The 70,221-nt window shown below is 47.4% G+C and overlaps 4 protein-coding genes across 7 annotated transcripts in view; 2 read left to right on the top strand and 2 right to left on the bottom strand.

Annotated features, from left to right (window-relative positions):
• On the bottom strand, positions 8,185–10,634 carry KBTBD13 (kelch repeat and BTB domain containing 13). Its single transcript, XM_018053657.1, has one exon. It carries the CDS (start codon positions 10,600–10,602, stop codon positions 9,226–9,228), a length of 1,377 nt encoding a protein of 458 aa, XP_017909146.1. The 5' UTR covers positions 10,603–10,634; the 3' UTR covers positions 8,185–9,225.
• RASL12 (RAS like family 12) lies at positions 17,818–34,197 on the top strand. Of its 3 annotated transcripts, XR_001918602.1 has the most exons (6): positions 17,819–18,067; positions 19,985–20,041; positions 26,219–26,292; positions 27,028–27,218; positions 32,085–33,343; positions 33,922–34,197. XR_001918602.1 is itself a non-coding variant. In XM_018053659.1 (5 exons), the coding sequence occupies exons 1-5, from the start codon at positions 17,965–17,967 to the stop codon at positions 32,345–32,347; spliced, it is 684 nt and encodes a 227-aa protein (XP_017909148.1). In that variant the 5' UTR covers positions 17,818–17,964; the 3' UTR covers positions 32,348–34,197. The 3 variants fall into 3 exon arrangements, 2 of the variants coding, with proteins under 2 accessions (XP_017909148.1, XP_017909147.1); XM_018053659.1 differs by having other exon boundaries at positions 17,818–18,067; positions 32,089–34,197; XM_018053658.1 differs by having other exon boundaries at positions 32,085–34,197.
• SLC51B (solute carrier family 51 beta subunit) lies at positions 34,148–44,339 on the bottom strand. The gene is made up of 4 exons (XM_005685100.3): positions 43,937–44,339; positions 38,075–38,285; positions 36,917–37,007; positions 34,148–34,474 (listed from the first exon to the last, which is right to left on the bottom strand). The coding sequence occupies exons 2-4, from the start codon at positions 38,169–38,171 to the stop codon at positions 34,270–34,272; spliced, it is 393 nt and encodes a 130-aa protein (XP_005685157.2). The 5' UTR covers positions 38,172–38,285; positions 43,937–44,339; the 3' UTR covers positions 34,148–34,269.
• MTFMT (mitochondrial methionyl-tRNA formyltransferase) overlaps positions 67,051–70,221 on the top strand; it is a 24,214-nt gene continuing 21,043 nt past the window's right edge. Inside the window, exons 1-2 of one of the 2 annotated variants that reach the window (XM_005685304.3) lie at positions 67,051–67,324; positions 69,289–69,498. In XM_005685304.3, coding sequence (XP_005685361.3) covers positions 67,104–67,324; positions 69,289–69,498 — 431 coding nt within the window. In that variant the 5' untranslated portion in view covers positions 67,051–67,103. The remainder of the gene's footprint in view (positions 67,325–69,288; positions 69,499–70,221) is intronic. The other variant, XM_018053660.1, reaches the window with a different exon arrangement.

Consider the following 70,221-nt stretch of genomic DNA (forward strand, 5'->3'; position numbering starts at 1 on the left):
ATTTCATGGCTGCAGTCACCATCTGCAGTGATTTTGGAGCCCCGCAAAATAAAGTCTCTCACTATTTCCATTGTTTCCCATCTTTTTGCCATGAAGTGAGGGGACCAGATGCCATGATCTTCGGTTTTTGAATGTTGAGTTTTAAGACAGCTTTTTCACTCTCCTCTTTCACTTTTATCAAGAGGTTCTTTAGTTCTTCTTTACTTTCTGCCATAAGGGTGGTGTCATCTGCATATCTGAGGTTATTAATATTTCTCCCAGCAATCTTGATTCCAGTTGTGCTTTACCCAGCCCTGCATTTTGCATGATGTACTCTGCATATAAGTTAAATAAGCAGGGTGACAATATACAGCCTTGATGTACTCCTTTCCCGATTTGGAACCAGTCTGTTGTTCCATGTACAGTTCTAACTGTTGCTTCTTGACCTGCATACAGATTTCTCAGGAGGCAGGTCAGGTGGTCTGGTATTCCCATCTCTTGAAGAATTTTCCACAGTTTGTTGTGACCCACACAGTCAAAGGCTTTGGTATAGTCAATAAAGCAGAAGTTTTAAATAAATAAAGCAAAATAAAGCTAAAGGCAAAGGAGAAAAGGAAAGATATACCCATTTGAATGCAGAGTTCCGGAGAATAGCAAGGAGAGATAAGAAAGCCTTCCTTAGTGATCAATGCAAAGAAATAGAGGAAAACAATAGAATGGGAAAGACTAGCGATCTCTTCAAGAAAATTAGAGATACCAAGGGAACATTTCATGCAAAGATGGGCACAATAAATGACATAAATGGTCTGGACCTAACAGAAGCAGAAGATATTAAGAAGAGGTGGCAAGAATACGCAGAAGATCTATACAAAAAAGATCTTCATGACCCAGATAATCATGATGGTGTGATCACTCACCTAGAGCCAGATATCCTGAAATGCGAAGTCAAGTGGGCCTTAGGAAGCATCACTATGAACAAGCTAGTGGAGGTGATGGAATTCCATTTGAGCTCTTTCAAACCCTAAAAGATGATGCTGTGAAAGTGCTGCACTCAATATGCCAGCAAATTTGGAAAGCTCAGCAGTGGCCACAGGACTGGAAAAGGTCAGTTTTCATCCCAATTCCAAAGAAAGGTAATGCCAAAGAATGTTCAAACTACCATACAATTGCACTCATCTCACACGCTAGCAAAGTAATGCTCAAAATTCTCCAAGCCAGGCTTCAACAGTACATGAGCCATGAACTTCCAGATGTTCAAGCTGGATTTAGAAAAGGCAGAGGAACCAGAGATCAAATTGCCAACATCTGTTGGATCACTTAAAAAAAAAAAAAACAGTATAGCGACCTTAATTTTAAAAGATTTTGTTGCTGAAAAATGCTAACCATCTTCTAAGCCTTCAGTGAGTCATAATCTTTTTTTCTGCGGTGGTAGAGGCCTTGCCTCTTGTTGATGGCTGCTAATTGATCAGGGTGGTGGTGGCTGAATGTTAGGGAGGCTGGGCAAATTTCTTAAAATAATGCAACAATGAAGTTTCCACATTGATTGACTTCCTTTTATGAATGACTTGTCTGTTGTATGCAGAGCTCTTTGACAGCATTTCACCCACAATAGAACATCTTTCAAAACTGGAGTCAGTCCTCTCAAACCCTGCCATTGCTTTACCAACTAAGTTTATGTAACAGTCTAAATATTTTCTTGTCATTTCAACAATTTATAAAGTTCACCATCTTTAATGGGTGCAGCTCAAGGCGCCCCCAAACAATTACAACAGTAACATCTGATCACCATAACAAATAAAGTAACAATGAAAATGTTTGAAATACTGCAAAATTACCAAACAAAGTGAGCAAGTGCTTGTTGGAAAAATTGGGCCAGGGCTTCCCTGGTGGTCCAGTGGTTGAGAATCTGCCTTGCAGTATAAGGGACACTGCTTCAATCCCTGGTCCAGGCCCGGTCCCACATGCCACTAAGCCCATGTACCATAGCTACTGAGCCTGCAAGCTGCAACTACTGATTCTGAGTGCTGCAGCTACTGAAGCCTGTGCACCAGAGCCTGTGCTCTGCAAAAAGAAGCCACTGCAACAAGAAGCCAATGCACCGCAACTAGAGAAAGCCTGGGCGCAGCAACAGAGACCCACCACAGCCAAAATATAAGTCAACAAACTAAATTTTAAAATATAAAAATGGCAGCAACACTTGCTCAGTGCAGGGCTGCCACAGACCTTCAATTTGTAAAAAAATGCAACATTGGCAAAGCACGATAAAGCAAAGCACAATAGCACGAGGTAAGCCTGTATCCTTTGCTGTTGCAAACCAAGGCACTTGATGACCGATGCCCAGAGAGATGAGTGCCAGAGGGGACAGGGCATGCATCTTGGCAGGAAAGAGATGGCAAGTCAAATCAGGTCACTAGAGGAGACTTGAGTGAAGAGGCTGTTTACCAAGGACAGAGGTTACTGCTATGGGGCTGGTGCAGGGCTAGCGCCAGTGGGGCTCTTGCCTTTCCCAGGCCTGCAGGGGGAGGGGAGAGGTGGCCACCACAACCAAGAAACTGACAGTGCTGCAAGGGACGGGCCACCCAACAGGAGCTGTGACTGTGGTCAGTGGAGGAAAGAAGTAGGTGCAAAGCAGCTGGGCAGGGAGGCAGCCTGCAATGAAGTCCCCAGACTCCTGCTCTCCTCTGCCCCTCACCTGCTGCTGCTGTCCCCATTGAAGTCAGAGTCAAGGGGACCAGTAATGCAACACAATGGGCACCCTCCCAGGGCAAGGGACAGGAGAGGGGAGAGTGGCTCTGAAGGGCAGGTGGGCCAGCTGAGGGGCTTGCTCTTGGAATTTGAGAAGCATGGCATCCATTTTCCATATTCATCACCCCAAACACATGCTGTGGCTCCCTCTTCCTACAGAATGAGACCCACAATCTCAGCCTGGCATTCAAAGCTCTTCGCACCCAGACTCCAACCTCCCTCCCTCCTGGGAGAGATACAGGTGCTTCACAGGATCTACTTGCACAACAGCTCTGGGTACAATGAACCTCATTATCCTCGACATTTTATGAATAGATGGAGCTTGCATATGGATGACACAGCTGACTGATGCTGAAGCCGATGCTTACCCACGCTGCCATGCAGCCTCCTCGCCGAGGGATACACGGCTGGACCATAGGACTGTGTTCATCCCGCCCCTGGCCTGCCTCACAGAGAGGGTCTCAGTGGAGAAGGGGAGGGAGGAGAAAGGAACACGGATGGTGAGCATAACCTGTGCTGGCTTCCAGGTCCTCATTCTACTCTCATAACCACCCTCCAGGGAAGGAATTATCCTCCCTGTTTAGAGTTGAGACATCTTAATATCAGAAAGGTTAAGGAACTTTACCGTGGTCAGAAAGCAGAGCTGGGCCTTGACCTTGAAACCAGCTGCCTGCTCCGGGCACAGCTGGCCCTCTGCAGAGCCTCAGCCTCTTGTCTCCACCCCAGGGCAATGCTCACTCCCTCTTTGAGCCCCTGAAATTTCCTCTGCTAATCAGGACTATGGAGCTAGGACTATCCACAGAAGGCCCCAGTTAGAATGAAAATATTTCACTTGAGAGAAAAAGCATAGTGGGCCAGTGTCATAAGGCCACCCTTAGAGTTGTCAAAATCATGTGTGTGTGTGCATGTAATGTGAAGGGCCCAGGTGCTCAGATACCACCATTACAGATCAAGCCCTTTGTCTCTATCTGCTGAATAAAGCAGAGTGCTAAAACAATGTGACACAAGAGGGTTATATTTCCTGGAAAAGTGAGCATGGAGGTCCGGAATCAGGGAGGGCAGACCGGATGGGTCATTTTGGAGACCTCCCTCATGGGTGTCCTGGCAGGCAACACAAGAGATGCAGCACGGTGTGACGGGAAGAAGATTCTAGAGATGGGGGTCAGAGTGGTCCACTGCATTGCTGCGTGTGTCCACACAAGCTATGTGCCCTGCCTTTGCCAACTTCCCTTTCCTCACTGTTCTAAGACCCTGCAACCTGAGAGAAAGACCTCTTCACCTTTTGCTAATTGCTAAGATGCCAGAGAGAGAATCACCATTCCAGCTCGGGCAGACCCACGCCCACAATGAGCCTGCTCAGACATAGCCTGTCTGCCTACAGCTGTTCTCCCACCAGCACAGTTAACTTGCCACTGTTCCTGGGAAGTGACAGCAACTTGAAGCAAAGCAATTAGGATGAAAAAGAGGTCCAGCTGCTTGGGGCCAAAGGAAAATAAACAGACCAGCCCTGTGTGTATTCCACCGCCAAGAGGAGCAATTCTTCACAGGATGATTAGCACTTTCATTCCCTTCACCTCCCCTCCACGAGCCTCTGGGCTGCTGCCGTTTTCAGATCCCACTCTTCCCACGGTGTGCTGTGCACCCCACAGCGCATCACCTCATCATGAAGGTCTCCCCTCGTCACCTGCCCACGCTACCCCCTGCCAGAAATGATACCCCTCTCCTCTGAAATCTGACAGCCTCTCTCTGTGGGTTTTCCATGTGATAGATTCATTTATTCTTTTGATATCCATTGAGCACCATTCATTCATTCAATATCAGTATTTATTAAGCCCCTACTATGTTCTATTCACTGTCCTGGTGATACAGCAGTGAACAAACAGACACGAATCTCTGTCCTCATGGAGCTCAGCTTCAGTAGGTGAAGGATGAAATCGGCCCTGGATGGAGTGTGGGAAAGGCTGGTGAGTCCTCTTGCCTCTGTCAGGCAGGCTATGTAAGCAAACCAGAAAATTCCCAGGGAGAGGAACACTTGCGGTGCAGGGCATCCAGCATCAGGGTCAGGGAGAAAGTTTACAGAAGACAGGAGGGAGCTCCAGCGAATGGGGCTACAGGGCTCTCATGGAAGTTCAGGGAAATGCACCTTACTGAATCAAGCTGTGTGTGTGTGTGTGTGTGTGTGTGTGTGTGCGTGCGTGTGTGCGTGCGTTTGTGTGTGTGTAGATCTCTCTGGAAGGACAAAACTTCTTAGAGTGTCCCTCTGGGCGGGCACAGAGAGATTTCAAACTCAGCCTTCTGGGCCCCCAATATCTCTGTAACTTGCCTTCCTGCACCTAGCCTGCTCCCCCAGGCACCTACATGCAGTTTGGATGCCAGGGCATGAGAGGTGGAGAATCCCAAATCCTGGTCACAGGTCCATGCTCTTCCACTTTACTGACTGTGTGACTCTGCGTGAAAGCCGAAGTTCTGTCAGGATCCCCTACCCCATCTCCTCCCAGACTTCCGCTTTCTGCAAACCACACATGATAACCATCTTTGCCAAGGGCGCAGGCTGTATGAAGAAATGATGGAGCCTGACCTGTGAGGCCAGAAGAGCAGGTGGGCTGGATTATTAAAACCGCCCCACGCTGAGGGAGTATCTGTCAATGTGTCGATGCCCGCCCCCAGGTCTTCATCAGTCATTAACACCCTTTCGTTAATTAATTAACACCCTTTTGAAGGGGGCCATTCACCTCCCAGGTAGATCCTAAGGCAAGAGAACCCAGGACAGTTAATTTTCCTATCTCAGGGGTTAGAGAGAAAGGGCTGAATCCAGGGGGGCAGATGAACCCCTAGAGAAGAGGTGCAGTAAGACGGGTAACAGGGAGGGGAGTGTAATTGATAGTGGCAGAACCACTCTGTCCATCCCAGTATGTCAGTGGAACAGGGAGGGGAGGCAGCAACAGAAAACAGCACATGGCCCTGGGGTCAAAGCCAGGATCTGCTACTTCCTACTCAGGCCTCTTCTGGTCACTGTGACCTTTAGGTGTTTGGGTTTGTTTGTTTGTTGTTTTTTTAACTTTATCTTTAAGAAGGGAGTGCGGATGTTGCCCAGCTGCCTACCACTTAAAATTCTTGCAAAGCTTAAATAAGTCTACTGTGGGAAAACTCTCTGTGAATACTGTGTTATTATTACACACAAAAGGCATCTCAGTAAGGGCTGCTCGGGACCAACGGACAACTGAACCCTGGAGCCAGCAGGCCGGTCTGGGCTGGTTCATGTGGTTGGCTGCAGAAGCTGACGAAGGTCTGCGGGCTGAGAGAGCCGAGGAGCTGGTGGGCCTGGAGACTGGAAGTGTGTTCAGCATCAGTCAGGAGGAGTGAGCAAGGAGGAGAGTGTTCTGCGCTTTAAGAAAAATTATCCGTAACTTGGAAATAGGCAAAAGGAGGACTGTGTGTCCTTTCAGTGTCGTTCTGGGGCAGGGTTGAAGCACTCAGAGTTATTTAATTCTTCCTGGGTTGGGAAGATCCTCTGGAGGAGGGCATGGCAATCCACTCCAGTATTCTTGCCCGGAGAATCCAAGGACAGAGGAGCCTGGTAGGCGACGTATGGTCCACAGGGTTGCAAAGATTCGGACATGACTGAAGTGACTTGGCAAGAGACTGTACCTTTGTTCTACAATTTACTGTTTTAAAAAACTATTTATTTGGCTGCATCAGGTCTTAGTTGTGTCACATGGGATTTTTCGTTGCAGTGCAGGTTTAGGTGCTCTGCAGCATGTGGGACCCTAGTTCCCTGACCAGGGGTCAAACCTGTGTCCCCAGTATTGCAAGGCAGATTCTTAACCACTGGGCCACTGGAAAAGTCCCAACAATTTACTACTGATTAGGGTCCTGACTTTGTAGAGTTATATGCTAACTTGTAGCTCCACATACAAGTATGTATGTGCATATACGTGAATATGAAAAGGAATTTAGCCCAGTAGAGAACCACAAAATTTATGGCATTATTCCCTATAAGATATTAACCAGCTTCACCTCTACTTTAGCAAACTTATTTTGGTGTGTCTTTTCCAACAAAATATACAGACCTTTTGCCTCTCAAATGGACCACTGAACAAGCCTTACTATTTTTTGGTTCCCTTCTTAATGAGTTAGATTTGACATGTGAATAAAATGACACTTCGATAGAACAAAAAAGTGATGGGCTCTGTGGCGTGGGCCAGCCACTTGGTCACTGAACCTCACATATCTCATCAACTGGGAGAAGGTACACAACTCTCAGGCTGAGGCAGGGCTAGAATGGGAAGACAGATGAGAAAGTACTCTGCACATCATTCACAGGATGGAAAAGTCAGGATTTATTATTGTGACTCATCAGATTAGGTTAATCCAGGCCTGAAAGGTCCCAGGCTTCTAGGTCCACGTTCTCCAGGGTTTGGGACATAGTTCAGGGGAAAGGCAGCAAGGGGCAATCCAGACACTAGGCTCCATGCCCAGGAGGTATCTGGCTGATGCTGTTACTCGCCATTTGTGACGAGGCCAGGATTTCCCACAGGCCTTGCATCTTGGAGGATGGAGACCATTTAGGACCACTCAAAGAAGTCTGCCCAGGGGCATGGAGCAGCTGGGCGACTGAGCTGGGCATCTGACCAGAGACCAGCGTAGGGGTATGCTAAAGGAGAGATAAGAGTCCTAACACCAGAGGTCAGCACCAGATCCCTAACTAGCAGTCGCTATAGCCTGGGGTCTTTTAGGACCTCGTGTTTTTCTTTCTTTTTTTAAAAAAATTTTATTGAACTATTTACAATATTGTGTTAATTTCTGGTGTACAGCAAAGTGACTCATATATATATGTCTATATATATATATATTTCCATTATGGTTTATCACAGGATATTGCTTTTAATCCTCTGTGCTATATGTAAGTAGGACCTTGTTGCTTATCCATTTTGTATATAATAGATTGTATCTACTAAACCCAGACTTTCAATCCTTCCCTCCCAAACCCTCCTCTTCCTTGGCAACCCCAAGCCCTTCTTTATGTCTGTGAGCCTGCTTCTGTTTTATAGATATGTGCATTTGTAGGAACTCATCCTTTGATTCTGCAGGTAGGAAAGTGCCCTGGCTCAGCTGACAGCACAGTAAGATCTGTGTTCTTGCTATCTGCATACGTGCACAGCTGCACGAATGTGCGCATACAGACACAGACAATGATGTCAGCCAGGGGTGCAATGAGCAATGCAGGCAGTCAAGGCTGGGAACAGCCATCCCTGCACAGAGGAGGTAGGTACAGAGGCAACAGAGAGAGAGAGAGGCATTCCAGGTTCAGGGAATGGCAGCAGTGGAGGCCGTTTGTTTATTTACTAAGTCCTATCTGACTCTTCTGCAACCCTATGGACTGTAGCTCACCAGGCTCCTCTGTCCATGGGATTTCCCAAGCAAGAATACTGGAGTGGGTTACCATTTCCTTCTCCAGGGGATCTTCCTGGCCCAGGGATCAAACCCGTGTCTCCTGCATTGGCAGGCGGATTCTTTACCAGCAGAGCCACCATCAGACCTGCTCTAAATTGGGCTCATACTTTAAGTAACCTAAAGTCATGAAAATTAACAGTCCACCGCCCCTGGGGTGATGACAAAAAAGGCAGTGGGCAAGAGACCTCCGACTGGGCTCTCCCCTGTGGGCCCACATCCCATTAAATGGTGCCGGGATCCCGTTCTCCCTCACAGGTCTCACTCCAGGTGCTGTTCAGTCTGTCTCTCCACAGGCCAGGCCAGCCTCGATGCCTCCCCAGAGGCCTCCATCTACAGCTGCTCTGCCTCAAAGGCAGGGCTCACAGACTCTTCCCATCTGCCCAGCTTTCCCTGCCTCTCCTCTTCTGAATCTCCCCCTTTAGCAGCTAATTATCCTGTCCGTCTTAATACAGTTTGTTTACTACCCTCCTGCCTGGAATAACATATTTTCCCTCTCCCTATTTTCCCTTTGTCCTGATTGCTTCAGTACTTTGTTTATTATATTGCAGGGTTTGTTTCTTGTTTGTTTTTCTAAGTTGCCTTCAGCCCTCTGTGGATCAAGACAAGTGCATGTAAACACTCTGTTGTTCTGGGCTAGACTCTAAGCTTTTGAACCCCTGTCTGGTAACTACAGTCACATTAGGCGCAATGTGCCTAATTCTTACTTGACTGGCAGTTTCATTAACATCACTTAACCCACTCCCAGCCGGTCCTCAATTACTGGCCCTTTCACACACAAGCCTGGATTATTGAAATCCTATCCCCCATCCCTTCCACGGACGTTGTGACCCACCAGCTCTCAAGAGAGCCCAAGTAATTTGAGGGTTGAGATCCCGAGTCGACGCTTCCTGAGATTCTTGGATACCTTCACACAACCAGAAGTCACAAGACCCTGGACATCTCAACCAGGGCCTGAAGTTTCCGGCAGCTCCTAAGGTCACTCTCATAGACTCAGCCATAGCTCACAGAAGGCTCTGGGCATTTAGTCCGAAGAGTCCAGCCTAAGGATCACAGTTCTGGCGTTGTCGAGGCCACAGGCCCCCGGGCACCGGGAGGCAGCCTCAGAAGAAAGGTCTGCAAGGAACCGGGCCGTGGGAAACCGGCCTTCTCCCTAAGCAACCGCCAGGAGCCGCCCTCAATGGCATAGAGCAGGGTGAACACGCGGTTGACTGTATAGACGGTGTCGCCGCGCACCACGGCAGTGAAGAGCGCGCCTTTGCTGTTGACAAACTGACCGGGCAGCGCTGTCCACTGGCCCGTGGCTAGGTTGAGGCAGTCGATGGCGCAGTGCAGGAAGTCATCCTTAGGTCCGTTACGCACCACGTAGAGGCTGTCGCGGTGGGCCACCATGCAGTGGCCGTAGCTCTGCGGGCGCCGCAGCTCGGCCACGGGCAGCCACTCATCAGCCCGCACAGCGTACTCCACTACGGCCGTCGTGTCTGCCGGCTGCCACAGACACACGAAGAGGCGGCCGCGGGCATGTGCGCAGGGTACGCCGGCAGCTGGCTGCGGCAAGTCGGCCATGAAGCTCCAGCAGCCCGAGGCCGGGTCGTAGCGCTCCACTGAGCTCATAGCTGTCCTCTGGAACTCCCCCCCGATGGCGTAGAGGTGGCCCTCGAAGCCGGCCAGCGCCGTGTCGTAGCGCGGCTGGTGGGGGCTGGGGAACTCGCGCCACGTTCCGCCGTCGGGGTCGTAGCAGAAGCCCAGGTCCACCACCTCCTTGTTGGGGCCCCGCACACCCCCCACAATGTAGAGCTTGTTGCCCAGCGTGGCCACGCCGGCCAGGAGCGTGCTGGCCTCCAGGGGCAGCGCGGCCAGCGTCCGCCAGGTGTCCTCCTCCTCATCCAGGTAGCACATGGTGCGCGAAGGGTCCTCCAGGAAGCCGGGCGCCGGCGCATGTGTGCTCACGGCCACGTAGCTGCTGGGCCGCAGGGCCGCCACGTAGGCGCGGGCCTCGGGCAGCGCCAGCTCGGCCGCCAGCTCGCGGGCGCCGTCGCGGATGAAGAGCGCGGCGCTGTGGAAGACGTCGTGCAGGCCGAAGGCTGCGGCCGCGTCGCACAGCAGCGTGCAGTTCTCCGACGTGAGGCTGTGCTCTAGGAAGCGCGCCAGCGCCGGCACCTGCAGGAAGGCGGCGCACTCCACGGCCTGCAGCAGCTCGTCGGCAGCCGCCAGCGCTGGACGCTCTCCGCGCAGCACCCGCAGCGTGGTGCGGAAGCCGTCCGGGCTCAGCGCGCCCAGGTGCACCTCGGCAGCGCGCGCCTCCCGCATGCCCGAGCGGAAGAGGCCGCGGAAGAAGCCGCAGTGCTCCACTAGCAGGGCCCGGTCTACCTGGAAGAGTTGGCTGCCCACCCACACCTGCACCGGGGTCTCTGGGCCCTGCGGCATGGCGGGCTCGAGGGGCAGAGGCTGCCTCTGGGGGCCTGGACGCAGCGGCCACGCACACTGGGGCTCCCCCCGCAGCGACAGAAACTTCCCCCGGGAGATATAAATATCTCCCTGGCTAAAGATAGTAGGGCTCATGTGATGTGGTGGCCAGCAGGCTGGATGGCCGAGGGCCCGGAGGGCATCTGGACACCTGCCGGGGCACTCACTTCCATGTAATAAATAATAATAATAATAGTGACCATATAGTGGGCACCTACGGGCCTTAGAGCACCGTGAAGACAGTTTACAAAGATATCCCATTTAACCTGCACTAAATCAGCTGTAACCCCTTGTGCAGATACCCTAACTCTGACCCTCTGCTTCCTCAAAATGGGGCCAATAATTAACACCTATTGCACGGTATTTGGACAATATCTAAAGTGTTCAGAATGGTCGGAGAATTTATATGGCTTTTCAAGGTCATTCAGCGGGGAAAGTGCAAGGACGAGGTTGATACCTGGCCCACCCCTTGGTTGGTGAGGCAGGGGTACTTGGGTGCCAGACGGACAGACAGAGGTAGAGTCTGTCCAGGGCCAGGCTGGGGTCCAGGGCAGATTCTCCTTTGCCTTGGGCCTCTGCCTCTGAATCCGGCTAGTCCAGTTTCTTTTTGAGCCTTGATTTCCTACTCTGTAAAATGGATGGGTAACAGGTGAACGTTCAGTAAGTCCCTTGAGTGTGGGAGTAGTCTCTGATTGGGGATGGGAATGGGAAGCTGATGTCTCTTCCCCACTGGGTGCTCCCTGCTCGTCCATTGCTGTATAGCTCAGATCTTGGGGGAAAGAAAAGTGGCACTGCTAAGGGGACTCTATGTCTGTGGATGGGAAGGAGACAGGCTGCTTCTGTTTAAGTGAAGCCTTAAACTGCACTGCAGGCCTTTCCATGAGCACTTTAACTTCCATAATCCTTACAACAATCTGACGAGTAGATACTGTTATTTTCCCTCAGTTGATAGATGTCATCCATTTTTTGCTTACAGCATGCATGAGTCAAATATTATTAAACTCATAGATGAGGAGACAGAGTCACCAAGAGGTTTGCTCACCTGGCCGAGGTGACGTGGCCAGAGAGCAGCACAGCTAGGACTGGAGTGCACCCAGTGTGATCCCAGAACCCACATCCCTAACCGTTGTGTTCTCTGTCCTCTCTGTGCTACAAATGCTGGGCAATCACTTTGTGCCAGGAGGTCACAGTCGGAAGGAATTTCGGTCTCCTATGATTCAACCCCTTCATTTACAGTGTGAAAGTGAAAGTGTTAGTTGCTTTCAACAAGCCTTTGCAACAGCCTGGACTATAGCCCACCAGGCTCCTCTGTTCATGGAATTCTCCAGGCAAGAATACTGGAGTGGGTTGCCATTCCCTTCTGAAAGGGATCTCCCTGTCCCAAGTATCCAACTTGGGTCTCCTGCATTGCAGGCAGATTCTTTACTACCTGAGCCACCAGGAAAACTTCAGAAAGGGAATTGCCCAGGGTTGCGTAGCTGGTAGCAGAGAGCCCCAGGCCTCCTGCTATCCATCTTGCCTGGAACTTTCCTGGGTTACCAGCTCAGACTCTGGATTCTAAAATGTCAGCCCGAGGGAGCTTAGTGGTTAACTTCTCTGCTACTTTGTGCTACAAGTAGGTTAACTGAGGCCCAGCCCCGTGTAGGATGTATCTTCTCCTCAGGAGATTTTCAACTGCAGGTCTTCAGGAGGATGGAGTGGCTCAGTGGCTCACAGTGATAAAGCTGTACTTGGGAGGGGAGCTGGGGAACTTCCCTCCCCCCAAGACACACGCATGCATAGACCCTTACGTATCAATCTAAAGATCCAACACGAGTGTGCCTTTCTTGCCAGGGAACTCTCAGCCCAGTTCACCCCATCAAAGCAGGGCTGGGGTGTGGGGACCACTTGTGTGAGCCTGGGAAGCCTGAAGCCTGGAGGCAGCAGCCAGAAATAGCCAAGACTCTCTGCCCCAGAGACCTGACAGGAAGAGGAGGAGGAGATAGAAGGGGTGGGCCAGAGTCCCCATGGATACTATACCAGGCCCTTTGTCAGCTTTTCTCCTTCCCTGGGGCTAGATGTTGGCTATAGGCATGACAGTCCCCCTCTTGAAGGAAAGTGGGCTCTGCAGTGCCCAGGCCTGACTCTGACCTTGCTGGTGGCCTCCAGGACAGGAAGAATGTCTCTGTTCCCATTTCATGGATGAGGAAAGGGAGGCCTAGAGATGGAATGGGCCTTTCCTTGGTTATGATTGAAGATGTGGGATGGATTGAAGCCCGTCCACTTGACTCCAGGCTCTGGCCCCACTGCCCCTCCTCATCTGCAGTAGGCTTGTCTTTGGGAAGGGTAACTGCTACCTCCTGCCAGGCTCAAACAAAGGGCCACAGTTCCCTCCCCAAATGTCTGATTCCAGGCACCTAGTAACTGGCAGACAGGCAGAACCCCGCTTGTACCTCTCCTGAGAGCGTAAGCCCCTCCAGGCTGAAGTTTGCGTGCAAGCCCAGTTTTCCCACAAGTCCAGCGAGTTGGGCACTAGCACACACACCCAACCCCCACCCTTACAGCCAGGAAGGGAAGTGAGGAGGAGGCCACCCAAGGTGGGGGTCTTGATTCTTAGACTAGATCCAGGATCTGCACTCTGGCTCTGTGCCCGAGGCCCCAGTGGGGTGTTTTCTGCAGCTGGTAAGAGTTTCCTCCACCCGGACAAATGTCCCTCTGGGACTTGGAGAGGACAAGGAGCTGTCATGGCTGTGGACAGCCCACGGAATTCCCAGGCCCTGTGCGACCCCACACCAACCTCCCTCTCTACTTTGTGAGGTTGGGGGTGGGAGCAAGCAGTGGGGCTCTGTGTCAGACTCTGAGCTTTTCCAGAGCACACCCTGCCTTGTTTATCTCTCCCTGCAGTGACTGGGCCCTAACCTGAGGAGGAGTCCCCAGTCTGGTGGAGAAGACACAACCCCTGACCTAGGAGATCCTGCAGGCTGGTGGAGGACTGGGCTCAGCTCTTCCTGTGCTGGGCAATTCCTTTTGATCCTCCACTATAAATGAAGGGGTTGAACCGTATGAGACTAAAGTCTTTTCCAATTGTGACCTCATGGCCTTCCTGCCTGATGAGTGACTCCTGGCCTTTGCCACCATAGTGATGTTTCTGCACACAGGGTAGTGATGTGCTTGCTTGTACTTGAAGAAGAGCACTGTACTAGGAGTCAGGATTCCTGCTGGGTTTTGATACTGGTATTATCTCTGACTTGAAAAAGCTACCCAAGTTGTCCAGGCCTTGGTTCTTTGTCTGTAAAGTGGAGCTTGTATCTGACTTCTAAGGTTTTGTTCAGTTTTCACATCTGACTTTATAATTGAAAAATCACAGAAGAGGTTATCATATTGTGCCTCCAGGGAATGCAGTGACATCTCAAAGGGAGCCAAAAACGTTAGCTTTATATATGGAATGGCTTCTAGGGGTGGGCTGGGTAGCAAGGGCAAGACTTAGTCCTACCTGTTCAGACCTGTCTAGATGGGACTCATGCACTCTGGAGACATCTACTGAGCATCTGTCGAGCCCATTGCTGGGCGAGGAGCCAAATCCTCTGCATTTTGAGTGCCTGAGGACCCCTTATAAGAGCCTCAAAGGTGGGGAAGTGGTGATAAGGAGGGGTGGGATACTGATTCTAGTAGAATCACCTCTCTCTTAACCTAAAGTGCCCAAACTTCTGGTCATTAGATAGTTTTGACTTCTTGGTAGTTGGGTAAGAAGTGTAAGCTATTTGTGTCTGGGTGAGTTCAGGAAACTATCATTTGCTGTTTGGGGCTATGGGCCAAGCTCTGCGTGGAACATTCTCATGTTATCTAATCTAATACTTAATATTATCCCTATTTTAAAGATGAGGTGTCTCTGTAATTCTTCCACTATGAAATGGGTGTGATAACCATCTCTTAGGATGATAATAAGGAACAGATGGATAAAAACAGACAGTGTATTGTGAATAATTATAGGAGATTATTAACATATTGGCTTAGTCTAATAGATATTTAATTATATTGCAGCTCTGGGAATTCTGAATGAGTTTTGGGGTCTTTGAAACATAGACCAAGAAGGCCATCTGAAAATCAATGATAATTTCTCATTGATAGGCATTCCAAACACATGTATTTCAAATCCTTTAACTCAAAGAGTCCTTTTCGTTCAACATTGTTCATAGGTTTTTACAAAATCCCCAAGATAGATTAATAATTTGGTGATGGTATTTTCATATACAAATAGTGAATATTCCTATTCAATGAATTCTACCCTCCAGGGAATGACATAGATGGAAAATGTTGAAATTTTTATATTTCAACCTGATGGGTCTGATCCAGTACTTCATATTTCCTGTGTCAAATTTCCATAATTACTTGACTGTATTTTTGGTTGTTTTGTTTTGGCCACGAGATATCACACTCTAATTCCTCAATCAGGGATCGAACGTGTGCCTCCGGCAGTGGAAGTGCAGAGTCTTAACCACTGGACCACCAGGGAAGTCCCTTGACTGTATTTTTGGATAGATTTTGGAACTGCTGGTAGTGTTGAGAAAATAGTGATGTGTGAGAAAAAACATGCAGAGAGTAATATTCTTAAAAAAAAAAATAATAAACTGAGGCCCAGTTTATTCCATGGTTTGACAGTAAATGATGATTCCAAGGGCCTTTCTGGTCCAAGTGGGCACTTCTGGGCGCTGGACAAGCAGCCCACAGATGAAGAGGCTGAGGATGGAGAATGGGCGTGGTTGCAGTTGTGAGGTGGGCAATTGTTTTCTTCCTAAACCTCACAGGAGGGGCAGACTTTGAGCACTTAGCGGTCATAGCTGAGGGTCTGAACAACCAGCTGGCAACCAGTTCAAATAATCTCTGAACTAGAAGGGGATTAAGGATCATCTCATCCCATCTTGCAAACCATTGTGGTATCTTCTTACAACAGCAGTCCCCAATATTTTTGGCATCAGGGACTGGTTTTGTGGAAGACAATTTTTTCCCACAGACGGGGTGGGATGGTTTCAGGATGATTCAAGTGTACTACATTTATTGTGCAGTTTATTTCTATTATGATGACATCAGCTCCACCTCAGATCATCAGGCATTAGATCCCAGAGGTTGGGGACCCCTGCCTTATAACACCTTGAAATCTCACCCCCATTTGCCTTTAGTGTCAAGAGGTTCATTTCCTCCAAAGACAGTAGTCCCTTCTAATTATGGACAGCTCAGGTGGTTAGAGTTCACAAAATCACTGAGCTGGAAACTGCTATCTTGAAGCTCCCATCTACTAGTTGGTCTGAGTCTTAAAGACAAGAAAAGTAACTCCCCCCAAATCACATAAGTAGAGAAGTAGCAGAGCCCAAGATTATTCCCTGTTGTGCCTCTGGGGGTCCACAGCTTGCCCTCTCTCCAGCAGTCCTCCCGTGAGACCGAGTCTCCCCATAGCCCCACCCAGAACAAGTCTGTTCTCCCCGGGGCCAGCCCACGGATGTGGCCAGAACTTGGCTCCCACTTTTTTTCCTTCTAAGACTCAAAGGCCATTAGCTGTGTGAGCGATTCTGGCCTGTGGGTGTAATCTAAACAAATTCCTCCTAACACCTTAGAGTCTTAATAACACAGCTGCTTTACCATGATCTCCCAGAAACAATTAGGCTGAGTCACTATTTATGTCCTGTCCTGGAAAATAATTTTCTCTCTTGGTTGAAAAGAAGTTATTACCATCAGGCTCTGACTCCAGTCCCTCCATCTGCTGACCTGGACTTTCCTGGTTTCTTCTGTGCGTAGGTGGGTAGATTAGCTGTGGGAGAATAGGGGGGTAGGGGTTGGAGGGGGATAGGTTGCAATGAGAAGTCTCTTGAGATGCCCACATCTTTCCCCACTCTGGTCTGGGGTGTATTTCAAAAGAAAGATCCCACAGGGTTCTATAAAGTACTTAGACCTGGAACTCAGGGTTGATTTTGGTCACTCTCCATTGGGCCTGAACCACTCATGGAATTTTGGATTCATTTCCCCCTTCCTTTAGCGTTATAGATGAGAGAGAGAGAGAGAGAGAGAGAGAGAGAGAGAGAGAGAGAGAGAGAGAGAGAGAGAGTGTGTGTGTGTGTGTGTGTGAGTGTGAGTCATTTAGGTTGTGTCTGACTCTTTGCAACCCTATGGACTGTAGCCCACCAGGCTCCTCTGTCCTTGAGATTCTCCAGGCGAGACTACTGGAGTGGGTTGCCATGCACTCCTCCAGGGAATCTTCCCAACCCAGGAATCTAACCTGCGTCTCCTGAGACTCCGGCATTGCAGGCAGATTCTTTACCACTAAGCTACCAGAGAAGCCCATAGATGGGGTCACCAAAGCCCAAAGAAGTGAGATGACTTGCCTAAGGTCACCCATTTAAGATCTGGCACTAGATCCTAAATGTCCAGATTCCTCATGTTGGTCCTTTGCCCTTTCTCCAGCAGGTCCAGATTTTTCCCTGGGTTTCAAGGGCAATGACAGTTGATCCCTACCAGGTTCATCCATCCAGTTTTAGAACAAATAAATGCCCCCCTTTGCACGCTGGGCCACTCATAAGCTCCCATCAGGGAGAAAACCGTAATCCCGGTTGGGTTAGGTTTCTTGAAGCTGGGCCCAGGTTGGCCATGAAATCTTAGTAAGGAGATCTTCCCTCGCCCCTTTCCCAGAAACCAGGGTCCTTTATGGGTTCTGCAGGTCCCACATCGAAGGGGAGGGTAATGTGGTTGGGGAAGTTGAGCGCCAAGGCTGAGGGGGCTTGCGATCCAGAGAAAGCACATGGCTTGGATTTGAACCCGGCAGGCTTCCCGGAGGAGGAGGCGGGGCCGATGGGTAAGACAAAGGGAGGGGTGGATCTTCTTGCTGATGGGAAGTGACTGACTGGAGGTTCAGACCAGGCTGGAAACATCCTTCCCCCCCAGTCCCTCTACCCCGTTCCTCCCTCTCTCCGGTCCTTGCCCTTTCCCGTCGGGTCCTGGGGGGCGCTGCGGGCGGTGACGGCTCCCAGCCTTCGAGGCCCAGCGCAGCCGTGGGGCGCGCGGCAGGCGGGGAGCAGGGTGAGCGCGCCCCGCAGGGGTCTCCTCGGCCCTTACAAGGAGTCGGCGGCGCTCGGGGCGGCCCCGCCCGCCGGCACCCCCGCCCCCGCCCCTCCTCCCCGCCGGGGCTGGCGGGGCCGCGGGAACGCCGCCCGCTGGGCGCCGGGCCCGGGAAGCGGACGCCGACGCCGCCGGGCCCGCGAGTGCCAGCGGCCCGCCACTCGCTCCCGAGGCCCCGACGGGCGGGCACGCTGCTCGGGGCCCTGAGGCGGGACCCGCGTCTCTCTCCGCAGCGTCGCCATGGCCTCGGTGTTCGGGAAGCCCCGCGCGGGCGGCGGGCCGCAGAGCGCGCCCCTCGAGGTCAACTTGGCCATCCTGGGGCGCCGCGGGGCGGGCAAGTCCGGTGAGTGGGGTGCGGGCGGAAGGGAAGGGGTTCGGCGGGGACGGGGGACACGGGGAGCGGTGGACAGAAGCGGGAGCTCGGGGTGTGCAGGCAGGCTCTCCCACTGTCTTCAGGGGCTTTCTGCGCCCAGGTGAGCTGGCTGAGACACCGCGATTTTCTTCTGTGCCTCAGTTTCTCTGTTGCTTGGCTCTCCCTCTTGCTTTGTTTTCACCACCTCCGTGTCTCAGCTGTCTTGGGTTCCCGGCCTGCCTGTCCCTCTGTGTCTCCCCACTGACTGTGACCTCCTTGTCTGTGATCCCAGCTGTCTCCTTTCGTGTCTCTGGTCCCTTGCTGGTCTCCTCCGCGCCTTGTACCACCACCCTCCGTCCCCTCTTCCGGGCCAGCAGACAGCCCTGGTGACTGGCCCCAGAGGGATCTGTGAGGCACTGATTCCCAGCCCCGTGCCCCATTAGCTTCCTCGCAGCCTTGCTGCTTCTTGATGTCGGCCAGGGGTGAAGGGGCCCCAAACCCCTGAAGGGAGGTGATGAAAGGCACTGACTTTGGGGGTTTCCCAGGGGGAGAGTGCCACTCCCCACTCCCCACCTCAGTTCCCTGCAATTCTGGAACAAAGTGTGAATTTTTTTCAAATGTATTTGTTTCAAGCCAGACCCTTCTCCTGACTTTCTGGAAACACATTGGACTGTAATCTCAGGTGCCTTGGACTGAGCCTTGATGAACAAAGCTCTTGGATTTCTACTCAGGCCATTTCTAGCAACACTGAACAGCCTTCATCACTTCTGGTAGCTATCACCCAGCTGGAGCTCAGGTGGTGGGGGTGTCACTGTAGGCAAAGTTCCAGAAAAAGGGTTCACAGCCCTCTTTGCCACTCTCAGTCCCAGGCAGCTGAAGGTGGGAGGGCGGAGGGGGCTCCTCCACTGGCTGTCTTCCAGTTACAGCCATTAGTAAATGGCCATCATGGACTCCGCTATGAGTTTCCTTCTTTGAGAGTCACCAGGGGCCTCCTTTCCACTTTTGAAGCCAGCCCCCTGACTCAGAGTGGGGATTCTGAATCACTCTGTCCTACGGAAAAGACTTCCCCTCGTCCCTTAGAAAATCAAACTGTTATCCGCAGCTCTGTCACTGGTACATTAGCCAGTGACTACATGAATGAAGGAATTTAAATGTTAAAATATGTGTTCCCTGGATAATTAGTTTGCAAACTGACCCTGTTAGGAATCCTGGGATAGAATTTTAAGGATTTTCTTTAAAATATTGTGCTTCTTTTGAAGAGTCCAATATAGTAGTGAGCTGGTCCTTGGCTTTACGTGGCTAAAGTTCTGAACAAAATCAGTCTTGTGAATGCATTCCACCTGGAGACAACTTCCCTGGGTTTTATGTTCTGTGAGACTTGCCTGATGAGTGTGGAGGCCTTAGAGGCGAGACTTGAGGACTAAGGACTAGAGTGTGTTTGCTTGGGACTCAGAGGGTTCGTATCCCTCCCAGAGATTACCCATTCTCTTTGGCTTATAGCCAAGACTGGGATAAATGCCCCCATACTTCAGAATCTCTGTGCCTCATCTCTGAAGGGGATCTCTCTCTTCAGTTTCAGTTTCACTAGGCAGACCCTATGGTAACGGGTTGATGGGTCCAGACGCCTTAATTAGGGTCTTCATAAACATAAACACCCCTTAGACTTGCCTCTCATTTCTTTTCTTGCTGCCTCCCCCACCCCCAAAAGATGCAACTGGGAAGGACATGTTCCCCATATGTCTGGTTTCATCTGAGCCTCTCAAACCAGCTCCCCAGCCACATTCCCCCAGAGAGCAAAGGGGTTACAGCACCTAGAAAAGTCTTCTCTAAAATGAGAGGAGCAGCCTCTGGTGTCCAGCAGCCAGACACAATGGGGATACTAAGCCAACTTCTTTCTGCTTCTTGCAGCCCTGACCGTGAAGTTTCTGACCAGGAGGTTTATCAGCGAATATGACCCCAACTTGGGTAAGGACCCATCCACTCCTCCCTGTTCCTCTGGCTGTGTCCCGTTGGACTCTCCCCTGCACACCCACATACACTGTGGTAGGTCCAGGCCTGACCGGAACCACGCATCTGGGGGCCAAGGGGAGGAGCCATCAGCATAACCCAGGCCATGGGCAAAATATTTTACGTTCCAGAAATGTGCCCTTCCACAGCACACCCCAGATAGCTTGGGGCTTAGCCCAATTAAGAGAACTGAGAGACGTTGATTTGCCCTAAAATATTAGGTAGGATGAGACTTGAAAAAAAAAAAATCAAACATTGCAGAACATCCACATCCATTAAGTGTGATTCTTTCAGACCATCATTCAGTGTACTTTTCCAGAAAAGCTGGACAAGACATCTGGAAAATTCCCTAGTGATACTGGGTTCTAAACCAGTTTTTTAACTACACAAGAAAACTAGTCTTGTTTGGTGGCTCTCTCATCGTATATTGGGAAAAGGGATGCCCTGGTGTCCCTTTTGAATCCTGAGTTTGAATCCTGGCTCTGTCACTTACTGGCTGTGCACCTTTGAAGCAGTCACCTAACCTCTCTGAACTTTTCTTTCCTTATCTGTAAAACGGGCATAAAAATAGCTATCTCAGAGAATTACTGTGAGGATTAAAGAAATAATATACGTAAAAGATCCAGCCTAGGGCTTGACCCACAGGAGACACTAAATGCATGTTTTCTTCTCCTTCCTTCTTTCTTCTCAGATGGCTTCCCATCTTTGGTGGCTGAGATTTCCCCCAAGTTAATCAAATCAGTGTTTCTGAAAATTAATTTTAGCAGCAGAATGCTTTCCTCAAATAACTGCTTAATGGAACCCCAATATCTAAATAAATACAGAATTTTATTAGTATAAACGTAATTTAAGCTCACATTTATAGCATTTCTTTATGGTCAACTTTCCACTGAGAAAAATGGGGTGTCTGGATGCTCTCTGCTTTTTGGAAATGGGGACTGCAGTCTTAGATTATTTTCCCCATTCATGAGAATTGAATAAGCTTTTGTGGAACTCCCGAAGGCCCTCTGAGGAAACCCAAGGCTCTGGGAGAACCCTCGGGGTCCCACCCATTGAAACCTCCACAGTGAAGCACCTTTCACAGCAGGCCTCTGATGGAGTGCCCCTGTGACACCAGAAGGAAAGAGCTCTTTAGCCCCTAGGTGTCCATCAGCCCCTCAGTCCAGGCTGGGATATTGACTCCCAGTGTCAGACCAGGAAGGGGACGTCATGGCTATTTGGGCCAATGGCTTTTAGAATTTATTCCTTAATCAGCAGAATCTCTTCTTCCAAGGAGATCTTACACCAAACCCCAGGGTGTCAAACAGAGAAAGCAAAACGGGTTCCTGGCTAAGTCAGGAGTGCAGGGCAGGCAACTTGCTGACAGTCCCTAAGGCGATTTATTCCTCGGAGTTTGGGGTGACCACCTGCGCTTTGACACACCCCTCCGCTGCAGTGGAGGAAGTAGACCCAAGGAACTTTCTGGGCCAAGGTCATCAGTAAGTCTGAGGGGAGCCCACTGATTAGCGGAGGTCAGTGACCTCCGGAGTGTGACACAGGACGCAATTGTGGGTGGCAGGGGATGGTGTTGGGAGAGGCCAGACTTGAAGTTGGTCACTGAGGGGAGAGGGAGGGAGAAAAGTCACACAGCAGGGATGTCTGGGAAGGAAAAATAGAGATGCCCAAGGACAGTGCCTCAGAAGACCGATTCTGCCTGCCTCAATATAAGTATGGGACATACTTATAACTATTAGCTGTTTATCTGAAATTCAAATTTAACCGGTCATCTTGTATTTATTTGACAACCCACCTCCAGTCTCTCTCCTTCCTGTCCCCCAATTCATACACTTCAGGCAGGGTCCCACCAGGGGCGCCTAGTACAGTGGTAGTTTGAGCCTCCTGATTGAGCAGTTTTGGAGTTCTGAGTGGGTGGAGGAATATGAAGTCAGACGGCTGAGGGCGGGGCAGCTGTGCAGTGGTTAGTCACCTCAGCCTTTGGTCTCTCACCCCGCCCTCAGAGCTTCTGAGCCTGTCCACTGTCTAAACATTCCAGCCACTATCCCATGGCTGGTTCCAGCAACAGCGGAGACTCTCTGACCAGATCCTCTTCTGTGCAGAAAAGTCTGAGCATCTAACGGAGAGTTAGCCATGTGGAGATATAAAACCTTCTAGGAGCTTGAGCCCAAAGAGGCCTCTTCGGGGTGGAGACCTGTGTGGTTCATTCCTGTTTCCAGCTTGGAGTGCAGTGTAGGCACAGCATAGATGATATTAAACGTGGGATTTGAAATTGGGTTTTAGGATTACCCTATAAAGACCTCCTATTAGTGTGTATGTTAGTCGCTCAGTCGTGTCTGACTCTTTGTGACCCCCAAGAACTGTAGCCTGCCAGGCTCCTCTGTCTGTAGGATTCTTCAGGCAAGAATACTGGAGTGGGTTGTCATTCCCATCTCCAGGGGATCTTCCTGACCCAGGGATCAAACTAGGTCTCCCGCTTTGCAGGCAGATTCTTTATCATTTGAGCCACCAGAGAAGTCCAGACCTCCTATTATTATCCCCATTGTATAGGTAAAGAAACTGAGGCAGAGAGGGCTCAGTGTTTTGCCTAAGATCATGGAGAACTTCAGGTGTAAAGGAAGATAAGACACCACTCCAGCTGTCCTCCGTTAAGGGTATCCTTATGCTATTGAGGACTTCGCAGGTGGCTCAGTAGGTAAAGATATATGGGTTTGATACCTGGGTTGGGAAGATCCCTGGAGGAGGACATGGCAACCCACTCTAGTATCCTTGCCTAGAGAATCCCATGGGTAAAGGAACCTGGCGGGCTACAGTCCATGGGGTCAAAAAGAGTCAGACATGACTGAGCATGCATGAGTGGTATGCTATTGAGGGCCTGAAGTCAGAAGCCTGTGGGATCTCTAAGCCTCAGTTTCCCCATCTGGAAGATAGGACTAATAGACTGTGTTCTCTGTGTGAGTTGTGCCTTGTTATGGGACTAATAATAAGTTGTGCCTTGTAATAATAATTAATAGTACTAATAAGTTGTGCCTTGTAATAGGACTAATAGACTGTATTCTGTGTGTGAGTTGTGCCTTATTATGGGTTGGGAGCTACTGGAACCAAGAGATTCAGTGCCTGTGTGCCTGTGCTGAGCACTCCAGGAAGGGAGCAGGGTCTCCAGAACACCCTCTTCTCACAGAGGGACTGGGGGAATCTTAGCTGGTTTGCCTAGGGCAGAATGACAGCTTCTTACCTCTCTTCACCCGCAGCCTGCTCCAACAAGGATACAGGTACCATTTCGGAAGCATTATCCTATACATACTCACAAGAGCTCCTTTGGTGGTGCTTTAAAAATTGTCAGTGTAAATGAGAGGAAAACACTTGGGGGAAAGAAACTTCTCCCAGCATCAGAGTCCTCAGAAGCTCATTTAGAACTGGGAGTTGTGCTCTGTGCTCAGTCACTTCCATCGTGTCGGACTCTGACCCCGTGGACTGTAGCTCCCAGGCTCCTCTATCCGTGGGATTCTCCAGGCAAGAACACTGCAGCGGGGTGCCATTTCCTTCTCCAGGGGATCTTCCGCGTCGCTTATGTGTCTCATTTCTCCTGCAGTGGCAGGCAGGTTCTTTACCACTAGTGCCACCTGGGGAACCCTAGGAGTTATGAAGCCCCGATTTATTAAAGGACTCCAGAATGTCCTGAGGGCAGGGAATTTGTGACAGGAAGGCAGGACATGACTGCATTTTGAAAAGGAGCCCCTACCCCACCCCCAGCCCCTGGAGTCACCTCACTTGCAAGGGAGCGAGGGAGCTGGGTAAGATGATCTCATGACCTCTGAGCCTTCTTCACTCACCCATGTATGTTCCTCAGTTGCGGCCCAGTCAGAGCTGGAAGACTGGCGGGTCCACTGAACAGAGGGCGTGAGAGGGTCTCACCGTGGAGCCCTTGAGTTCACGTTCTTTCTGGTAGGGTGCTGTGTGCCTGTGACTGAGTTCCCTCCTCTGGGTCTCACCCCCTTGTCATCTCTCTTCAGCAGAGCTAACAGGAATCTCAAAAGGCTATCGTGTTGCACGGGGCTACAGTAGACCAAGCCTGGGCTAATATTTCCCCCCAGGCTGGGCACAGCAACGGTGCCTCCTTGGGCCCAGGACTTGGGAAGCACCTAAAAGGCATGCATCAGACAACTCTGGCAGGAAAATAAAGACAAATCTGAACGAGACGTAGGCATCCACTCTTCTTGCACCAAATATAGTTAAACATTTGGGGCATATTTTCCATTAGATTTTTTTTTTTGTCTTTGAATAAGAGCGGCTATTTATCCAAGTCCCCGCAGCAGGCTGGGGATGGGAGCTGTCTGCGATTTCTGCTGGCTGCTAGTGGGCCTGGCGTGTGTCCAGGCCTGGCTTGTCTGCCAGTGACCCTCGGAGAGAAGTGTTTGTGAATTCCGCCAGAGTTGGGGGGGACTATTCTCACAGTGGATTCTGCCAGCAAGGCAGAGAGGACCCCAGTTCTGCACAGAGCATTCTTCTTTGGGGTCATCTGGGGGCCCAGGGCCCCCCAGGGAAAGGTGAGGGCCAAGTGCACCCCACATGTGGGCCAGTGGCACAGGGGAAATTTGGGGGTGGGGAAAGAAATTGCCTGTGACAGTGAGGTCCTCTTTGCAGGCCCTGCCACTTGACTCTTTCTCAGGTTTGAGGTCATGAGAACTTTGAAAAAAAAAAAAAAAAATATATATATATATATATATATATAAACCAATTTGACATCCGAATAAGATCAGTGGCTCGGCTCATAGTATGGCACCAAAGTCAGTTTCCTAGTTTTACTCCTTGTACTATGGTTATGTAAGGGGCTAACAGTGTGGGGGAGAGAAGTGCGGGATAGGGTACACAGGAACTCTGTGTACTGTTTTGCAACTTCTACATGAGTCTAAAATTATTTCAAAATAAAAAGTTAAAAAAAAATCACCTAGGAATGTGAACCTGCCCTGGAAACTTGGGAGCATCATGTCCCCAGCATCCTTTCCCAGGCATTGTGGAGGGCCAGGTATGTGCCTAGGGGCCCATCCAGTCCTCCCACAGCCCTTTGAGATGGTGCAGGGACAAGCCTTTAGCACAGTGCCTGACACAGAGTTGAAACTTGAAAACTGTTAGCCAGTGTTATCATATTATCCCTGGTGCTGCTGCTGCTGCTAAGTCACTTTAGTCGTGTCCGACTCTTGGAGACCCCATGGACTGCAGCCCACCAGGCTCCTCTGTCCATGGGATTCTCCAGGCAAGAGTACTGAAGTGGGGTACCATCGCCTTCTCCATCACGCTATCCCTATTCACTTTCAAAATTTTTTATTTGGCTGAGCCAGGTGTTAGATGTGGCATGTGGGATCTAGTTTCCTGACCAAGGGTCAAACCCAGGCCCCCTAGCCACTGGACCACCAGGGAAGTCCCACGTTATCCTTATTTTAAAATTGGAAAACAGAGCCTCAAAATGTTGAAAAGACTTGGCCAAGCCACACAGCTTAAAAGTAGCTGACACTGGGTTTGATTTCCATATCTCCAACCTAAAACTTTCAACTCTACTAGATTCCTCTGCATTTATTTTGACATAGATTATGTGTGAAACTTCCTTGGAACTTCTAAACAAGATCTGACTCCCCAGCCTCAGTCACGTTGTGTGTTTCTCCTTTCATGTCCCTTCCCCTACTGAGTGCGAGAGGATTGTCCTGACCGTCCTTGAGGGGCTTCCTGTGGGCAAGGTGCTGTGCTAGGAGAAGAGGGTGGACAAGCTTGGGGATCAGGAGGAAGGGGCTAGCAGTGTAATTCCCGAGGCCTCTGCTGCTCACTGGGCCCTGGAGCCACACACCTCCTTCTGCAGGCATGGTGGGTGGACCCAGCACATAGTCCCGTCCTCTGTGGCGTGTCCTGTGAGTGACCTCTGATGCTCTGAGCCCTGACAGGTGCAGCAACATCTGCTTGGTGGGAGGTTCTGCCCGTGTCCTCTATGTGGGTGAGAGCCAAGATCCTCTCCTGTGGTCCCAGCTCAGCCAGCCTCAGAGCAGCCCCCCAGGGGTGCACAGGGTCTAGCAGAAAGGCAAGCTGGGAGTCAGACCTAGCTCACCCTGGAGTGGCCGGCCTGCCTCTGACTGGGCTGACCGTCTGTTACAGAGGACACCTACAGCTCTGAGGAGACCGTGGACCACCAGCCTGTCCACCTGAGGGTCATGGACACTGCAGACCTGGTAACATTACCCGTCTCCCCACCACCCACCCCACCCCCACCCCCGTTACCCCCGAGGAGCTGAGAATCTGTGCAGCCTCTGGAGGAGTCCTGTTTCCAGAGTGGGGGCCTCGGATGGGAATCTGTAAACCTTTTCAGCTCCAATCTGCTGTGTCCCCGAGGTGCTGACCTTTGTGGGTCTGAATCCATTGATTTGCCAAATGAGAAGGGATAGGACGGGGCCTGGGGAGGACTGATGATTGCTGGTGCCAGCCCTGAGATCCTGCGCTCTGGGGCTTGGTGCCTGTGTCCACAGGTGCACACCTGTGTTTACAGATGCTCCTCTGACCCCAACTCCCACTCCCCGCCCAGTACATACATCTTCCTATGCTCTCACCACCCCCTACCGAGGCCCGATGCCAGTTCTTCTCAGAAGCTAAAGGGGCACCATGAACCTGACCCCAAACCAGCAGTGCCCAGGCACAGCCAGGTCTCAGTGGGGGCCATGCCAGAGTCTTGGCTCCGTGCCCCAGAGAAGGTCTCCCAGTCTGTGGTTGGGTGGTGGGAGTGAGGCTCAGAGACAATGTCTCCTTTCACATCAAGCCAAATCCACACTCAAGTGCCCCTTTGAAAAGGGCCCTGCTGGGGAACAATGTACAAAGACCCAGGGAGCAGGGAGGCGGGGAGAGGCAGCTCAGGTGAAGTCCTTTACCCCCGCCTGTTCTGCCCCTGACTGAGGCTGCCTGCTTTGTCCCAGGACACCCCCAGGAACTGTGAGCGCTACCTGAACTGGGCCCACGCCTTCCTGGTGGTGTACAGCGTTGACAGCCGCCAGAGCTTCGAGGGCAGCAGCAGCTACCTGGAGCTGCTCGCTTTGCACGCAAAGGAGACGCAACGCAGCTTCCCGGCTCTGCTGTTGGGCAACAAGCTGGACATGGCCCAGTACAGGTGAGCACGCACTTCATCCCACAGCCCAGAGCTCGCTTTCTTCATCCAGGCGATATCATCTTTGGGGATTATTTGGCTGCTAAGAAGAGTGATCTCCTCTGCTGTAGGTGGAAGGGAGGGGACATGTCGTAAGGGTACAGGGTGGGCAGGTCTTCCAGGCAGTGCCAGGCAGGAAGGGAAAGGCATCCAGGCTGCGCAGGGGCTGGACCCTGAAGGTCGGAGGAGAGGCCACTCCTTCCATCTTCCCGGGGCTCTGAGGTCTCTTGGCTTCACCCTTTCTTGCCTGAGACTATATGACCTTTTGTTTCCACTCCCTGCGGCTGGCTGGTCATCCAGGGCCCAATTCCAGTTCTGGAGAGAGAGGCTCTGATAGGCAGCGTGAGTCAGGCCAGTCTGCTCTGGTTCAGCCAGCTCTCGCCTCCCCCAAGTGAGGTCCCCAGGCTCACTCCCACCGTTGGCTGTGCCAAGGGCAGGAGTCTCTTAGAAAGGGCTGGACTTCAATCAAAGGCCACAGACTGGCCTGGGGGCAGATGACCACTGAGTACTGCAGTCATGTTTTGTTTGGCCGGCACAGTGTTTCAAAAGACCTGGAACTGGAACGCTTTAGGGTGGGGTGTGCTCCCTCCAGCTGACCACAGGCCTTACCGTCCCCATGGCTTACTCCTCCCCACACATTCAAGTTGCCTGCCTGGCCCCTGAGGTGTCTGAGACTATGACACCTTCACCTGATGCGTGACCCCACTGGCCTTCTCTAGCTCGGACGTCCATCCCTTGTGGCCAGTCTACTTGGGAGGTAGGGCAGCCTTCCTCCCACCCCTCCCTCCTCAAGGCCAGTCACCCCTGCTTCCCAGATGCCAAAGGCCCATTGACTGGTGTTATAAAGGAGGGGATGCTTGATATAGATCAGGGCTGATGGGCAGTGGGGAAAAGAGGTGTGGTCTCATGAAGGAGATTCACAGGAGGAGCCTTCAAAGGCGGGCATGCCCTCACACCCAGACAAATTCTGTCTCAGGGAATGAGGGAAGTTGTGTGAACTTAAAGCCAAAAGGTAGTCTTCGTGGAGTCAAAGAGCCCCCAGAACCTAGAGGAGAAATCAGGAGACTGGATTGAGAATAATCAGTTTTAAATATGAAGGAAAAAACTAGGCCACTATTTTGGTCCCAATATTTGCCCAGGGGATTGTCTGAAAGTGGTTTGGGAGCAAAGAGCAAAGCAGCCTCAGTTCCCTAAGAAGGAGTCATGATGATTTATCCCCATTTCCTTCTTTGGTTCAGTCCTGATGTTGGTAGGTCAGGATTTGACAGGCACAGTCAATCTAACTTTTGCTGAGCAGTGGCCAATGTCTCCCATGACTGTCTTGCAGCTGAAGGGTAAAATGTGGGTTAGGGCAGTGGTTCCCAAACCACTGATACCATTTTTGCTAGGCTATGCCAAAATAAGCAAAAAGGGTGATAATGTTACATGCTGGGTCAGCCATTCACACACATGCATGCGCACATGGGGTTGTTGTTTCTGAAAGCTCATTATTCAAGGCCCACAATGACAAAGTTTCAGATTCAAGTTCATCACAAAGGCATGTAATACCAAATATTCTTTCAAAAGCTCCTCAGGAAACTGAACTGACAGGACACCAGCCTTGGGTGGGGAATGGATTCTGTGCTGTGCCCTGACTCTTTTTGTCCTAGACACTCTCCCTGTCTGATGGGCTAACCTGCTCCTAGCCCTTGCTTCTGCTAGATTACCCTTGGCTCAGAAATCTTTTTCCTCCATACTTGCCCTGAGTTCTCCTCTAACCTCACAGTCTGTGCCATTGTCCTCAGGGATGGTGGGTGAGGCTGCTCAGCAGTGGGATTCGGCCATTGAAACCTCAATCTCCAGCCCTCAGGGGCTGCTCCCTGCTGCATCTCTTCTGGACATCTGGTCTACCAAAGGGCCAGTATTTTTCTCTCACCTGATGTCCATGCTTTCAGGACCTTCCTGAAAGTTAACAAATACTTGATCCCACCATCATGAGAGGTGGTTACAAATACTTGATCCCACCATCATGAGAACTGGTTACAAATACTTGATTCCACCATTATGAGTTGTTCAGTCATCCAGTTGTGTCTGACTCTTTGAGACCCCATGAACTGCAGCACGCCAGGCCTCCCTGTCCCTCACCATCTCCTGGAGTTTGCCCAAGTTCATGTTCATTGCGTTGGTGATGCCGTCCAGCCATCTCATCCTCTGAAACCTTCTTCTCCTTCCCTCATTATTTCCCAGCATCAGGGACTTTTCCAATGAGTTGTCTGTTCACAGCAGATGATCAAAATACTGGAGCTTCAGCATCAGTCTTTCCAGTGAATATTCAGGGTTGATCTCCCTGAAGATTAACTGGTTTGAACTCCTTGCTGTCCACGGGACTTTCAGGAGTCTTCTCCAGCCCCGCAGTTCGAAGGCATCAATTCTTTGGTGTTCTTCTTTCTTTACAGTCCAGCTCTCACAACTGTATGTGACCACTGGGAAAACCATAGCCTTGATAAGGGACCTATACGGACCTTTGTTGGCAGAGTAATGTCTCTGCTTTTCAACATACTGTCTTTAGGTTTGTCGTCACTTTCCTGCCAAGAAGCAGTCATCTTCTGATTTCATGGCTGCAGTCACCGTCCACAGTGATTTTGGAGCCCAAGAAGAGGAAATCTGTCCCTACTTTCCCCTTTTCCCCTTCTATTTGCCTTGCAGTAATGGCGGATGCCATGATCTTAGTGTTTTTAATATTAATCTTAAGCTGGCTCTTTCACTGTCCTCCTTCACCCTCATCAAGAGGCTCTTTAATTCCTCTTTGCTGTCTGCTGTTAGGGTGGTATCATCTGCATATCTGAGGCTGTTGATGTTTCCCTCTCCTATCTTGATTCTTTGGGCGGAAAACTCCCTTGATGTTTCCAGTTTTCCTGTAGAGATCTCTAGTCTTTCCCCTTTTGTGTTTTCTTCAATTGTTAAACCCTGTTCACTGAAGAAGGCCTTCTTGTCTCTTCTAGCTATTCTTTGAAATTCTGAGTTTAATTGGATGTACCTCTCTCCCTTGCTTTTTGCTTCTCTTCGTTCTTCTGCCATTCCTAAAGCCTCCTTAGATAATCACTTTGCCTTCTTGCTTTTCTTTTTCTTTGGGACGGTTTTGTTCACTGCCTCCTTTACAATACTACGGACCTTTGTCCATAGTTTTTCAGGCACAGTGTTATCTAGATCTAGTCCCTTGAATCTATTCATTACCGCTACTGCGAATTCATATAGGATTTGATTTAAGTCATATCTGACTGGCCTAGTGTTTTTTCCAGTTTCCTTTAGTTTAAGCCTGAAGTTTGCTATAAGAAGCTGGTGATCTGAGCCGCAGTTAGCTCCAGGTCTTGTTTTTTGCTGACTGTATACAGCTTCTCCATCTTCGGCTACAAAGAATGTAATTGATTTGATTTTGGTATTGACCATTTGGTGATGTCCATGTGTAAAGTCATCTTTACACATCTTGTGTTGTTGAAAAAGCATTTGCTATGACTGATGCATTCTTTTGGCAGAATTCAGTTAGCCTTTGCCCTGCTTCATTTTGTTCTCCAAGGCCAAACTTGCCTATTACTCCAGGTATATCTTGACTACCTAGTTTTGCATTCTAATCCCTGATGATGAATAGAACATATTTTTTAGGTGTTAGTTAGTTTAGGAGGCCTTCTAGGTCTTCATAGAAATGATCAACTTCAGCTTCTTTGGCATCGGTGGTAGGGGCATGGACTTGGATTATTGTGATGTTGAACGGCTTGCCTTGAAATGAACTGAGATCATTCTGTCATTTTTGAGGTTGCACCCAAGTTCTGTATTTCAGACTCTTTTGTTGATTATGAGGGCTACTCCATTTCTTTTATGGGATTCTTGCCAACAGTAGTAGATACAATGGTTATCTGAATTCGCCCATTCCCATCCATTTTAGTTTGCTGATTCCTAGGATGTAAATGTTTATTCTTACCATCTCCTGCTTGACCACATCCAATTTTCCATAATTCATGGACCTAACTAACATGCCAGGTTCCTATACAATACTGTTCTTTGCAGCATCAGATTTTACTTTCAACACCAGACACATCCACAACTGAGTGTCATATCTGCTTTGTCCCAGTCCCTTCATTCATTCTGGGGATATTGGTAATTCTTTTTCACTCTTCCCCAGTAGCATATTGGGCACTTTAAGGCCTGAGGGACTTATCTTGTGGTATCATGATTTTTTGACCTTTTATACAGTTCATGAGAGGTGGTTGCAAATACTTGATCCCACCGTCATGAGAGGTGGTTACAAATACGTAATCCCACCGTCATGGGAGGTGGTGCAGGATGAAGTGGGAATAGGTGCTGCTCCCTCTCTTGTGTTGGCATCGCCCTGAGAGCTCTGCCGACCACAGGCGTCCTGAGTCACGACCATAGCCCACCAGGCCTCTGTAGACACCGTGGTCTCACATGCTTCTGACCAATCCACCACCTCTCTCCAGAGCTTAATCCACACCCCAGGGCTGAGGGCGGCTCATTTCCTGACCAAGGAAAAGAGCTGAGGACACGTGGGGCTTCTCTTTTCCCCTCAGTCTCATTTTGACATTCTGGCTTAGGTGACATCAGCTGCCATTTACTGAGCAGGGACTGTGCTAGGCCCTTGACACAAATCGTCTTTCTTAATCTTAACAACCCTGAGAGGCAGCTGTCATTCTCCCATTTTACTGATGAGTAAAACTGAGCCTCAGAGAGATGAAGATGGCTCCAGGTCATGGAGCTGGTAAGTGAGGAGCCAGGAGTAGGGCCGGGCCTGCCTGACTCAGATGCTCCTGACCCTGACTCCCCCTGCTTCCTCGCCAGGCAGGTCACCCAGGCAGAGGGCGCCGCCTTGGCGGGCAGGTTCGGGTGCCTGTTTTTCGAGGTCTCTGCCTGCCTGGACTTTGAGCATGTGCAGCACGTCTTCCATGAGGCAGTACGGGAGGCGCGGCGGGAGCTGGAGAAGAACTCCCTGGCCAGGCCTCTCTTCATCTCGGAGGAGCGAGCTGTGCATCACCAGGCCCCACTCACGGCCCGCCACGGGCTGGCCAGCTGCACCTTCAACACACTTTCTACCGCCAGCCTGAAGGAGATGCCTGCTGTGGCACAGGCCAAGCTGGTCACTGTGAAGTCATCCCGGGCTCAGAGCAAGCGCAAGGCACCCACCCTGACGCTATTGAAGGGCTTCAAGATCTTCTGAGGGCCCCTGCTCAGGATCCCAGGCTCGGCACTGGTCCGTCTGCCTGGCAGGGGCTGGCTTCTCACCACCGGCTTTCCTTCTGATGGAATAGTAGCCCTCACCATCCAGCGGACAGCTGAACCCTCCTCCAGCGCCAGACAGTGTCCCTGACACCCAGATCACTGTAGGAGCTGTAGGGACAGACAGGAATGCTGTTCCTGTTCCCTCCAGGCCTTAGTTTCCATGGTAACCACTGCATCCCTCACCCTTAAGGAAACACCACTGTGACAACGTGGAGAGGTCAGCCGGAAATGGAAGAAAATGGCAATATGCTTCATGGTGCCATCACCCCCTTTCCTGCTCCAGCTATAGCCTGGCTGATGTGGCCCCCAGGGGACGGCTCTGGGTGGACAGCTTCATGAGGCCTTCCTGAGGCTTCAGAGCAGCCCACCCTGAAGTCCCAGCACCTCCTGGTGGACGGGCAGGGCAGGGCAGGGCAGGGGCAGGTTTTGGAGGGCTGGAGCCTGACCCTCCCTTTGTCTTCTGACCTCGCAGAACCACCAGGCCACAAACCCCACAGTTTATTCAAGTAAAATCTAGTTGAGAAATCCTACTCAGCCTGTGAGAAGCAAAGGTGTCTGGAGAAGGGGTATTTCCAGCGATTTGCCTCTCAGTGAAGGTGGAGGGAAAGTGCTGCAGGCTGGCCAGTGCAGGGAGCCTCCGGGGTGTTTCACCAGGAGGCAGGGCCCCTGTATTTTCCAACCTTAAGTCAAGGACTCTGTCCACAGACCCTCAGGACCAGCCTTTTCAAGGTGACTGATCAAAACTGCAGAACAAAGTCGTCCTCTCCAATGACAATAACCCAGGACTCCAGGGAGCCCACCCTGGGTGTACCAGGCATCCAGTAAGGAGAAACTGTTCTGCGTATTCTGTCTCTAGTCTGGGATGGCAGGACCTAGGATCTTTGGCAACGGGTCTGTGTGTTCAAAGTCCCCTTTTGTAAGATAGAACCTACAGCATTTTGGGTTCATAAATTTTTCATAAATTATTTGGGGTTGCCACCCCAGCTTGTACTGCAACACTGTGGCTCACACACGGGATCACGACACTCCTTTAGGATCCCATGGTTAGTAAGAGAAAGGCCTCAGAGGCAGGGGGTTTCATAGTTTTCTAGCTCTGTTTACCGCAGGGCCCCTGGCCCAGAGGAAGTCTTTCATGGACCCTTGGCAGATCAGCAGGTAAAGGAGAGGGCTGCAGTGGAGGGAAGGGGGTATATACATGCTAAGTCACTTTAGTCGTGCCCGACTCTGTGGAACTATATGGACTGTAGCCCACCAGGCTCCTCTGTCCAGGGCTTCCTTGGTGGATCAGATGGAGGAAGCCTACCAGGCTCCTCTGTCCAGGGCTTCATTGGTGGATCAGATGGAGGGAAGGGAGGGGAAATGAATTCTGAGCCCAGAACCCTGCCCCTTCCTTACTCAGCCCTTCCAGGAGCTTGGATTGAAAACAGGATCTCCAGCCCAGGCTTCAGCCACATTCTACAGATGGAGAAGCCGAGGTCAGAGGGAGGCTGGGAACTCCTCAAGACCACGCGAGGAGTCTGACCAGGCTTCCTGACCCACAGGCTGGCTCTGGATTTCGCACTTTCACTCCAAGCCTCTTATGTGTGGCCCACCGCCATTTGAACAAACTATGCAACTCCAGCTGCCCACATCCAGAAGCATTTTAATAAAAAGATTTTGTTCGTTTTTTTCAAAACAGGGTTTTAGTTTGATTGCAGTTTGCTCACTCTGTCTGCTAACACTCCGGGGGCACTGCCCTGCACCCTGACTAGTTTTCAGATTCTTGTGGGTCTGGAAGATGGACCAGCGGCACATCCCTGTATTTTGCCTCCATTTCTCCCTGGGCCAAAGTTGGCTTTTCAGAGAGCAGAGTCTCTGTTAGGATGGTCAGGTTGTTCTCATCTTTGTTTCCGCCCTCAGCCAAGTACAGGACTTCTGGAGTTTGTTTTTCCGGTGGCAGCTTCTTTTGATTTCTGGGAGGAGATAAAACACTATTGAATGTGGGTTCCCTGTGTGGGGGTACCAAGAGGCTGGAGCAGTGGTTGGGGCTCCCAAGTGGGTTAGCAAGTTTGAGGGGGTAGATCCAGTACACAGTTCTGGAAACAGTCTGGGGAGAAAGCTGAGATGGTTTGATAGGTTTTTGGCAGAGAAACATCTTAGACTTCTCCATGCATCTTCTTACCAAACCCGCAGCGCCATCTGTGAACTCAGCTACTGTTGCTCCTCTTGGAAGTGACATAAAATGTCTCAGAGGGGCCTGAGGAGCATGTGCCGGGGTCATGCATTTCTCTCCTGACTCCCAGCCCTGTGTTCTTTTCACCAAGCTACACTTTCATCCTGCTTAGTGTAGTCCTTATTACCCCATCCCCACCCTCACTCCACTCCATCCCAAGACAGACTGTAGCAGGAAATTCCTACCTAATCCTTCTGCCTCTAGGTGCTTATGTCTCCAAACCAGCCTGCACACAGCAGCCATGATTCCAGAGTCCTCAGCTCAGGTACCTTCACTGGCTCCCCACTGCCCACTTCTGGAACCTGGCATTCAAGATCCAGCCTTCCTACCAGTAACTTACCCAAGCATCTTCCCTCCGAGGTGGTTCTACTCCAAGTCTCCACCCCTAGATCTCCTAGTGAAGAGACCCCACCAGGGTTTGAGCTGACTGCCCAGACAATCTGTTTGGGTCACAGGGGAACATCTGACTGTCTGCTGCTCCTGAGGACAGCTGCCTTGTCTCTGAGGTGACTTTACTGAGGCGGATGCTTCCTGACAGTCTGAGAGAGGAAAAGTCACCTTCTCAGAGACACTACCCCTCTGGGTCCTTCTCGCAGACTGATCTCGCTAAAACATAAACCTTTCATGTCCCTGTACAAAGCTCTTCCCTGGCTCCCCAGTGCCCATGAGCTAGAACCTGAAAACTCCTTAGGGAGCCCCCAGGGCGTGTCCACTCTGGGCCCTGCTGCCTCTTGACCTCCCTTTCCTCCCGCCCCTACAGTCCACACTACAACCCCCTGGGCCCTCCTGCTCCTCCCTTGAGCTTGGGGCATGCTGCCCCTTAGTCAGCCCAGCCTCCGTCTCTTTTTCGCCCTCAAGGCCCTAGATCCTACCTCTATATATCCCTCAGTCATCACCTGTCATTCTCAACTACAGTTGTCTCCCCTCCAAACTGTCAGCTCCATAAGACCGGGGCTGAATCTCTCTTGTCCAGCCCTGTGGTCCCCATTCTCGGCACAGAACCTGGTACAGAGCAGTGCTTGGCTTATTCTGTGGAATAAATGATGACTGAGTCGTAGCAGTTCGTAACGACTAGTTACTGATGTGAACGAAGTAACTGAGTTATTTCTGGCTTTATAGCAGAACTATGAGGAGGATTCATAGATGACATAAAATATAGCATAGGAAGAAGAGCTTGGAGGTTAGGCCAGCCCTTCCATGGATCCTCAGTGAGCTTATTCTGTTCAGTGGGAATAAGTAACTTGTGCCAGCCCCACCTTACAGGGCTGGTTTGATCAAGTGAGAGAATGTGAAGATGCCTTCAAAGTTGCAAACCATGATACAGATCTGAGGAGGGATTCTCAGTATTACTGTTTAAAAGTTACTGCTAGTTACTAAGATATAGTAATTACTGAATGAATGAATGGGAATGAGTGAACCAAGTATTTGTTGAATAACTTCCAGAATCTTGACACTGTGCCAGTTGCTTGGGGAAGCAAAGTTGAGTCAAACGTAGTTCCTGCCTTCAAGGAGCTTTCAAAAGTTAGTCCTGGACTCATCCAGAGAGTTTAACGAAATGCCAGGGCCCAGGTCCCCTTCCCCGCAGACCCTCTGCATCAGAATCTCTAAGGTGAGGCACAGATTTCTGTGTTTAACATTCTTCCACAGGTGATTTGTTCATCCAGGGTTAAGGAGTAATGTTGTTATAAAAATGTCAGAATTACCCAGGAGCCCCAAGTGCTCTCAGGTCTCTATCCATGCCCTGCATTTGACCTTGGAGTAGCACAAGGTTGTGCCATGTAACCACATCCCTAATCCTGCAAAAGCCCCCACTGAGCACTCCCCACAATCCTAGGAGGAAAAAATCCATCACGGTTGCCATTTATAGAAGGAGAAGCCAGCCTGGAGGTACTGAGTGTCTTGCCCAGCTAGTGAGTGGCAGAACTGGAATCTGAACCCAGCCTGTATGACTCCAGAGCCAGGGATCCTGATTTCTGAGACACACCAGCCCCCGCTCTGCTTGCTGGTCAGGGAATGGTCATCGGGGACAGCTGCTAGTTTTTCTGCAGCTTTGGGTTCTCAAACAAACAAAACCCTACAGGCTGCATTTTACTGACCCAAAGGGTGGACAGCCAAGGTCTCTAGATGACCCCTCTTTAGATTTCTCCACCCTCCAGAGACCACCCCTAGACCAGCTCCTCACCTGTTTGCCTGGATGTTCCTTCCCAAGAGGATGAAGCTTATTATGATCACCAAGGCCGCCAGGACGAACATGGAAATATTCCAAGGAATTGCTGGGGAGGGACACACAGGATGGAGCCTTAAGGACAGGCTGGGTGCACCTCAGGCCCCTAACAGACCAACTCACAGCATCAGCTTCCCCCTGCTGTGGGCCACATATTGTAGAGAGAGACTAACCAAGCTGAAGATGAGCCAGGGAACTCCTGGTCCAAAGCAGGGGACGGGGGAGAAGAGATCTCTGCTCCAAAGAAGTTCTCATCTACCTGGGGGAGATAGCACTGCAGTGGGATAATAATGGTGGGGAAAGGAGGGGTAGTGAAGGCAAACTTCACCATCTTCAGAGTTTTGCTAGGGGCTGGCCAAGTGCAGTCCAAGGGAAAGAGGAAGGGAGGGAGGAAGTGAGGAGAGGGAGGAAGGGAGGGAGGAAAGAAGTGAGGGAGGGAGGGAAGAAAGGGTGGCAGTTAAATTAGATCTGACAAGCTGCCTGCAGATAATACATAAAGTAGCTCATCTGAGTTTGGATAATCAGGATCTGTCCATAGCGTACCCAGATGAGGCAGCATCTAGCTTCAGAGCTTTTGCATCTACTCTTGCCTCTACCAGGAATGCCTTTCCCCACATAATCTGCGTGGTTAATTCTGTCGCCTCCTGCAAGCCTTTATTCAGATATCAGCTTCTGAGCGAGGCCTTCCTTGACCACATTACATTCCCTGGCTGCACACTTCCTATTCCTTTCTTGGCTTAAATTTTCTCCTTATTACTCATTTCACCAGCATGCTATGCATTTTAGTCACTTGTTGGTTTTCCTTTTTCACTGGAAGGAATGCTCTATGAGGGCAGAGATTTTTGTGTGTTTCCACTTCTCTAACCCCCATACTGAGAACAGTCCCTTTGCAGAGAAGGAACTTAATAAATATTTGTGAATGACAGGATGGGTGAGTACATGAGTGACCAGCCCTGAGGAAAGGAGAGCGCAGTTTAGCTAGGCCCCTCTGGGTAGTGAGACCCTCAGCCTCAGTTCTTGCCCTGGAGGAAACATGCAGCCTGCCATGGAGGAGGGGACCATGATGGGGGCTTCAGCCAGGAGAGTGCACCCCCACCACCCATCCCCGCTGCTTACCATCCTCTACTCGGAAAAGCCAAAGCACTTCTTCCAGCAGCTCCAGAGGCACCTCGGTGATGGGTGGGGCTCCAGTTAGCCCCTCGCTGTAGCTCATGCCCTTGCTTCTGGTTGGGATATGTTTCTGACAGGGAAATTCTCAGACCCCTTCGCTCCCAGCTGCTCTCCTGGTCTACTAAGGTTATGACACTTGACCAAAGCCTGAAGACTCCTGGAAACGAAGAATGGAGCATGAATGGATATCCCACCCCAACTTACTCTCCTCTCCCTGCCCAAACCCTGGGCCCAAACCCTGCCCTTCCCTAGGCCCAAAGTTACAGGACTGAAATAGCCGGAACTCCCGGAGTAGGTGGGGCCTAAAGCAGCAGAGACCATAGAAATGGGAGCCACTCAAATCTTTATTAAAACTCATTACACGTGGGGAGGAGCACTGATGCGGGTTGTGGGGAGGACTGAGCCACTGATGGGCTGTGGGACTGACCCTTGCAGGGTCTCTCCAGTTCTTGCCTGCCCAGCATCCCCTCCAGCTTCTGCAGTCCACCCCTCTCCTTCACCAAGTTTCCTTAGCAGCGGATTTTCCTGTACTGGCCAATCACAGGTGCCCGTCTCCCCCACGTGATGAAGGCTGGGCCTATCACCGTCTCTCTCCTGGATAGCACCATACCCAGGACCCAGAGTGGAGAATGGTGAAGTGCCAGATAAAGGTAGCTGCTGGTTAACTTGGACCATTACAGTTTAATATAGTCCTGGAGGTCCTAACAAGTGCTATAAGGAAAGAAAAGGAAGTGTAAGACTTGATAAGAAAGAGTTAAAACTCATAATTTTCAGATGACAAGATCATCTATTAATACCTAGAAAAATAATAGAACTAATAGACGCATTCACTGAAGTTGCTGTATACAAGCTAGAAATAGTATTTCTCCCATTATTAGTGAAACTGGAAAATTAAATAAAAATAAGATCATTCACAGTAGCAGCATCCCACAGGAGCACAGTAGCATATGAAGAATTTTTTTTGGCGGGGTGGGCTGTGCTGCAGGGCATGTAGGATCTTAGTTACCGGAACAGAGATCGAACCTGCGCCCGCTGCAGTGGAAGCATGGAGTTCTTAACTCCTGGACCACCAGGGAAGTCTCTTGAAGAACATTTTTAAACTCTAGAACAAGATAATAATAATAAATGATCTGAATAAATAGAGTGAGATTTATGTTTTCAGACAGGATAAACTTACTAAGATATCTGCTGCTGCTGCTGCTGCTGCTAAGTCGCTTCAGTCGTGTCCGACTCTGTGCGACCCTGTAGACGGCAGCCCACCAGGCTCCGCGGTCCCTGGGATTCTCCAGGCAAGAACACTGGAGTGGGTTGCCATTTCCTTCTCCAATGCATGAAAGTGAAAAGTGAAAGTGAAAGTGTTCAACTCTCAGCGGCCCCATGGACAGAGCCTGGTAGGCTGCAGTCCATGGGACTTTCCAGGCAAGAGTACTGGAGTGGGGTGCCACTGCCTTCTCCGTACTAAGATATCAGTTATCCCCAAATAAATCTATAAATTCAATGCAATCTCAGTCAAAATTCTAACTGGATTTTTTTGAGGACCTTGATACACTTACCCTAGTATTTATATAGACAAAGTAAACAGGAGTTTAGAGTCAAACAGGACTGAGCACATAAACATCGGAAAAAAGACTAAGAGGGGAGACTGGCCCCATCAGATGTTGAGATGTATTATAATAAAAAATGTGGTTCTGACATAAACCCAAGTCATTAAACCAAGGCATGGGAACAGAGATTTCATAGACACCTATATTCCTGTAGAAACTTGGTATTTCTAAGGTAAGGATAGCTCTGCTGACCAGTAGGGAAAGAAGGACTTGTTTAGTAGACGGTGTTAGGAAAACTGGCTCACTCTATGGAGAAAAAGAAGACCAGTCGCACATCTAGGGCTTTCCCAGGTGGCTCGAATCCACCTGCCCGTGCAGGAGATGCAGGTTCAATTCCTGCGTTGGGAAGATCCCCTGGGGGTGTAAATGGCAAGCCATGCTAGTATTCTTGCCTGGGAAATCCATGGACAGAGGAGCCTGGCAGGCTACAGTCCAGGGGTCACTACAGTCCATGAGCTGGACACTACTGGCACACATCATGCACAGATGCACATCTAACAAACAGCACACACACACAGACCCCAATATTAGAGGCCTCGATGCAAGAGGGAACAGTGCAAAGCTGATAGAAGTAGGGCAGCACTTCTTAAAACCACACACGCTTAAGTCATTGAATAACAACGGAAAACTGCTGAATTTGATCATATCAAAATAAGATGATCTGTTCAATGAAGAATTCTATCAATACAGTAGTAAACACATTTCTGACTGGGATAGAATACTTGTGATGCTTAAAACCCAGAAGAAACTGATATCTAAAATGTACAAAGAATTCTAACAAATTAACGGGAAAAAGACTAGAATCCTAATAAATACTATAAACAGGCAGTTTACAAGATAGGAAGCTCAAAAGACTAGCAAGCATATGAAAGTATGCTTAAACTCTTTGGAAATCAGAAGAATGACAATTAAAATGAAATGAAACACCACTTGACATCTATTAGACTGGCATAGTTTGGAAGGTGGATAATGCCAGGCGTTGGTGTGGTTCTGGGGCTGTAGCCTTACGCACTGCCAGGGGGTGTAGACTGGGGCAGCCATCTAGAGAGCAAATTAGTCAAAGTAAGTGTACACATGACCCAGCAGTTCTACTCCTGAGCGTATTCATATCCTGAAAGTATCCCCAAGGATCATAAGGGAGCATGCAACACCATTTATGAAAATTCAAAATACATGCATACAAAACAACAATACACATTTTACAAAGACACATTTAAAAAAAGACACATTCAACACATTAGATAATTATCTCTGGTGTGGTGGTGGGCATGGGAGGGAGAAGGGAGGAAAAGGGGACAGAAGTGGAGATCAAAGTAAAGGGTTTTGAACAAACCAATCATGAAAACATGTCATAGGGCTAAGAGGACAACAAGGCAAAGAGAGGCCAGAGGCCGTCTCAAAATCCCCCCACTCTTGATGTCCAACCCAAAATAGCCTTTGCAGGCTCAGCCAGGAACATCCAAAAACAACCGGATGGCAAGCAGCCAAACAAAAAACCAAGGTACTAATAAAAAGACTGACGTCAGAGTTTTCTCCAACTCTAAATGCTCTGAGAAAACTGAACAAACATCTACAGATTTTGAAGGAAAATATTTTGATACAAATATAATACTGAGCCAAGTTTTTCATATGTGAGTCATCATTCACGTGCCAAGGGCTTGCTGGGTGGCTCGGTGGTAAAGAATCTACCTGCAATGCAGGAGATGCGGATCTGACCCCTGAGTTGGGAAGAACCCCCAGAGAAGGAAATGGCAACCCATTCCGGTATTCTTGCCTGGCAAATTCCAGGGACAGAGGAGCCTGGCGGGCTACAGTCCATGGGTCACAAGAGTCGGACACAACTTAGCAACAAAACCATCACTACACTACTAATGTGCCAAGACAGAGATGGAAGTCAGGGAAAAAGAAAGATTTTTTTTTTTAAGAGTTTCACAGACTCAGATGCCCACTACCAACTTACTCATTTGAAGGATATATATATACTGAATAATGGAAAGACAAATTACAGGGATGGCCAATCGATGTGATCTTGTGTTCCAGCTCCAACTTCTCCAGAGCACTTGTTAAGGGCTGTGATCTTCTGTCTAGCCTCAGATGCAGGAATGCCTGGACTAATTGGTAATATTGGCCACAGACCCCTGCTGCATATGCAGAACACCCACCCCCTCCCCCGACATGCACCCACAGAGAAAAGAACATGGAGGCCAAGATGCCAACACCAACTCCCTCTAGGGAAGTGAGCTGGGGCCTAGACCCATGGGACATCCACTTTGAACACTTCTGTGCTATATACATTTCTCCTGAGTACCTATTACCTTTGTGAAAACGATACATGTAATTACATTTTTAAATGTATATATTTTGTATGTATATTCTAAACACGTATTTTTTGTATTTGTGTGTATTTTAAATGTATGCATATATTAGCCAAAGAAAATGAAAACACCAATTCAAAAGATACATTCCCTCTGATGTTCATAGTAGCATTATTTACGATAGCCAAGATATGGAAGCCACCTAAATGTCCACTGACAGAGAAATGGATAAAGATGTGGTGCACCCATACAATGGAGTCAGTCATAAAAAAGAATGAAATATTGCCATTTGCAACCACATGGATGGACTTGGAGGTATTAGGCTAAGTGAGATAAGCCAGGCAAAGAAAGACAAATACTGTATGTATCGCTTATACATGGAATCGAAAAAATAAACTAGTGAATATAACAGAAAAGAAACAGACTCACAGGTATCTAGAGAACAAACTAGCGGTTACTAGTGGGAAGAGGGAACGGGGAGGGACAAGAGAGGGGTAGGGGATTCAGAGATACAGACTACTACGTATAAAATAAATAAGCTACAAGGATATATTGTACAGCATAAGGAATACAGGCAATAGTTTATAATAACTATAAACAGAGTATAACATTTAAAAACTGTGAATCACTATGTTATACACCTGAAACATATAATATTGTAAATCAACTATACCTCAATAAAAAAAGTATGTATCAATTGTATTTATACCTTTCTGGACAAAAATTCCAATTCTGAATGTTTAATTAGTGGACCTAATCAACATGTCAGTTCTTCCCAACGTGATCTATAGATACAGGCAACCCAAATCAAAATCCCAGCAAGTTATTTTATGGATATTGACAAACTGAATTTCAAGTTTATAACGAGAAGCAAAAGGCCCAGGATACTCAACACAGTATTGAAGGAGAAGAACAAAGTTAGAGGACTGATGCTCCCCAACTTCCAGAGTCACTTTAAAACTCTAGTAATCAAGACAGTGTGGTACTGGAACTAATCAAAAAGCATACACATCTGCGTGTGGACTGATGCCCACATTGGAATGTATATTTTAAACATGCATAATATTGTTATAATAAAAATATAGCAACAAATGAAACAAAATGATAAGGTGGATACATGTTGGCCCTCTCTATGTTAATGCTACAGAAACAAAGGATACATTCCCCTCAAAGCACTTATCCAGTTTTCTTCTACAGAGAGCATAGCAGTAATATCTCTGAATTTTAAAAAAATTATTAGCTAAACATTATGATTCACTTGCATTTCACTTTTCTGTTATTGTCTTTTTCCTGCTTCTGGTTCCCATCCAGGATATCATATTGCATTTAGTCATCATGTGCTCTTAGGCCCCTCCAGGAGATTCCTGCTTTATTTATATTTTTATCTTTTCTTTTTTATCTTTCTTTTGAACTTTTAATTTTGTATTGGAGTATAGCTGATGAACAATGTTGTGACGGTTTCAGGTGAACAGAGAAGGAACTCAGCCATACATCTACATGTATCCACTCTCCCCCAAACATCCTGGCTGCCACAGAACATTGAGCAGAGTTCCCTGTGCCATACAGCAGGGCTTTGCTGGTTATGCATTGAACATAGCAGTGCGTACGGTGTCTATCCCAAACCCCCTGACGACCCCCCCCCCCGGGCAGCCATAGCTCTGTTCCCTCAGTCTGTGAGCCTGTTTCTGTTTTGTAAGTTCATTTGAATCATTTCTTTTCAGATTCCACAGATAAGGGGTGTCACAGGATATTTCTCCTGTCTGACTTGCTTCACTCAGTATGAGATGCCTGCATTTTAATCAGAGCTTAACCACCTGCTCCTGGACATGATTCCTGCCAAAGACCTGGCACCCGCCACCCCATTCCCGCGGCAGGCTGAAGACACTCACCCTGGGTCCCGGGTTCCAAGGACTCGTCTGGTCTGCTGGCGGGAGCAGCACTGATTTCTCTCTTCCTCCTCCTTTCAGGGTACACTGGCTGGTCTTTGCACCTAAGCTTCCCGCACAGCTGTCACCTGGGGGGCAGTGCGGCAGAGCCTCTGGCAGCCGGGCCCATTTGGGAGCTCTGCATTTAGCACACGCCCAGGCCTGGAGCCTCCTTTGTCACTCCGGGGTGACTGACCTCTTGAATGAGTGGCTGCTGATGGCAAACAGGCCCCATCTGACTTTCACAGTCAGCAAGAACCAGGAGCCCGATACTTTCCTTCTTATCTCTTGGCCTCAAGTAACAGGAAAACATCCAAACCCTCCTGCCAGCCCAGAGGAACGGGCTGGGGAGGACCCTCTGTCTGGAGCGCCATCATTGCAGGGGGATGTGTGGTATGCCCACTCTGAGCCTCTATTTCCTGGTGTTATCAATATTTAACCACTGAGCAGGGAGCCAAGGCTGGCCTTTTACAGCCTCTGCTTTCTCACAGTGAGGGTCATGGCCTCATGTGATAGCCTCACAGGAAGCTATAAAATAAGACCTTTGGAGGGCTGGGGGTGGGGAGGCAAGACACGTGAGGCTGTGTGGGTGACCCAGAGAGGAGGAAGCAGGTCGGGTTGAACAGTGCTGAGTAGCAAGGGCTTGGTGGGGAGGCAAGAGCGAGGTGTCCTCCCACCAAGCCAGACACATTCAATTCTGATCATCAGTGGGCTTTTCTACCTACCAGCTCCTTGCATCTCCAGAAACCTTTAGAGCTGGCTTAGCAAGGAGTAGGGTTCTCATTTCCCAAATGACAAAAGAGGTTGAAAGAAGTCACATGACAGGTGCAAGCTCCTCTACGAGTTAGTACTGGCCAGCGGTGTGGACAACAGAGAAAAGGCGGTGCAATGGGGACCTAGGTCCTGAATGGAATTCCAGCTCCTCCTCATTCTGTCACTCATTCATTCAATAAATATTACTCAAACACCTACTGTGGACACAAGGTAAGCAAGACAGGCAAGGTCTCTAGTCTCCTGAAGCTCATACTCTAGGGGATAGACAGCCCACACAAAAGTAAGTAAAACATAAATAATTTCAACTAGTGTCAATTTCTGTGAATAATTTCAACAGCAAAATGATACAGAAATAGATGGGGAGCTATGATAACTGTATTACGTTACTAAAAACTGAATGATGAAGAATTAATGATGCAAAGACTTGGGGCAGCAGGTGCAAAGGTGCTGAAGAAATAATGAGGTTCACAAGTCTGAGAAACACACAACAAAGGGCAACGCAGCTGAAGCACAGTGATGATGGGAGGTGGCACGGAGTAGCTACAGGGTAGACAGACGCAGATCGTGCCACAAAACAGGATAAGGAATATGGATGTAGAGAGAAATCACTGGAGGTGACATCATTGGACTGACATTTATCCAGGATCAGTTGGCCTGCTGGGTGGACAGTGGTTTGTCAGGGAGCAAGAGAGGAGGTGGGAGCCTGTTGCATTCATCCAGGCAAGAGACAGTGGTGGTTTGGACCAGGTTAATGCAGCGGGGATGGTGAGAAGTGCTCAGATTCAGGATGTATTTTGGAGAGAAAGGCAGCTCATAGATTTCGAAAAAAGGACCGCAACTCTAACTTTCTTAAGCACAAAAGGAATTTAAAAGGAATTCATTGGCTCGTATAATTGGGAAGAGCAGAGTGGAGTCAAACTTAGGGATAGCTGGAATCAGGAGCCTGAAGATTCTTTGCTCTTTTTCTCTCTTGGTCTCTCTCTGTTCTCTCTGGATATCAGGTTCTTTCCTACAGGCAGGCCATCTCCTGGCAGCTGGACCAGACTGTGGGAAATCCAGGCTCACACCCTCACAGCCAGAGGGGGAAGGAGTCTCTTTTCTCAACTCCAGTTTCAGTTCCTGGGACAGGACCCTAATTATCCAGGTCTGGGTCACAAACCCACATTTTGGATCAGTTATTGTGGTCAAGGGTGAAGTACAATGAATGCTGGCTCAAATCTCATGCTCACTGAATAGCCAAGAGAGAAAGGCTGTGAGCTGGATAGGCATGTCAGTGTGGGTCCCTAAAGTGGCCCGTGACCACAGTCGTCTGAATCTGCCCTGGGGGAGTGTCACTGGGATTGTGTCCCCTTCAGGAGGTGCCTGCCCCAGCCAAGGCTTCCCACTCTCCGGCCTGTGTCTCTTTTCTTCCTCCTCTCATTCAGTTCTTTCTGCTATAACTTATCCAATAACTGTTATTCCATGTCTGCCCTGTGCCAGGATTTATGCTACTAATGAACAATCACAGGCATTGTCCCTGACCTCATGGAGACTGCAGTCTTGCGGTCACACCAGGGATCATGCAATTGATGGCTGTGTGATAAGTGCCATGAAGTCCACTCTGTGAACTCACAGAGATGTGAGTTCATTACCAAGCCCTCCCTTCCGCATAGGGTCAAATGTCACCTCTGGATAAACCAATCTTACCTTGAACTCTCTTGACCTCTCCAGCCCATAGTCTCCCTGCCTGGAAGACGGTGGGCAATTAGTGGTGGAAGGCAATAGAAAGGGCTTTGGACTTTCCCCTGCTACTCTTTCTGCCACCTCATAATCTGTCTAGTCTCAGCTTAAACATTATCTTGTTAGGGAAGCTTTCCATATCAATTAAGAATTGTGATTGGCTCCGGGTAACAAAGACCCAATTTCAATGGTTTAAATACATAAGGGCTTATTTTTTCATATAGAATTTGAAAGGTAGCCAATTACTAATTTAACTGCTCAAAAGCTCAAAAAAAAAAATCAGTGCTTAGATTTCTGAGATTTCCCTCATGGCTAATGCAGCCCTTCCTATGATGTTCAAGTTCCAAGGAGAAAAAGAAAAAGGGGAAAAAGAAAAAAAAAAGTGCCTATCAAGTATCATGGACAAATAACCTGACAGAGAATAAATCCAGACAACAGAGAGAATTACAGATGATGATGGCATTCCCATAGCAGGCTAACCAGGGAACCTTATTGCCAGGGGAACCTCACGGGTCATGCCCAGCGACCAGTGATGGCTGCACAGACTGCAACAGAGCCTTCTAACTGTCTCTAGAATACATTCTTACCTTCTTCCTTTTCATAAAAGAACCCTCTGAATTTCAGAGTCATATGGCCACCTAGCTAGAGACCACATTTCCCAGATCCCTTGCAGTTTGGGGTGCTCCTTTGATTCAGTTTTGGACAAGAGATGAGAGACAGTAGTGTAGTACTTTTGAATTACTCTTTTTTTGCAACTTATGTAAACCTTCTAATTGATGTGTAACCTATGCACAGAAAGGTAAACAAATATTAAGCTGTGGTTTAGTGGGTTTTCATGTGTGAACCTACCCACGTGTGGGAACTTACATCCTCCGGATCAGAATATTGTCAGAAGCTAGAAGCCTTCTTGTGTCCACTTCTGGTTCCTGACCCCATCCCCTCGAAGGCAACCACTATCTTGACTTTTAATACCATATGTTAGCTTGCCTGTTTTTATATTTTCCATAAATAGAATCGATCAATATGTAATCTTTTGTGTCTGGCTTCTTTTGCTTAACGTTATATTGTGGTATTCATCCATGTCGTGTGTAGTTATGGTTTATTCTTATTTTCAGGATATTCCATTGTGTGACTATGCCACACTATTTTTCATCTATGGATTTTGTTTCTATAAGAGAAATTTCAACCCATCCACTTCCTTTCTCTGTCTGGAACATGAATATGATGGTGGAAAGAACATCTAAAGGCAGGAGTCATTAAATTACAACCCATGGGTCAAGTCTAACCTGCTTTTGTAAATACAGTTTCATTGGAACATGGCCATCCCCATTTGCCTATGTAATGCCTATGGCTACTTTTGGGCTTTCCAGGTGGCTCAGTGGTAAAGAATCCATCTGCAATGCAGGAGACTTAGGATCTGTGGGTCGGGAAGATCCCCTGGGGAAGGAAATGGCAACCCCCTCCAGTATTCTTGCCTGGAAAATCCCATGGACAGAGGAGCCTGGTGGGCTACAGTACATGGGGTCGCAAAAGAGTTGGACACAACCTTTTGTGTCCGATGTAATGCTTTTGCATTACATTAGCAGAACTGGGCAGCTGTGACAAAGACTGCACAGCCAGCAAAGCCTAAAGTATCTACTCTTTGGATCTTTACAGGAAATGTTTGTGGACCCAGACAAGAAGTTAGGAGGACCTGGGTCCCTGGATGACCTCATGGAAAAGGGCAGCCTACCTGCCCTGGGTCAGCTGTCCACCTCTGGAGTGTTATGTGTGAGAGAGGCACACTTTGGTATGATTTGAGGCACTGTGTTTGAGATCTCTTTGTTACAGAATCTTAGCCTATACTGTAACTAGTGCATACACTATTTATGCTCAGTAACTGCTTAATTAGTGAATGCAGTGGCATCAGAAGAATTCAGTACTAGTCCAGTTCACTTTTACTATGACCAATCATATGTCCTTGGACCTTGGACTTCTTTTTCTTATCAAACCATATAAACTTCAGAGAGGAGTAAAAAGGAAAGGTATTTTAGACATTATTACCATGACAAAACCCAGGCCCTTTAAACTCAGGAGGTTTTTAACCTGGGGCTAACCAGTTAGCTTTTCTGCTTAATAAATAAACAGGTAAAACCCAATATAAAGAGGTGAACCCTTTGCCTAAGAACGAGGGTAGTGAAGGTAGGGTCACACCAACTGAGCTGTCCAGGGTCCTGATCCCTCAGTTCAGGACACTTCAATATGAGCCCAGGATTAAAGTGCCAGGTAGGGTCCTCCCCTGAGCTCCAGGGACTTAGGGGTGAACATCTTTCTGCTTTTCAACCTCCTTCCTTCTTCCTCCCCACAAAAAGACGTGATGCTTGCCAAGGCTGAAAGCCAGCAAAGGCTTCAAGGTGGTGGAGACTGCTCTATATTTTCAGATCAGACTGTTCCGTTTTTGGGGGTGAGCCATTCATTATCAGCTGAAGCCAAAAGAGATGGTCACGCCCTTGACTAGATGTTTGTTCTTTCCTTCATTTTCACAAACATCACTTACACTCAGAAGCCAATTTAGTCATTAAAACAATAATTTTTCCAAGTCCCCCAAAGCAGCACATTCTCTTCTCAGTAAACTTCACAGAAAATGAAATGAAATCCAGAGGGAAATGATAACACACAAGATAATGCAGTAGAGATACATGTATAAAGATGTTCACTGCAACATTGTTCAAAGAGACTTTTTAAAATCTAAATGTCCAAGAACAAGGGGGAGGTTAAATTATGGTACAGTTGGAAACAATATTTCTTCTAAGAGCCAATTTTTGTATTAAACTCAGAGGAGGGAAACCCGTAGTAGATTTAGTGAGGAGATTTTCTGAAAAGACACAGCAATTAAGTGTCCAAAACTATTGGTGCTTAATCACTGACCTGATGCCTCCATCTGCAATAGGGTGATTGAAAAAAAAGATCAGTATCCAAAGGGAAGCCGCCATTACACTAAAATGAAATCATCTCAGTGATTAAATGCTTTTTCAACAGACATAGGTTTTGCTGGAAGTATTTCAGGGACATTTGCGAAATATTGGAAGTTTGGGCAGAAACTGGTGTGAAACAATGGCACAGAGTTTATGCTTTCTCCAAGAAAGTACATTCTGTACCCAGCACTTTTACCTTAGCTATAACACTGGAAACTTAGTATGTCGTTGACCCTTAATTCTATGTCATTGACCCCTTGCTCCTGGTTATAGTATAACCAAATATCTTCTTCAGTCTCTGACTAAATCAAAGTCCAAGAGTAGAATAAAGCCAAAGTCTATCAGCCTTTCATTTTAATCATATGAGGTACTTGAAGTTTAATCATTCCCCTGCACAGAACACTGAATAGTTTTATCTTGGAGAAAGGTGCTCAATAATCTGATCGAAAAATGTCTAACAACTTGGTCAATAAGCATTGTGTGTTACTTTGTCTGAATTTTGTGGTTCTCACCTTCACAAGCAGGTAAGCATTCTTTCAGGAAACTAAGTAGAATATAGTTGAGAACTCTTGAGACTGCTTAGTTAGGACTATAGTTAAAGTTTTATCACCATCTTGCTGTCAGGGGAGAGGCGTCTGGTAGTCCCAGTTTGGAGAAGGCAATGGCACCCCACTCCAGTACTCTTGCCTGGAAAATCCCATGGGTGAAGGAGCCTGGTGGGCTGCAGTCCATGGGGTCGCTAAGAGTCGGACGCGACTGAGCGACTTCGCTTTCACTTTTCACTTTCATGCATTGGAGAAGGAAATGGCAACCCACTCCAGTGCTCTTGCCTGGAGAATCCCAGGGATGGGGGAGCCTGGTGGGCTGCTGTCTATGGGGTCGCACAGAGTCGAATATGACTGAAGTGACTTAGCAGCAGCAGTCCCAGTTTAGATGTGTACTTTTGGTCAGTAATTAGATAACCACTATGAGATTAGATTTAAAACCAAAACCAAAACCATGTTCAATTAGAAAGTCACTAAGACTTTTGACTGATGTCAATTGTGTGAGTAAGTGACTAAGGTTTCCAGAATAAGTCTTAATCCCCTTAAGTTTATCAGAAAAATTTTTAATTTTTTTTATCGGAAATTTTAATTTCTTTCCAGAAGGAAGTTATGAATTAAATCATTCAAAAAGAAAAAATTCTATCCCAGACCATATTTGGAACAATTTTTCTCCTGCACAACTCCTCCTTTGGGCTCAGATAAGTTTTAAAGATCTGCCTTGGTTAAAAAAATAAAAAAGACTGTATGTCCATTAAGTTTCTTACCTAGTTGATCACTTTTTACTTTTTTGAGAAAATGGAGGCAAGTAGTCATATAAAAATATAATCATTGATGGAAATATTTGTATCCACATTAACATTATTCCTTTAAACTGGCTTCCTATATTTGGAAGGAATTTCTTTTTATTTTTAATTGTTTTCTTGAAATGTAGTTGATTTACAATGTTGTGTTAATTTCTGCTGTATAGCACAGTGATTCTATATATATATATTCTTTTTCATATTCTTTTCCATTATAGCTTATTACAGAGTACTGAATATAGTTCCTTGTGCTTATGCCGCAGGACCTCATTGCTTATCCATCACGTGACACTACTTTGCAGCTGATAACCCTAAACTCCCACTTGATCCCTCTCCCAATCCTCTCCCTGGCTTGGGAATCCAAGTGTCCTCTATGTCTGTGAGGCTGTTTCTGTTTCATAGATCAGTTCGTCTGGGTCATATATTAGATCCCACATGTAAGTGATATTATATGACATTTGTCTCTCTCTCTGACTTACTTCACTTAGTGTGAAAATCTCTAGGTCCATCCATATTGTTGCAAATGGATGCAACATCCATTTAGTTCTTTTTCATGGCTGAATAGTTTTCCATTGCATATTTGTACATCTTCCTCATCCATTCCTCTGTTGGCAGACACTTAAGTTGTTTCCATATTTTGGCTATTGTTCATAGTGCTTCTATGAACACAGGGGTTCGTGTATCTTTTTGAATTCTAGTTTTGTCTGGGTATACAGATATGCCCAGCAGTGGGATTGCTGGATCATATGGAAACTCTATTTTTAAATTGTTGAAGCATGTCCACTGTTTCCTTAATGACTGCACCAACAGTGTAGGAGGGTTGGGAGGAATTTCTAAACAGATATGGTATGGTGTTTCATCAGTCTGGCGGTAGCTGTCTAATGCAGTTTATGAACCTGAATGATGTAAGTTCTACTCTACGTGTCATGTTTTAAATCAGGAGTGCGACAAGAGGCATCTATAAATGGGCAAAGCCTCCTTGCTGAGTGGTAAACAAAATCAGAGCCATAAGATTAGCAGCAGAAAGTTAACTTTTGCCTGTACATGGTTACCAGGCTGTAGAGCTGAGTTCCCGTTTCTTCCACCAGAGGGCTTGATACTGACCTTCTCAGTGTGTTTGCTCTGAGAACAGAAACCAAGCACCCTCTAATTCCCCTCACCAGTTTCGGTCATCAGTTCCCACATCTCTTTTGCACCTCAAGTTTGTTGATGTTTCTGGCCTGCCTAGTAGTGGCAGCCTGTATGACATGTAAGTTTGTGACTCTGTAAGTCATTTCCCTGAAAGGTTTTGTAGCATCATTTCCATATATAAAATGCAGTGCTTGTTTCTTATCCATGGGAAGCTTTAAAACTCATAAAAAGAAATTAATCTCTAAATATGACCCTCCTGAGTGGATTTACATGTGCGGATCTTCCAATCATACTTTGATGAGAAGGAGAACCAATTCTAATTGAACTTACGACTGGAAAGCAAGGGCCTTTCAGACCTCTCTTCTGAATGGTGCTGCTGAGAAGGACACTTTGTACAGCCTAGTCTCTAATACAGTGTGATGTTGGGGCACGTATTCTGAGGCAACCAGTCCCTGGCTTCTGAAAACTGGATGATCTGAAGTATACAATATTATTTCTTTCATGAATTTTGATGGGTCAAAATGGGAATAGGATTTATCTGGGAAGTAATTAAAATGTTCTAAAATTGACTGAAATAAAACACAAACTTACGGGAAGGATTCGCAAAGCTAATAATCAGGGAGATTTAGGGTAATATTTCCTTTAACTATGTTGCTGCTGCTAAGTCACTTCAGTCGTGTCCGACTCTGTGTGACCCCATAGACGGCAGCCCACCAGGCTCCCCCGTCCCTGGGATTCTCCAGGCAAGAACACTGGAGTGGGTTGCCATTTCCTTCTCTAATGCATGAAAGTGGAAAGTGAAAGTGAAGTCGCTCAGTCATGTTAGCATGGACTGCAGCCCACCAGGCTCCTCCGTCCATGGGATTTTCTAGGCAAGAGTCCTGGAGTGGGGTGCCATTGCCTTCTCCAAACTATGTGTGTTAAGGGAGAGCATTCCTGGACTTCCTGGTTAGTCCAGTGGTTAAGACTGTGCCCCTAATGCAGGGAGTACAGATTCTAGCCCTGTTCAGAGAATTAAGATCCTGCGTGGTGCAATCTGAAAAACAATAGAATATACTTTTCAGTTTGAACAGTTAAAGCCTGCTAAACTGAAGGTTAGAGATGCAATAAAAATGCCTTTAATCAGTCATATGTATAGCAGAGTACAGAACAGAACAAAAATACCAGAAACATTCCAAGACAATGCCATCCACATTCCATCACCGGTTTCATTCAGTCCTACAGGATGAATTCTCTGTAGGCAAATATGGGATCAGCTGTCCAAATCTACAGATTTATCTGCTTCTAGATAAAGGAGTTTCAGAAGTTTTGGGATTTAAGTGCTCTGGTACATCCTGCCAGGCAAAGTCAACTCACACCAAAAGGCCAGAGCTCATGAGTTAATTCTCTGTAGTATTAATAGTTAAAATTGCTGGCACACCGTTGTACAATGCTGGTGGAAATATAAAACAGTGCAGCTGCTTTAGGAAACACCTGACGGTTATTCTAAAAGAAGAATGTGAAACTCTCATATGACCCAGCAATTCCACGCCTAGGTCTATACCCAAGAAAACTGAAAACATACGTTCACACCAAAATTTGCATGAACACGAATGTTCACAGCAGTATTATTCATAATAATTAACAAGTAGAAACAACCCAAATGTCCCTCAGCTGATGAATGAGTGAGCAATGGAACATTCACCAGCTATAAAAAGCAATGAAGTACTGATATTTACAACAGATGAACCTTTAAAACTATATAGTGAAAGAAGCCAGTCACAGAAGACTACATCTGATATGATTCCATTTACATGAAATGTCCAGAACAGGCAAACATATGGAGACAGAAAATCAATTAGTATTTGCCTAGGGGCAATGGAGAGGTTGAATAGGGGTAATGGAATAGGATTTATATGGGAAGTAACTAAAATGTTCTAAAATTGACTGAAGTAGTTGGTGCACAACTCTGTAAATATACCAAAAGCCACCAACTTGTACATTTTAAATGAGTGAATTGAATAATATGTGAATAAAACTGTTAATGAGTATCTGATACAGTCCTTGGGCTTCCCTTTGTGGCTCAGTGGTAAAGAATCTGCCTGCCAAGGCAGGAGACACAGGTTCGAACCCTGGGTCAGGAAGACCCTCTGAGAAGGAAATGGCAACCTACTGCACTATTCTTGCCTGGAGAATCCCATGGACAGAGGAGCCTCGTGGGCTACAGTCCATGGGTTGCAACGAGTCAGACACAACCTAGCAACTGAGCACGTATGCATGGTGTAGAGTCCTTACGACCAAGGTTATTAGATTTTCCTTTGACATTTCTTGCAGAAAATCTCTGACTTATGTACAGGGCATTTAGAGAAATGTGAAGAGAGAGCAAAACCCACATGTTGATGACAAGCCTACGTATTAATAGCTCTGCTTTCACTTATTATTACAGTGTCAACTAAATACCTCAGAACAAAAGAGAGTGGAATTCCCTACTGGAGAGTAGGATACAAGCAAGGGGCTGTTCCATAACGCTTTTTTTTTTTGAGCAAGGACAATTTATTCACGATAGTGGGGGGAACATTTAGATACAGGTGGTGGACTCAGCTAGTGTTTGTATGTGGAGGTATTCTTTTGATTGCTTCTATTAATATTTTTCTCAGTGAAATATGAGGCCAGAAGAAATTAGGAGAGTGATCTGAACAGCAAAATGTAGAAAGAAGTACATTTTGAGATCATGTCTCTGTCAGCATGATTTTCGTGGGTTTTTCTGAAGACATTACAGGTATTCAGGGCACGCACAAAGCCAAGTAAAACACAGAAAGTTAAGTCACTCAGTCGTGTCCGACTCTTTGCGACCCCATGAACTGTAGCCTACCAGGCTCCTCCATCCATGGGATTTTCCAGGCAAGAATACTGGAGTGGGTTGCCATTTCCTTCTCCAACCATAACTCTTATACAAAGACTTAATTGATCATCAGTCCCAGAGGGAAAGATGTATTACAGACAGTGGAAGTTTTGACAAATCTCTAGGATATGACCCTCTGTCTGTAAAGTGTAGAGTGGATATCACAATCACCTCCAACTGACAAAGTCATTATCATTCTAAGAGAAACCTTCTTAGAAATAAATTTATTGACAACTTTTATTCATGAACAGAAATATGCTACTATCCAACACAGGGTCTATAATACTATAGCCACAGTGATACTTTACCTGTAGAAACTAATAGGGTAGTAGCTTGTGCTTCTCTTTTTAATTAGGCAGCTTTCTCCATATTCTGAATCCAATAATAGAGAAGCATGCTATTGAGGTAACTGAAAACTATGGAGTGTAACTCCGTATGCAACTTATTTCTAGCATCTCTCTTCTCTGTGCGTGATATCTGAGGGTAAAAGGAGAAAGAGGCTTTGGTGCTGTCTAGTAGCTGTCTAGGAAATAAAAAAGATGGGTTTGGGTGTAAAATCAGGCTAGCTATTTTATTACTTCAGATGTGGGGCCCAATTTCAGGGAAGGGCAATGTCAAAAAGAACCCAGGTGTCCAAGAACAAGAAATGGCCGTTGCTTTAGCTCATTTACTAACCAGAGTTTTGCAAGGCTTTGGACACTACAGCAGAAGGCAACACAACAAACAGGAATCCCAGCGGCTCAAGAAGCAAGGCATCCTTCACAGCTCCGTTTGTTTGCTTCGTCATTCATAGATTTTATTTATTTTATTTCCAAAAGTTTCGTGAAAGTTAATAGACTCCTTTCAGATTTCCCCAGTGGTGCCGTGGATGGGAGTCCTCCTGCCAAGGAAGGGGACACAGGTTTGATTCTGGGTCCAGGCAGACTCCACATGCCACGGAACAACCAAGCCTGCGTGCCTAGAGTCCATGCTGTGTAACAAGAGAAGCTACCACAATCAGAGGCCTGATCAAGGCAACTAAAGTGTAGCCCCTACTTGCTGCGACTAGAAAAAGGGCAGAAACAAAGGAACAAATTCTCCAAGCCAGGCTTCAACAGAACGTGAACCAAGAACTTGCAAATGTTCAAGCTGGATTTAGAAAAGGCCGAGGAACCAGAGATCAAATTGACATCTGTTGGATCATCGAAAAAGCAAGAGAGTTCCAGAAAAACATCTACTTCTGCTTTATTGACTATGCTAAAGCCTTTGACAGTGTGGATCACAATAAACTGTGGAAAATTCTTAAAGAGATGGGAATACCAGACCACCTGACCTGCCTCCTGAGAAATCTGTATGCAGGTCAAGAAGCAATAGTTAGAACTGGACATGGAACAATAGACTGGTTCCAAATTGGGAAAGGAGTATGTCAAGGCTGTATATTGTCACTCTGCTTATTTAACTTATATGCAGAGTACATCATGAGAAACGCTGGACTGGAAGAAATACAAGCTGGAATCAAGATTACCGCAAGAAATATCAATAACTTCAGATGTGCAGATGACACCACCCTTATGGCAGAAAGTGAAGAACTAAAGAGCCTCTTGGTGAAAGTGAAAGAGGAGAGTGAAAAAGTTGGCTTAAAACTCAACATTCAAAAAACGATCATGTCATCCGGTCCCATCACTTCATGGCAAATAGATGGGGAAACAATGGAAACAGTTTATTTTTTTGGGCTCCAAAATCACTGCAGATGGTGACTGCAGCCATGAAATTAAAAGATGCTTGCTCCTTGGAAGAAAAGCTATGACCAACTTAGCATATTAAAAGCAGAGACATTACTTTGCCAACAAAGGTCTGTCTAGTCAAAGCCATGGTTTTCCCAGTAGTCATGTATGGATGTGAGAGTTGGACTATAAAGAAGTCTGAGCACTGAAGAATTGCTGCTTTTGAACTGTGGTGTTGGAGAAGGCTCTTGAGAGTCCCTTGGGCTGCAAGGAGATCCAACCAGTCCAACCTAAAGGAAATCAGTCCTGAATATTCATTGGAAGGACTGATGCTGAAGGTGAAACTCCAATACTTTGGCCATCTGATGCCAAGAACTGACTCTTTGGAGAAGACCCTGATGCTGGGAAAGATTGAAGGCAGGAGGAAAAGGGGACGACAGAGGATGAGATGGTTGGATGGCATCACTGACTCACTGGACATGAGTTTGAGCAAGCTCCGGGAGTTGGTGACAGTCAGGGAAGCCTGGCGTGCTGCAGTCCATGGGGTTTCAAAGAGTTGGACATGACTAAGTGACTGAACTGAGCAACAAAGACCCAGGGAAGCCATAAACAAATACTTTTTTAAAATAGACTCTTTTAATACTATACATTTGGGAAGTTACAGCAAAAACCTTCTAAAACCTACGCAAAAGAAAAATGCAAATCGATTCCACTACTTCATGTCAAGGACAGACCATATACTCATGATCAGGTATGTGATTCCTATATCAAGCTAGATTTTTGAGTACTTTATTATATGTGTGTGTGTGCACGTGCACGCACTCGGCCTCATCCAACTCTTTGCGACCCTGTGGACTCTGGCCCACCAGGCTCCTCTCTCCGTGGGATTTCCCAGGTGAGAATATTGTATTGTGTTGCTACTTCCTCCTCCAGGGGATCTTTCTGGCCCAGGGATCCAACCCACATCTCCCGCATCTGCGGCATTGCAGGCAGATTCTTTACCGCTGAGCCATCAGGGAAGCCCATTTAGTATACATAAGCTTACCAATATAAGCTTTTAATATAGCTCTATACACCTATATTTTGAGTGTGCAGCCTAAATGATAGGTACAATGTTATTTAAAGTTTAAAATTTTGGCTTTAAAAATAAAATTAGCCTAATAAACATACTTCAGGACATTTTTTTTACTGCTTTGATTTTATTCTAACAATTTGAATCTAATGAAAAAGTACATTCCATACAGACCAGAGTATGTAAAAAACACGTTTTAATAATTTTATTGAAATATAATTGATGCACCACATGATTCATTCATTTAAAATGTGTGCAAGTCAATGACTTTTAGTACGTTCAAAGAACTGTGACACCATTTCTGTCTCTACACATCTGCCTATTTTGGACATGTGTGTATATGGAATTGTACACTTCTTTGGTCTTTTGTGATTTTTTTTGTGACTGGTCATAAAAGGGATTGTGTAACCTTCAAGAACTTGGATGCTGTCTATTCTTTTTAATTTCTTTAGTTTATTTCAGATAACCAAAATAATTTATTAATTACTTTAATATGTCTAAGTTCTTAAAGTTAACTAGTGATCTGGGAATTACTATTTAAACTGACATTGAATAATGAATTCAATTACTGTTGATATGAAATACACACCCGAACTTTTACTGAGGTATTGCAAGCAGAGCAATTCTGTGGTTCCCCATGGTTTGCAGTGTTGCCTAAATTTTACATATCACATAGTCATGGCATTCAGTTGAGAGGCCATGTTTATGTCTACATAATTTTATGTTCTTGGTGTAAAGAATAATTAGTTATGTAATCTATAAGATAAGTGTGAGGAACTTAGAAAATTCCAATTAATTAGGCTTATCAGAATATAAACCCAAGCCTCCCATGAATTAAAATGCTATGTTGGTATTTTACCCACATTGTGATCAAATCTGAGTCTTTAAAAAAATTGAATTACACCACACACAGAACCCATTAATCATAAAAATAGAACTTGATGAATTTTCACAAACCAATCCCACCTGCGTCATCAGTCCCCAGATAAAGAAATGGAGCCTGACCAAACACCTAGAAGCTGCTCTGTGCTCCTTCTCCAGTCACCACCACCAAACCCCCTCCAAGGGTAACAACTGTCTTGAGTCTTTTTTCTTTTTTTTTAATTGAGCATGCGCTTGGCCAGCTTTAGCCTCCAAGCTTAGTCTTTGGTTGCACTGAGTCTTCTGTGACGCTTGTGGGCTTTCTCTCATTGGGGTGAGTGGGGGCTGCTCACAGTGGTGGTTTCTCCCACTGCTCTAGGCACAGGGCCTCAGTTGCCCCTTGGCATGTGGGAATCCTATTTCCTGGACCAGGGATTGAACTGGCGTCCCTTGCACTGGCACGGTGTCCACGACCGCCTGAGAATTTCACAACTATCCTGCTTCTAACACCATGGGGCGGCAAAGAGTCGGACACGGCTGAGCAACTGAACTGAACTGAAACGGCTCTACTGACTTGTCAGTGTCCCTGTGGCTAGGCAAGGGTAGTTTATGAAAAGACATTATAGGGGGAAGGGGCTGAGAAACAAACCAAAGATTTTATGATCTCTTTAAGCCTGTTTCAATATTTCTCTTGGTTTCCTGGGTTGACTGTGGGCAGCACAGAGACACTTTCTTCGCCCTCTCTCTTATCCCTAAGCTGCGTCTCATTCCTGTAGTACCTCATCTGGCTTCCCTCCCTGGGACTGAGACATTCTCCAGCTGTCATGTGACCCCTCCAGTCTCCTCCAGGGCACTCAGTCCTGTGGGTCCACGATGCTTCTTAAGCTCTCTCCCAAGGTGGAAAGGCACACAGATGTTGCATAGAATAGTCTCTTCAATATTTGTGTATCATCTGTAAGAGCTGAGGCCTTCCCTGGTGGCTCAGATGGTAAAGAATTTGGCTGCAGTTCAGGGGACCTGGGTTCGATCCCTGGCTCGGGAAAATACCCTGGAGAAGGGAATGGCTACCCACTCCAGTATTCTTGCCTGGAGAATTCCATGGACAGAGGAGCCTGGCGGGCTACAGTCCATGGGGTCGCACAGAGTGGGACACAACCGAGAGCCTAACACTTGTAAGAGCTGCGGCGGCTGTAGGGATGTGGGGTGGTCAGCAGGTCCCGGTCCTTCCCCAGCGGGTGGCCTTGCAGCCCAACCCTGCTTTACAGAGCGGCTAGACAGATTACGAAGTGGCATCTACTGAGGGCCGGATGGTAGTTAAGAACAAAGCCGAAAGGGCGTCGGAAGCACGTTCAGGGACGGGAAATTAGTGCGCAGCGCCCCCTCGCGGACTTCTGATGCAACCACAGGCAGTAGATGGTAGGGTACGAATCTTCGCTCTAAGGAGGCTGCATCCCAAAAGGCACCGCTGGGCTGCGTCCCTCGGTTCAGTTCCCGCCGCTGACAGTGGCGCGATGCTTACATGTGGCAAACCTCCCCCTGGTTACATGCGGCACGGCCTCCCGGGCCACAGATTCTTGTGAACTAAAGCATCAGCCACCTTGCTAACCAGAGCTTTGACCATTTTCCTCTTGTGCCTCAGTTTCATCTTTCCCAGGGCTCTGACTGTTCCTCGTTAAACTCTCAATGCCAACGGGCTAATTTTACACACACACACACACACACACACACACACACACACACACACACACACACACACACACAGAGTCTGTGGCAGGTCTCCTGACTCCTCAAAAATCATGTACACATAGGTTTAGGTGGGATGATGGGGAACAAGGGACATTTCCTTAAACTGGATCACCTCTCTCACCAGCTTCTCATGGAAGCCAGTCCCACATTCTAGATTTCTACCAAACACCTCTGCTTGCTTGTCTCATCACTTCGGTTTCAAAGCATTCAAAGCTGAAATGTTGTCATGGTTACCAGCAGGCAGTAAGAACTGTCCTCTGTCAACCACACTGCTGCTGTCTTGTCACCCAGACTCAGAACTTGGAGTAATTTCATTGATTCAAATGCACACATACTCCATTCACCAGGGGAGAGAAATTTCTGGAAACTGAAGCACCAGCCAAATTAGCACTATCTGGGTTCTATAATAGCCCAGTCCTCTTGGATATGCTTTCTGAACGTCTTAATTTATTACCTAAAACTCCTTGCCATCAGCGGCTGATGTCTTCTTCTTTGTGTGCTCCAGCTATGGATTTGTCTGGGGTTGGAAATAGATTTCACCCCACTGCCGCCTCCATACATCCCCAGTTTACTATCAAGACTTTCAGAAAGATTTCCATGTTAGCATCCTGGGAAAATGGCAGTTGTTACAATAACATCATGTTCAGGTTTTTTTTTTTTTTTCTTAAGAAATTTGCTAAAAATGAAAAGAACCCCTGCTAGAAACTTAGATGTCAGTGGTTCAGTTCAGTTCAGTTCGGTTCAATTCAGTTGCTCAGTTGTGTTTGACTCTTTGTGACCCCATGGACTGCAGCACACCAGGCTTCCTTCTCCATCACCAACTCCTGGAGCTTGCTCAAACTCATGTCCATTGAGTTGGTGATGCCATTCAACCATCTCATCCTCTGTCATCCTCTTCTCCTCCTGCCTTCAATCTTTCCATCAGGGTCTTTTCCAATGAGTCAGTTCTTTGCATCAGGTGGCCAAGGTATTGGAGTTTCAGCTTTAGCACCAGTCCTTCCACTGAATATTCAGGACTGACTTTCTTTAAGATTGACTGGTTGGATCTCCTTTCAGTCCAAGGGACTCTCAAGAGTCTTCTCCAACACAACAATTCAAAAGCATCAATTCTTTGGCACTCAGCTTTCTTTATAGGCCAACTCTCACATTCATATATGACTGCTGGAAAAGCCATAGCTTTGACTAGACGCAACTTTATTGGCAAAGTAATGTCTCTGCTTTTTAATATGCGGTCTAGGTTGGTCATAGCTTTTCGTCCAAGAAGCAAACGTCTTTGAATTTCACCATCTGCAGTGATTTTGGAGCCCCCAAATAAGGTCTCACTGTTTCCATTGTTTCCCCATGTATTTGCCATGAAGTGATGGGACCAGATGCCATGATCTTAGTTTTCTGAATGTTGAGTTTTAAGCCAACTTTTTCACTCTCCTCTTTCACTTTCATCAAGAGGCTCTTTGGTTCTTCGCTTTCTGCCATAAGGGTGGTATCATCTCCCTATCTGAGGTTATTGATGTTTCTCCTGGCAATCCTGATTCCAGCTTGTGCTTCATCCAGCCCAGAATTTCTCATGATGTACTCTGCATATAAGTTAAATAAGCAGGGTGACAATATACAGCCTTGATGTACTCCTTTCCCAATTTGGAACCAGTCTGTTGTCCCATGTCCAGTTCTTGCTTCTTGACCTGCATTTCTCAGGAGGCAGGTCAGGTGGTCTGGTATTCCCATCTCTTTAAGAATTTCCCACAGTTTATTGTGATCCACACTGTCAAAGGCTTTAGCATAGTCAATGAAAGCAGATGTTTTTCTGAAATTCTCTTGCTTTTTCTACGATCCAACAGATGTTGGCAATTTGGTCTCTGGTTCCTCTGCCTTTTCTAAATTCAGTTTGAACATCTGGAACTTCTCTGTTCACATACTGTTGAAGCCTAACTTGGAGAATTTTGAGCATTACTTTACTAATGTGTGAGATGAGTGCAATTGTGCAGTAGTTTGAACATTCTTTGGCATTGCCTTTCTTTGGGATTGAAAACTGACCTTTTCCAGCCTGTGGCCACTGCTGAGCTTTCCAAATTTGCTGACTTATTGAGTGCATCATCTTTTAGGATTTGAAATAGCTCAGCTGGAATTCTATAGCTTTGTTGGTAGTGATGCTTTCTAAGGCCCACTTGACTTCACATTCCAGGATGTGTGGCTCTAGGTGAGTGATCACACCATTGCGGCTATCTGGTCATTAGGAGCTTTTTTGCATAGTTCTGTGTATTCTTGCCACCTCTTCTTAATTATCTGCTGCTTCTGTTAGGCCCATACCGTTTCTGTCCTTCATTGTGCCCATTTTTGCATGAAATATTCCCTCGGTATCTCCAATTTTCTTATAGGGATCTCTAGTCTTTCTCATTCTATTGTTTTCCTCTATTTATTTGCATTGATCCCTGAGGAAGGCTTTCTTATCTCTTCTTGCTATTCTTTGGAACTCTGCACTCAAATGAGTACACCTTTCCTTTTCTCCTTTGCTTTTCGCTTCTCTTCTTTTCTCAGCTGTCTGTAAGGTGAGGTGAAAGTGAGGTGAAGTCGCTCAGTCGTGTCCGACTCTTTGCGACCCCGTGGACTGTAACCTACTAGGCTTCTCTGTCCATGGGATTCTCCAGGCAAGAATACTGGAGTGGATTGCCATTTCCTTCTCCAGGGGATCTTCCCGACCCAGGGATCGAACCCGGGTCTCCCGCATTGGAGGCAGATGCTTTAACCTCTAAGCCATCAGGGAAGCCCCTTAGCTGTCTGTAAGGCCTCCTCAAACAACCATTTTGCTTTTTTACATTTCTCTTTCTTGGGGATGGTTTTGATCAGTGCTTCCTGTACAATGTCACAAACCTCCATCCATAATTCTTCAGGCACTCTATCAGATCTAATCCCTTGAATCTATTTGTCATTTCCACTGTATAATTATAAGGGATTTGATTTATGTCATACCTGAATGGTCTAGTAGTTTTCCTTCAGTTCAGTTCAGTCGCTCAGTCGTGTCCGACCCTTTGAAACCCCGTGGACTGCAGCACGCCAGGCTTCCCTGTCCATCACCAACTTCCAGAGTTTACTCAAACTCATGCCCATTGAGTCAGTGATGCCATCCAACTACCTCATCCTCTGTTGTCCCCTTCTCCTCCTGCCTTCCATTTTTCCCAGCATCAGGGTCTTCTCCAATGAGTCAGCTCTTCGCATCAGGTGGCCAAAGTATTGGAGTTTCAGCTTCAACATCAGTCCTTCCAGTCAATATTCAGGACTGATTTCCTTTAGGATGGATTGGTTGGATCTCCTTGCAGTCCAAGGGACTCTCAAGAGCCTTCTCCAACACCACAGATCAAAAGCATCAATTCTTCGGTGCTCAGCTTTCTTTATAGTCCAACTCTCACATCCATACATGACCACTGGAAAAACCATAGCCTTGACTAGATGGACCTTTGTTGGCCAAGAAATGTCTCTGCTTTTTAATATGCTGTCTAGGTTGGTCATAACTTTTCTTCCAAGGAGCCAGTGTCTTTTTACTTCATGGCTGCAGTCACCATCTGCAGTGATTTTGGAGCCCCCCAAAATAAAGTCTGACACTGTTTCCACTGTTCCCCCATCTGTTTGCCATGAAGTGATGGGACCAGATGCCATGATCTTAATTTTTTGAACGTTGAGTTTTAAGCCAGCTTTTTCACTCTCCTCTTTCATTTTCATCAAGAGGCTCTTTAGTTCTTCTTCACTTTCTGCCATAAGGGTGGTATCATCTGCATATCTGAGCTTATTGATATTTCTCCCAGCCATCCTGATTCCACCTTGTGCTTCATCCAGCCCAGCGTTTCTCATGATGTACTCTGCATAGAAGTTAAATAAGCAGGGTGACAATATACAGCCTTGACGTACTCCTTTTCCTATTTGGAACCAGTCTGTTGTTCCCTATCCAGTTCTAACTGTTGCTTCCTGACCCGCATACAGATTTCTCAAGAGGCAGGTCAAGAAGCGGTAGTTTTCCCTACTTTCTCCTGTTTAACTCTGTGGAGGAAAGCCAAGGGATTGGAAACGACTCTTCAGACTGAGCAGTCGCTATGTGATCGGCAGAGGGCGCTGTGAGCGACTCAAGGCAGCTCGGTGGGGCGGGGCTGCTGCTGCTAAGTCGCTTCAGTCGTGTCCGACTCTGTGCGACCCCAGAGACGGCAGCCCAGCAGGCTCCCCCGTCCCTGGGATTCTCTAGGCAAGAACATTGGAGTGGGTTGCCATTTCCTTCTCCAATGCATGAAAGTGAAAAGTGAAAGTCAAGTCACTCAGTCGTGTCCAACTCTTGGCGACCCCATGGACTGCAGCCTACCAGGCTCCTCCGTCCATGGGATTTTCCAGGCAAGAGTACTGGCGTGGGGTGCCACTGGGTCTAGTGGAGACCTAATAACCTCAATGTACAGAGGTCACCTGGAAAAACACTGAATAAATTTCTCAGGACCAATTTTTTTTAAGGCTATATCTCTGAAAGTCACAATGGAGATCTGTAGGAAAATATACACATTTAAATTGTACACAAAGCCTTTTAAGAAAATACTTCATGTGGAGCACAAACAAGATGTATTTTACACAACACTGCATTGTAAGGTAGTAAATCTAAACTGAAATCATATGATCTGTACATGAGAAGACTCAGTCTGCGGTAACCCCAAAGGGAGGCATACATATAACCACTTTAGAAAGTTTTCAGCACCTTGTAGAAGGGCTTTTGCTCCTGCTGTCTGCTTTGTTTTTAAACTAGACAGAATTAAACTACATTTTTAGTTTCTAAAAGTAATTTTCCCTGCTTTGAATTCAAATGTTTAAATTTATATATGGTTAGTTTTTTTAAAAATCGGATCCCTTTCAAGTAGAAAAAGGAAAAAAAAAACCTAAGTTACATTTTCATAGTAAGTTGACAGTGTCTCTTTAACCCGAACCCTGAGCCCTCAACTCCTGAAGCTGCAGTTAAAGCATCACGTGGATGGAGTGTGCTTCGACAGTCAATGCTGCTCTTGACAGTGTTGAAGGGGCTATCAGAGGTGAATCTGGGTTGCTGGAAATTAACTGGATCATAATGCAGTCTCGCTCATTCAAGGAGAAAAATTACATAAACACAAATATGAGGAGTCACACTTTAGACAGCAGCCTCTGAGGTGAAAACCCAAATGACTATTTGACTTGGATTTATAGGTCCTGTTGTATGGGAAAGTGAAAGTGAAAGTGAAGTCGCTCAGTCGTGTCCGACTCTTTGCGACCCGTGGACTGTAGCCCACCAAGCTCCTCCGTCCATGGGATTCTCCAGGCAAGGAGACCATTAAATAATATTAGAGGAAATTCCCTGGGGGTCCAGTGGCTAAGACTCTGTGCTTTCACTGCCCAGAATGCAGATTCAATTCCTGGTTGGAGAACTTAGATCCTGCAAGCCCTGCAGTGTGGCCAAAAAGAAAAAAAAAAAAAAATCATATTCCACTTACATGAGAGGATGTTAGAAGATAACTTGACGGAAGAAATAGATGGTTGAGATCGTATCTCCATCCCCTTCTCATATACAATCAGATGAGCAGACTCACTGGAAATACAGTCCCTCCCTGCCTCTTTGCCTATCTCTTTTCTATTCAACACACAGGTGAATTTGTCAATGTCTATGCATACATCAGACAACTTCCCTCAGTAATTCCAAACTGTGAGAAGCAGAGGTCCCCACAGAGCATTAAAAGGATACATACAGGTACTTCCCTGGGGTCCAGTAGTTAAGATTCCACCCTTCTACTCCAGGGGACACTGGTTCAATCCTTAGTTGAGGAAATAAAATGTCACATGACCAAAAAATAAAAATAAATAAATTAGGCCAAGATATTAAAAAAATACTATTAAAAAGGGTACATAAAGAAAAACACTAAATCCATACAGGCAGGCACTCAAGGCTTCAAGGAGGACGTCTGACCTTGACGTTAAAGAATGGATAGTATTCAGAGAGGAAGTGGGGAGGGGAGCATAAGCTAGGGCACTGAAGCAGGGATGTGCAGAGTTCATAATTTAGGAAAAAGGACTGGCCCAGGGTCATTGAGCCTGAGGTTGTGTAATGGGGAAAGGTGGTGACAGTAAGTCTAGGAAGGAATCTGGTCTCCGCTCTACAGTCAAGTTGCATAGGCCACTCAAGGACCTCAGCAATACAGAATCTAAGCACTAAAAGCTTTTAGATTCTTCTGAGGACAGCTTCCCCTGCCCATAGTCCCTGAGAATCTCCTGTGTTATCCCTCTGTGCGGAAAGGTACCCACAATGTATGGGGAAAAGTGGGCCTTTGAGTCACTAGAGTGACTACAAGCAAGAATTGGGGACACTGACTTCCCTAGTACTTGGGATTGCTGTGAAGGTTAGGATTACAGACTTTGGAGCCACGTGGGGCTAGCTGAGAGGACCTTACATAGGTAACTCCCCTAACTTCACGGAGTCTCAGATCCTCTTCAGTAAAATGGCTGTAATAATATCTACCTGGTATGGGTGATATGAAGATTAACTAAATAAATGGGATCTAGTAAATATTAGTTATAATGGCTGATAAAATGGTACAGAAATAAAGAAATAGAGATTTCGTCATCTGAAAAATGACGATTTGTTTCTAAAAATATGATTTGTTTCTAAAAAGAGTTGTTTGGGGAGATTGGCTAAATCTTGCAAACAAATGCAACAAAGCACTTTTGAACCTGCAAATTCTTTTTCCAGCTCCAACACAGATGGGGCACGCCTCCAATCAGGCAAGCCACGCCCCAGCTGGGGAAAGGCCTCGCCGGACGAGTTCCCCCCGGCCCCGCCCCTCCGGCCCCGCCCCTCCGGCCCCGCCCCTCCGGCCCCGCCCCTCCGGCCCCGCCCCTCCGGCCTGGCGCCGGCGCCCTCACCGCTCCGCGCCTGCGCAGGGTAGGCCGCCCGCGGAAGAGATGAGGGTGCTGGTGCGGTGCTGCTGCGGGCACCTGCCAGTCGGGGGCGGCGCGGGCCGAAGGCCGAGCCCACGCTGGCGGGCGCTGGCCAGGCTGAGCGCGTCCCCTGGCTGGGAGGACGGCCAGGGCGCTCAAGTCCGCGAGAAGCCGCCTTGGAGGGTGCTCTTTTTCGGCACTGACCAGTTCGCCCGCGAAACGCTGCGGGCGCTGCACGCCGCCAGGTACCGGGGCCGGGGATTGGGAGGCCCGGGTGTTGAGGGCGCAGCTGTGGAAACTCTGAGGCCGGCCTCGAGGATTTGGGCTTCTCGTCGGGAAAAGCAGATGAGCGGGAGGAGCGTGGGCCCAGATCCCGGCGTCTCGGGCGCCCGGAAGGTGCGCCGCCCCCCTCGGCAGTCCTTGGGTGCCCCGTGGTCCCGCCCGGCCGGTCTACACGCCCCCGACTCTTAACGCGCTCTGGGCTCTATGGCACCCCATGCTGTTGAGACCTTGCCGCCTGCTTTTCATGCATCACTTCTGACTTGTCCCACCACCTCCCTGCCCCCTTTGCATGGAAACCGTGACCCAGAGAGGTTAAGAGATTGCCCAAGGTCATCAGCTGAGCAGGTTGGGACTAAGATGGGGTCCGGCTTCAAAGACCTCCCTTTTCCAGTCGCTCCTACTGCCTCCTACTCAGCATGATTTGTACCCTCTAATCCTTTGGGCTTCTTACTAGACACCGGCATCTCTCTGCACACGCTTACCTTACACTTTGACTACCTATCTCCTCCCTGTGTACAACTGGATCCAGTTTTCAGGGACTGAAACGAAGACACAGTCCAAAAGCGAACTGCTTTTCCAATGAATAAACTTATAAACCAGAACTCTTAGGTATACATTTAATATTTATTCCGCAGGGGGATCCTAGTTCCCTGGCCAGGAATCAAGCCTGGGCTCCCATAAGTGGAAGTGTGGAGTCCCAACCACTGGACCACCAGGAAATTCCCTACCTTTAGTATTTCTGAAATTCAACAAATTGTGCTTCCTAGGGGGGAGAATTATTTGAGGTCTAGCCTGTCAGGAAGGTCCGTGGTATGTGGTGGCTGTCCCCACACACACTGCTCTGCCTCCTTTCCCCTAGTCTGCTTTTTTTGTTTCCCCATTCCTTGTTTTCCCCATGCACCCAGACTCAGTTCTGTCATCTCCCTCCATCACGTCTTCCCTGCAAGTACTTCCCAGCAGACCCTCATGTTGAGTCCTTTACAAATGCCCTTGTATTCCCGGTCCTCACACTCTGCTCTGTTACGCACCCTGACACACTCCCTTCACACGTGCTCCCTTTGGACACTGTCTGTAACGCACTCTCTGCATGCTGCTTTCCCTGTGTGGTCTCTCGCATCTCTGACTGCATGTCCTGGTGCTTCTGCTGGTGCTTCACTTGGCAGCCCCAGTACTCCTGCACTTTCTGTTTGGGGCCCTCCTGTCTGCTCCTTTTCTCATAACTCCTCAACATTTGATGCAATACCTGCCAAGTAAATGAACAGCCCCTGGCACTGGAATACTATGCAGCAGGTGAAAAATTGAGATAGTGTTACATACAGTGTCATGGAATGATGCCCATGGGATGTGTGTGTATGTACATAGAAATATGTATATACACATACATATATATTTATAAAATATTGTTTGAATAACGTGGTTATAGTAAAAAAAAGAAAATTCAAAAAATTTAGAAGATAGACAATGAAAAGTCAGGTCCTTCCTTCTCGTTCTCTCAGTTCCCAATTCTCTTCAATTTCTTATTCTAGAAATGTTTGATGCATACATAAGCAAATGTATGTTTAACCATTTTTTTTAAAGACTCACATAATATCATACAGTGTTAGAGAAAAAAACAAGATGCAGGACAGTATATATAATATTCCAGTTGTGTAAAATGTCTACTGTATGTGTTTCAGTGTGCGCAGGGAATTTCTAGAACCGTAACAGTCCGAAGAGTAGCCAGTAGCCACTTGCGGCTCTTTGAATTTAAACAATTAAAATTAAATAAATAAACCAAACTTTAGTCTTTCAGTTGCACTAGTTTTAACATTTACCCTTAAATGCTTTGTGAATTAATCAGAAAAATGCCTTCAAAATGTATGAAGTAGTTTAACATTCTGTCATTATCTTAACCCTGTCATATTTTCTTCTAATCTTTCCACCTTAGGGAAAACAAAGAGGAAGAGTTAATTGAGAAGTTGGAGGTGGTCACAGTGCCCTCCCCATCACCAAAAGGACTGCCAGTGAAGCAATATGCGGTCCAGTCTCAGCTTCCAGTATATGAGTGGCCAGATGTGGGATCTGGAGAATATGATGTTGGCGTGGTAGCATCATTTGGCCGACTTTTGAGTGAGGCTCTTATTCTTAAATTTCCCTAGTAAGTTTTATTTGTAAGGAAATACAGTGCACAGACCTTGGTCTTTATATATTGGACCTGGTATCTAAAGTGCAGTACAGTGTGACTTGAACTCTAATTCTGCTTGGTTCAGTATTTTCTTATAAAGTAAAAGATTTCATTAGTGGCCTGAATTGTTTTGTTTGTTTTGTGGCTAAAAACGACACAAGTTTATTGCCTTATAGTTCTGTAGGTTGGGAGTCTACCTATGGCTCACGAGGTTAAAATCAGAGTGTTAGCAGGGCTTCATTCTTTTCTGGAATCTCTAGGGGAGAATCCACTCCTTTGCCCTTTCCAGCTTCTAGAGGCCACCAACTTTCTTTGGCCCATGGTGCCCTTCCTCTATCTTCAGAGCCAGCGATGGAGGATCAAGTCTTTTTTACTTCACATCTCTCCATTCCATTATCACTTTCTGACCTTCAGCAAGGGAAGGTCCCCTGCTTTTAAGAATTCATGTGATTAGATTGGACCCACTGGATAATCCAGGATAATCTCTCTATCTCGGGGTCTTTTACCTTAACTGTATCTACAAAATGCGTAAAGTAACATATTCACAGGTTCTGGGGATTAGGACATAAACATCCTTGGAGATCCATTATTCAGCTAACACTGGAGGAGATGCTAGGGTTGGTTTCATGAGTCAGTAAGCACTGGCTCCAAACACTCTTGAATGTTCCCATATTTTTAAGATACATTGCACAGTAA

This window comes from Capra hircus, chromosome 10, assembly GCF_001704415.2.
Source record: "Capra hircus breed San Clemente chromosome 10, ASM170441v1, whole genome shotgun sequence".
Classification (NCBI taxonomy): domain Eukaryota; kingdom Metazoa; phylum Chordata; class Mammalia; order Artiodactyla; family Bovidae; genus Capra; species Capra hircus.

What these genes read in the sequence shown, in the direction of transcription:
- RASL12 (XM_018053658.1), top strand. Translation starts at nt 17,965, where the DNA reads ATGGCCTCGGTGTTCGGGAAGCCCCGCGCGGGCGGCGGGCCGCAGAGC. An exon ending in CCGCGGGGCGGGCAAGTCCG is followed by an intron (nt 18,068 to 19,984) that starts GTGAGTGGGGTG and finishes TGCTTCTTGCAG; the next exon opens with CCCTGACCGTGAAGTTTCTG. An exon ending in CTGGACATGGCCCAGTACAG is followed by an intron (nt 27,219 to 32,084) that starts GTGAGCACGCAC and finishes CTTCCTCGCCAG; the next exon opens with GCAGGTCACCCAGGCAGAGG.
- SLC51B (XM_005685100.3), bottom strand. Translation starts at nt 38,171, where the DNA reads ATGAGCTACAGCGAGGGGCTAACTGGAGCCCCACCCATCACCGAGGTG. An exon ending in GCTTTTCCGAGTAGAGGATG is followed by an intron (nt 37,008 to 38,074) that starts GTAAGCAGCGGG and finishes GTCCCTCCCCAG; the next exon opens with CAATTCCTTGGAATATTTCC. An exon ending in AGGAACATCCAGGCAAACAG is followed by an intron (nt 34,475 to 36,916) that starts GTGAGGAGCTGG and finishes ATCTCCTCCCAG; the next exon opens with AAATCAAAAGAAGCTGCCAC.
- KBTBD13 (XM_018053657.1), bottom strand. Translation starts at nt 10,602, where the DNA reads ATGCCGCAGGGCCCAGAGACCCCGGTGCAGGTGTGGGTGGGCAGCCAA.